The 60,948-nt window shown below is 42.0% G+C and overlaps 1 long non-coding RNA gene across 1 annotated transcript; it reads right to left on the bottom strand.

Annotated features, from left to right (window-relative positions):
• Window positions 1-15,092: 15,092 nt before the first annotated feature.
• Window positions 15,093-49,949, bottom strand: LOC133378274 (uncharacterized). The gene is made up of 4 exons (XR_009760925.1): window positions 49,782-49,949; window positions 25,585-25,719; window positions 25,293-25,371; window positions 15,093-15,645 (listed from the first exon to the last, which is right to left on the bottom strand). It is a non-coding gene; the product is annotated as an uncharacterized LOC133378274 (long non-coding RNA).
• Window positions 49,950-60,948: the final 10,999 nt, after the last annotated feature.

The following is a 60,948-nucleotide window of genomic DNA, read 5'->3' as shown; positions in this document are numbered from 1 at the left end:
GATGTTTGAATCAAAACAGCCTGGGAAGGCTAATGGGATCCTTACACAGCCTTTAAAGATGTATGTGTTGCTAATTGCCAAGGATGCTTATGTAGCCAGTTATTGTAGAATCTTAGCACCTACTGCTGTTTAATGCATTCATCCTTAAAACACCCCTGTAGTTATTATTAGCTCAATTGTTTCCTATCAGTAATGTAAGTGCAGAGAGGTTAAGTGAATGGCTAATGTCACACAGATGCTATAGCTTGGCCTGGACTTGAACTCATTTTTCTCAACATCACAAACTATCACACTAACCCCATGAATATATTATCTCTCAAGTCAACCATTTTACATCCCAAACCGTCAGATCTCTTATGCAGATTGAGTCCACACTGTTGTAGACTGCTTACAATCTTCCACTTTTTCGTGCTTACCCAACTTTCCATTTTTTCTCTCAGAAAGGAGGCGGCACACACAGTTTTATTTGTGACAATAATAGATCAAATCTTTATGTATCCAGCATGGCACACAACATACTTTCTCTACATACCAAAGTAGAGCTTTTAGTTACTGTGACTTCTATAATGAGACAATCCAAGTTATTTTAGGTATCCGGCATTGTTCCTATATATGGACCATGTGTCTCAAATAATATATAATTCCTAGATAGTGACTGATACTCCTTACAGAGAGAGCGTGAGATATCGGATCTTCACTTGAGTAGGCACCATAAGGATGATATTATTATTGTTATTATTATTAATAATAATGATAATAATAATAATAATAATTTCCAAATATGTATGATCTGCTTTGTTTCACAGCAGTTGCAGTCCCTACCTGTGAATTACCTGTTATTTCATTGAGACTTGACTGTTTTCAACTAAAGGGTTGCTCTGCTTTGGCTTCATTAACCCAGCCATACTGATGACAGGGACTGTCAAAGGACACATCACTTGGGGGGGGGGGCTACCGTTCCATCCAGTGAGTCACATCTTCTGACTTTCACCCGTCATCTCTTCCATCTCTTGCACTGGCCCCATCTGGTTCTCTGGGGCTTCCAAGGTATCCCTTCCATTCTTATCCTCAGCCTTTTGATGCTTGTTTCTAGTATCATGCCACCCACCTGCCCTCTCTCCCTTTCCAAAGGCATCACCATTTGCTGCCTTAACCCTTTCATTCTTCTCTGCTCCCTCTGGAGCTCCTTCTCCCTGTCCAGAAAATATCCACATTCCTCATGGCCTCTTCCTTTATCATTCTCCCCAACTCCATGTCCTCACCAAACAGCCACCACTACTCCCTTTTCATTTGGAGTCCTTCCGTTCTCAGATGAAAACCACCCTGGCAGCTGCAGGGGTGGAGTTGGCATTCTTGCCAAAGCCTGCCAGCTCTAACCCGATTCTTCCCAACTCTCACTGCTGCTGAAGCTTCACAATTCATTCCATATACCTCTGCTCTCCCTTCCTGTGCTACAGAAACACCCTGGCCCCATTTCAACTTTCTTATCTGACACTGACACATAGTTTCCCACTCCTATTTTGCTCCTTTAGTGACTTCAACATATATGTTGATAACCTCACTGACCCAATGGCCTTCTGCCGTCTCTCCCTAACTTCCTTCTTTGGCCTGTGAATCTGGCCTGAACATTTGGATTCATTCCCACACCCACTGCCATGGCTGCTTGTGGTCTCTAGAGATCTTATGTTCTCTAAGAATTGCTCTGTGTCAGATCTCTCCACTGTAGAAAATTCCCCCTCACCAACCATCACTTGTGTTGTTTTCAACACTGCACATACCCCACCCTCCCTGCTGTGGCTTTTTCCCCTTTCATGACCAGCAGACTATTAATACTGTGGCTTCTATTGAAGTGTTGTCTCCCCTTATCTCCTCCATAACTTTTGCTCACTCCCCAGAGTCCCTGCCTTTAAGTTCTCCTTATCCTCAAGTCTTGCCTCTTTGGCCCAAGTACCCCCACTAATCTCCATCCCTACCTCGTTCTCAGCATTTATTTCTTCTGCCCATGCTCTCAGGCTGAAGGAAAGATCTGGCTAACTTGATTGACTTTGAAATTCATGTTCTTTTCCTTTGCTTCTGCTGTTTATCTGGTCAAACAATATTATTACACCGCCTTGTTCCAAACTCATTCTAAAAAGCTCCAGCTCATTTCCTCTACCTTGCATGCTGTGCTAAAGCCCACCATTCTGTCTCCTTCCTCCTCCCCCAGGACCTCACCTCTTTCTTCAAATATACAATTTAAATAACCCACCATAATCTCTTTATTTTCCTCTTCTACTGAATCCCTCCTGCCTCCACCCTTTCTCCTCCAACACTCCCAATCCACATTTCCTTCCATGTGCCCCCTTGATTCTATTCACCCTGAATTCCTAGTTAACATGTCCTCAGAGTAGTGCCACGTAGTTATGGTACTGTAATAATTAATTAATTACTAATACCAATAATAAATCTGTTCTGCATAGTATTTCTGCTCCAGAGTGGTGTGTCCACCTGACAAACTGTAGCAATGCTATTATTGTTGTTATGCCGCAAATTCCTGTCAAAAATGTATGAGGGATTTAGGGCAAGGGTGGGAAAACTTTTTCAGCCCAAGGGCCACATTCTGGAGTCTGCATACCACTTGTGGATATGGCCAAAGGCAAAAATGGGTAAAGCAACAGATGTGATTCTTGCTTTTGTAAAATACTCTAGGTTGAAGCCATGCAAACTTCAGAGGGTTTCTGCACACATATCTCTCCATCCAGACAAGTAAGAGGCATTATGATGATGATGATGATTCCTTGAGTGAAGTGAGGAGCAGGGCGAATGAGGGGCACAGCATCAGAAGGGACAGGCCTTGAGGAGAGACCCATGGGTTGAATACAGAGGTCTAGAGGGCCACATTTGGGCCCCCAGGCCTGAGATCCCGCAGCCCTGCTTTAGAGCCAGTGGCAATTCTTTCCTGAAGAAGGGGTATCCTTTGATGAAGATATGTTGTCATCTGGCGTGTACAACTCATTGCAGGAAAATCTGCCCCTGAGTCCCTTTCCAAGGCTTCTTCACGACAAATGTAAAAACCAAAAACAATACACAAAGCACAAAGAAGTCCACCCTAACTGTATGTATTCCTGCTGTCATATTGTGGCTAACATCAGAAGAGGATTCACAGCAGGAGTCCCTGTGCTGACTCACTTGCAAGGAACAAAAGAGATTCCTAGCCATTGTTATTTCAATTATTTTTATTAATTCATTCATCACTTTAATTTTATTCTTCTCTTCCCAACCACAAGGAAAGGACAGTGTGGTTTACATCTGGAAATTAGTTTCTCAGCCCTGGAACAAAGAAGCAGCTGCCAAAACGTATGGGTCTGAAAGATGCTTATTATTTCTTCACAGCAGAAGCCTTCGACATATCTCAACAATTTTTAAAAAGCAGCAACGTTAAATAGAAACACTTCAGTTGTCATAATTCATGTTAGTTAACACTGTGTTAGGGATCTCTACAATACAAAAATCTTTGCAGGTAGGGAAATCTGGGAAGCCTTCAAAAATTTACTTCCTCAATCTCTCTATTTTTCATAGTGGTTCCTACCCCAGCCCCCAACCTATCAATGCACTAAACAGGAACATGGGAAAGGGAAGGCCAGCAGAAGTTTTCCACATACTCTTTAAAAAATTGTAATTGGGGAAGGTATCCATTCTTAGGGACACATTGGCATTTTATGTGTGTCACTCAGCCTTTCCATCAGTACATCAAGAGCATGCCCAGACATAGTTTGGCAGGGCTCAGATGGCAGTTGTACAAATGCCCATTCTTCTTTATAGCAGAAGTAGGAAACCTTTTCACTCCAAGGGCTGCACTCCTTCATAGGCAGTATTCCAGGGGGTGCAAGTAGAAGTGGGCATGGTGGACAGAGGCAAAAGCGGGCATGGCAACAAGCAAGACTCTTTTGTACTGTAGGCTACATCCCAGCACACAAAAGTCAGAGGTTTCTACACCGGGGGGGGGGGCAGGGAGAGAGCGGAAGAGGGGCATTGACAGTTCAAGGACATATTCCAGTCAGCAAAAGTTCTTTAAGAGGGTTAAGAGCAGGGCCAGTAAAGGGTGAGGCCAGGGGAATGGGCATGGCCAGGGATAATCTTGAGGACTGGTGGACAGAAAGGTCTGGAGGGCCACATTTAGCCCCTCAGCCAGAGGTTCCTTACTTCTTTTCTACAGTGATTCCCAGTAATCCACAAGCCAAACTTGGAAAATCATGGAATTAGTGCAAATTGCCCAGTCTGAGCAGAGCCATGTTGTATAAAACTTGTAGCCTAGCTTCCTTTTTTGCTGGAATATTTTTTGAGTTATGTTTATGTATCTTCTTTCCTCCACATTTCAGCCTCAGAACAGCCCTGGGAGATAATTTAGGCTAATGGATAGTGACTTACCCAAAGCTATCCAATGAGCTTCAATGTGGTAGGGAATTACTCTTGAATTTTTCATGCCCAAGCCACTTTGGCTTCCTACACTGCTATGCAGGATGAGGCCATGTCTCAAAATGTGGTGCAGATCATGTAAATATGCTCTACAGTTATTTTCAGTTCTGATTCAATGGATTTATATATAATTAATTCTATGTGCTGTTTGTGAGCACTCACACAAACTTGTATACAGGACTGAGTTGATTGTGGATTATTAAAATTAAGTCATTTTGGATCATGCAAATGAGCTTTACAACCTTAGTGAATATAGATTTCATTGCAAGTGGTTTCTCGAAAACACATGCTCACACACGCAGCACCTCTACCACTGCCCTCATCTCAACCCAAGCATCAAATGCCAGAGAGAGTTCTGTCTCAGGAAGTTTTCAGTGAGATAAATGGAACTATCTTGGTTACACATGCTATCCTTTCAATTTAAGTGTATCTATAGTAGGGAAGCTCACTGGGTGACCTTGAGCCAGTCACTGCCTCTCAGCCTCATGAAAACCCTATTCATAGGGTCGCCATAAGTCGGAATCAACTTGAAGGCAGTACTTTTACATTTTTTATAGTAGGGATGGGATCCGTTGGCCAGTGCCAGTTTGAAAGCATTCTGTCGCCCTAACAGGCTGGCATTGATTCAAGTTCATTCTTTGCCCATAAGCTGTTGCTTTTACCAATCCGTTTTTTCCTTCTGAAAAAATATTGATATTAGTATTGATATTTTTAAAGGACATATTGATATTTTGAAATGAAATGTCAATAAAGAAAATATCAATAAATTGGTGGAAATATCAGTAAAAATGTCAATATTCATATCAATATTTTAGACACAGTTTTTTTTAAAAAAACCAATTCCTGGAAATAGCCACAGAAAATCACTACATAAAAATCCGATCTGCAATGATAGCGAATAAGCTAATTAATGAAAAATTTGGTACCAAATCTGAATTGGGTAGAATTCTAGCATATTCCTAACCTATAGAAACATTCCCATAATTGTCATATTGGCAAACCAAAGAAGGAATTGGTGGGGAAATTAATTACGGTCAGCAAGGCCTTTCTTCAGATAAAAAGGCCTTCCTTCAGATAAAATTACCCTTCACTTGGGCACATATCTCCTCACAGGCTTTAAAAACATGCTACTGCCACATTTCACTTACCATCAGGAGCCCTTTTCACTTAGTCATTTCTGAGATAATGAGTCCCTGTGTAGAGGCTTTTCCTCTCAGTGTCAAAGGGTCTTGTGAAAATGTGCTTACTTGATAAGAAAAACAACGTGGGGCTCATTCAAAAGAACTGCTGAAGGTAACCTATTAGGAGATTTTAGGAACATATAGAAAGTGAATTAAATTTAATGTCTCTGATGAAGATCAAGGGCTTGACATGTGTTTGGATTCATACTAGATCTGGACTGCGGATGAACATTTTTGCAACTTTATGTTTTCCCTATTTTATACCTTGTGCATTGCTACAGCACACCTTCCCATTTCTTCCTCCCCACTTCAGTCTCACATGAATCTTAACTATCTCCTGGTGATACTTCTACTTAAAAATAATCATGCAAAGTGGCTCCCAGTGAAGAATGCATGTGGTCTGAATGCAAACATAGGGTGCAGTCCAGTTGTTGTTTACTTGTGAGGATAGCAAGCCTCTTGAGATAAATTTGGCACCTGCCAAATTACAATCATGACAATCTTTTGTTGGCATGGGAAGCACCCCAGATTATTTCTCTGCATTTTGCCACCTTTCTTGCTTTCTACCACTTTTAAAAAATACTGGGAAATTTAAAAGCACTTTAAGTAAATACAAGGCAGAGGATTTTTTTCCAATTGCACCCTGACTTTGGAATTTCCTTCCTAAGGAGGCACACTGAGCTTCAATAATGCAAACTTTTTGGCTCCATGTGAAGACCTTCCTATTTGCCCAGTCATTTTAGTATCTTAGCATTTTAGATTATTATTATTTTTGTTCTCGTTTGCTCTCTAGATGCTCAGGTCTTAAATTTGTTTTTGTCACTTTGTATTTTATTATGTTTATTGGTTGGTTTTAAATTGTATTTATATGTTGTATGTGATTTCGTCTTTATTCACACTTTTGTATGTCGCCCTGGAATTATTTGATGAAAGGCAGTTTAAGGATTTTTTTTTAAGTAAGCAATTAAGTAAATGGATTTAGTGCTGATGATATCTATATCTGAATTTCTTGTTGACACACTTTTACAGCACTTCCTGTTTACAGCTCAATAAACACACCCACACAAAAATAAACAAAAAAATAAATCAGAACAATATTCTTAAACAGAGATGAGTAATTTTACTGGAATATTATAGGATGCTTTATCATTGCCCTTCCATGAAGTAAATGTGATCTTTAGACCATCTCTGTGGCAGCAAACATAGCTAGGTCAAGTTTGTTTCTCTGTGTGAATCAGAAGGGTAAAGAAACTCCAGAGGGTACTCATGACACTTAGGAGGTCTTGCTATCTATCAGTTTCTTCTTTGTAAAGAATCTCATTTATTTCTTCGGTCTTACTCAATTCCATTTGAATCTGAAAAGTCACTGGCATTTGTGTTATGTGGAGGACTGGAGTCCCTTCCAAGGAGTTTCCTGGAAAACTAGGTTGAATTCTTCCCAAGAGTATGGCAAACTTCATACTCCCAAATATTTCTTCCATACATTGCTCCCACACCAGCCTTTGGAACTGCCATCCTTTCTTCACTCACTTTTTACATAGCATCCAGATGCAAAAATTTCCAGATTGTCACAATCCAGTGTTTTCTGTGTTTTGTCAGATCTGACCTTTGGCTACGTTTTTGTAGTAAATTACAGTTGTAGTATTAGTGTGTGGTGCTATTGCTGAACAATTCTGTTGGAACAGGGGAGGATTCCATGGTGGAGCTTTTGCCACTTCTTAAGCTCTGCCAGTTCCCTGTGGCCAGGGCAGGAGGTTAGCAATGGATTACCTTCACCCTTTTTGCCACTATTTTTCTTTTTCCTGTCCCATTGTGTTAAATGGGAAGGAATAAACTACGCCAGCTCCAGGGCTGGCTTAGTTGAGGGCTCATTTTATGGTCAGGCCAGGGGAACAAGGGGACTAAGAATCCTTCAGGTCCTGGGTGACTCCCACACTCCCTGCTTTGACCAGCAGGACATCTACAGCTATGAAGCTTTCTGTGGGTGTACCAATGAGTCTTCAGCAGCACAAGTACCATCCCACCACTGGACCTCCCTCTCTGCTGCCAGAGTGGCACTTAACACCAATCCCAACAGTCCCTCAGCCAACTGAATGCGGGCTGCAGAATTGTTCTCGCAAGATTAGATAGCTAATCACCCTTTGATGAGAACTGCCCCAATTCTCTGAATTGCCCCAATTTCAGTACCTGTTCTCATGGAGATGCAGACCACAACTGCTGCCTTGCAGAAAAATGCAAGGAAGAAGATAATTAAAGCATTCCACTTCTGTGGAAACAGAAACTAGCCTCGGGGCAATTAAGAGAGGATAGCAAGGGGGCAATTATACTTAATCCCCCAGCCAGGATCAACAGGAAGCAATTAAACAGGCCAAATGTGCAACATTTAATTGAAGATGCCAGGATCATTTGCTGAATAGGACCTATTTGCGTGCAACCTAAGGGAGGACTGAAAGGCTGTGAGCTTCTGGCAGAACAGGGTGAAAGCGAGGTCTGAAACTGAAGGGTTCTATAGTAATGGCACAGTGGTAGAGGTGTTGCTCCTCTCTTCTCAGTGTCTAGATGCTGCTGGCCATCATGTTTAAATTCCCGCAGTGCCATTCAGAATCATACTATGTAGTGACCTAGCGTTGTTGCCTGGTCCTGATGGTGAATTAAACACGGTGGCAGGTAACAGTGCAGCTGGGAAGAACATTTGTGTGTTCCATGCAGCCCACATTTGAAATTCCCACAGATAATAGCCAAAATCCCTCTCCCCCTTACAACTCCTGTAACATTATAAAACGATCATGAGAGTGATATGGGGTGGAAAATTTTCCAGTGCTTTTTTTTCCTGCAGAGGATTTTCTATTTTATGAGTTCCTTACAATTTAATATTGTATTGGTGTTTGGCATCCATTAATTGTAAGGAACTCATAAAATAGAAAATCTTCTGCAAAAAAAAAGCACTGGAAAATTTTCCACCCCATATCACTCTCATGATCGTTTTAAAATGTTACAGGAGCAAGTTTGACAGTTTCAAAGTTTTTAGCTTTGTTTACTAGATAGAAGTAAACAGAAATGCTAAATTAGGTCACTTTCTAGGGTATCAGTACATTTTTGTTGCAAACTAAATTTTTTCCTATAAAAATTACCCTATAGAAGTTACCCTAATTTGCACTGGGAAATTTTCTTTTTTGCCCACAGTTTGCATAGTGCTCCACAAGGGGCTTCTCAAAACCCCACAATCACCTGATCTCCAATGGGGTCTTGGAATGCTTTGAAAAGCACTTTGCAGGTTGTCCTTTTGACTGCACTCCCCTTGAAGGAGCAGGTTTGCAGTTTGGGAGTCCTCCTGGATCCTGCCCTGCTGCGGTAGCCAGGAGTGCTTTTGGCCAACTCAAACTGGTCTACCAGCTGCGTCCGTTCCTATTATATGGTAGAAGGGCGGGATAGAAATATTTTAAATAAATACATTTCAAACAATGTGGGGAGAAAAGGGTCCCCTCATGTCATTATCATGTCAAGTGATTGACAGGTGGGTAATCCCACCCACATGTCAAATTTGACCCATGGGGTTAAGGGAGATAATGATCTGGCCTGCTGGCCAGATGCAGCTTCCCATCCCTGATTAAGATTTATTTTTATTTATTTATTTATTAAATTTATATACCGCCCGACTAGCAATAGCTCTCTGGGCGGTGAACATAAAATAGCATAAAAATACAATGAATAACAAAATAATACTAAAATACAATCAACAATCCAATACAATAAACATTTTTAAAAGTAAATCAGTGTAACTTAAAATGCTTCAGAGAATAGGAAGGTTTTGACCTGGCGCCGGAAGGAGAGCAGAGTCGGCGCCAGGCGTACTTCCTCGGGGAGACTGTTCCATAGTTCGGGGGCCACCACTGAGAAGGCCCTAGATCTTGTCATCACCCTCCGGGCCTCCCTGTGAGTTGGAACCCGGAGGAGGGCCTTCGTAGCAGAACGTAGTGCACGGGCCGGTTCATATCGGAAGAGGCGTTCCGCAAGGTATCGTGGTCCCGCACCGTATAAGGCTTTATAGGTTAATACCAACACTTTGAATCTAGCCCGGAAACATATTGGCAACCAGTGCAAGCTGGCCAGAACAGGTGTTATATGCTCGGACCGCTTGGTCCTTGTCAGCAATCTGGCCGCCGCATTTTGCACTAGTTGTAGCTTCCGAACTGTCTTCAAAGGTAGCCCTACGTAAAGCGCATTACAGTAATCCAAACGTGAGGTTACCAGAGCATGTACCACTGATGTAAGGTCCTCTTTACTCAAATAGGGACGTAGCTGGGCTACCAACCGAAGTTGGTAAAACGCATTCCTAACCACTGAGGCTACTTGAGCCTCAATTATTTATTATTTATTTATTTATTTTATTACATTTTTAGACCGCCCTATAGCAATAAGCTCCCAGGGCGGTGTACAGCATAATAAAACAGGTTAAAATACAAAAACAAAATAAAACATAATTAAAAATTTTCAATTTTAAATTCAAATTTTTAAATTTTTAAAATTTTTAAAATGCCTGGGCGAAGAGGTAGGTCTTTACCTGGTGCCGAAAAGATAGCAAAGAAGGCGCCAGGCGTATCTCATCAGGGAGGGCGTTCCATAGTTCGGGGGCCAGCACTGAGAAGGCCCTAGCTCTAGTTATCGTTCTCCGTGCCTCCCTATGCGTTGGGACACGGAGAAGGGCCTTCGACATCGAGCGCAGCGACCGGGTAGGTACATAGCGGGAGAGGCGTTCCGCCAGGTATTGCGGTCCGATGCCGTTAAGGGCTTTATAGGTAAGAACCAACACTTTGAATCTGGCCCGGAAACATATTGGTAGCCAGTGCAGCTGGGCCAGGACAGGTGTTATATGATCAATTTTTTTTGTCCCAGTAAGAACTCTGGCCGCAGCATTCTGCACCAGCTGAAGTTTCCGAACCGTCTTCAGAGGTAACCCTACGTAGAGTGCATTACAGTAGTCCAATCTAGAGGTTACCAGAGCATGGATAACTGTGGCAAGGTTCTCCCTATCCAGATAGGGTCGTAGTTGGGCTACCAGCCGAAGCTGGTAGAACGCATTCCGTGCCACCGAGGCTACTTGAGCCTCCAGTGACAGGAGCGGATCTAATAAGACCCCCAAACTACGGACCTGCTCCTTTAGGGGGAGTGTAACCCCATCTAGGGCAGGTCGGACATCAACCATCTGGGCAGAGAGCCCCCCCACCAACAGCATCTCAGTCTTGTCAGGATTGAGTCTCAGTTTATTAGCTCTCATCCAGTCCATTATCGCGGCCAGGCAGTGGTTTAGTACATTAACAGCCTCACCTGAAGAAGATGAAAAGGAGAAGTAGAGCTGCGTATCATCAGCATATTGCTGGAAACGCACTCCAAATCTCCTAATGACCTCGCCCAGCGGCTTCATATAGATATTAAAGAGCATGGGGGACAGAACTGAACCCTGTGGGACCCCATATTGGAGTATCCAGGGACTCGAGTAATGCTCCCCAAGCACAGCTTCTGGAGACGATTCTTGAGGTAGGAGCACAGCCACCGCCAAGCAGTGCCTCCAACTCCTAAGTCCGCAAGACGTCCCAGAAGGATACCATGGTCGATGGTATCAAAAGCCGCTGAGAGATCAAGGAGAACCAACAGAGTTACACTCCCTCTGTCTTTCTCCCGACAGAGGTCATCATACAGGGCGACCAAGGCTGTTTCTGTACCAAACCCCGGCCGAAAGCCCGATTGACATGGATCCAGATAATCAGTTTCATCCAAGAGAGCCTGGAGCTGGTGAGCGACCACACGCTCTAAAACCTTGCCCAGGAACGGAACATTTGCTACCGGTCTATAGTTGTCAAGATTTTCAGGGTCCAAGGAGGTTTTCTTTAGGAGCGGTCTCACCACCGCCTGTTTCAGGCAGGGTGGTACCACTCCCTCTCGTAAAGAGGCATTGATCACCTCCTTGGCCCATCCGGCTGTTCCGTTCCTGCTAGCTTTTCTTAGCCATGAGGGGCAAGGATCCAGAGCAGAAGTGGTCGCCCGCACCTGTCCAAGCACCTTGTCCACGTCCTCGAGCTGAACCAACTGAAATTCATCCAATAAAACAGGACAGGACTGTGCTCCGGACACCTCATTAGGCTCAACTGCTACAATATTGGAGTCAAGGTCCCGGCGGATGTTTGCGATCTTATCTTGGAAGTGTCTCGCAAACTCATTACAGCGGGCTATTGATGGTATTATTGCGTTCTGAGGACCAGAGTGTAAAAGTCCCTGAACAACCTTATAAAGTTCGGCTGGGCAGTTAGAAGATGACTGAATGGAGGCAGCAAAGTACTGCTTCTTCGCTGCCCTCACCGCCTTCACATAGAGCTTGGTAGAGATCTTCACAAGTGCAAGACTACAGCCGTCGGGAGTTCGTCTCCATTTGCACTCAAGCCGTCTCCTTTCTTGCTTCATCACTCTTAGCTCCGGGGTAAACCACGGAGCCAATTGAGCTCTGCAGAGGAGAGGGCGCACCGGGGCGATCGTGTCAACTGCCCGGGTCATTTCCGTATTCCACAGATTGACCAGGGTTTCGACAGGAGCGTCAGTTTTATCAGCCGGAAAACTCCCCAGAGCCTTCTGAAAACCTTCAGGATTCATTAGTCTCCGGGGGCGGACCATCTTAATAGGTCCTCCACCCTTGCAGAGGGGAGAAAACATTGTGAGCCTACACCTCAATAGGCGATGATCTGTCCATGACAGAGGAATAGATGTAAAATCCCTCACTCCCAGATCACCATCCCCTGCTCAAGTGAGAGGGAAGAGTCTAAAAAGACTCCCAGACTACGAACCCGGTCCTTTAGGGGGAGTGTAACCCCGACCAGGACAGGGTATATATCCACCATCCAATCAGAGAACCCGTCCACCAACAGCATCTCAGTCTTGTCTGGATTGAGCTTCAGTTTGTTAACTCTCATCCAGTCCATTGTCGCGGCCAGGCAACGGTTCAGCAAATCGACAGCCTCACCTGAAGAAGATGAAAAGGAGAAGTAGAGCTGCGTGTCATCAGCATACTGATGACAATGCACTCCAAAACTCCTGATGACCTCTCCCAACGGCTTCATGTAGATATTAAAAAGCAGGGGGGACAAAACTGACCCCTGCGGGACCCCATATTGGAGAGCCCGTGGTGTCGAGCAATGTTCCCCAAGCACTACTTTCTGGAGACGACCCGCCAAGTAGGAGCGGAACCACTGCCAAGCAGTACCTCCAACTCCCAACTCCGCGAGCCTCTCCAGAAGGATATCATGGTCGATGGTATCAAAAGCCGCTGAGAGATCAAGGAGAATCAACAGAGTTACACTCCCTCTGTCTCTTTCCCGACATAGGTCATCGTACAGGGCGACCAAGGCTGTCTCAGTGCCAAAACTGGGCCTAAAACCCGATTGAAATGGATCTAGATCATCATTTTCATCCAATAGCGCCTGGAGCTGGCCAGCAACCACCCGTTCCAAGACCTTGCCCAGGAATGGAACATTCGCCACTGGCCTGTAGCTGTTAAAATTGTCTGGGTCTAAGGAAGGCTTTTTCAGGAGTGGTCTCACCACTGCCTCTTTCAGACAGCCCGGGACCACTCCCTCTCGTAAAGAGGCATTTATCACTTCCTTGGCCCAGCTACCTGTTCCATTCCTACTAGTTTTTATCAGCCAGGAGGGGCAAGGATCCAGTACTGAAGTGGTTGCACGTACCTGTCCAAGCACCTTGTCCACATCCTCGAGTTGAACCAACTGAAGCTCATCCAACAAAACAGGACAAGACTGTGCTCCGGACATCTCACTAGGATCTACTGCTATAACTTGAGAGTCTAGGTCCTGGCGGATACATGAGATCTTATTCTGGAAGTGATCGGCCTCCGATGATTCCACCGTGTCCAGAGGGTTTGAATGGAGAAGCCCCCGGACAACTCGAAAGAACTCCGCTGGGCGGCAAAGAGATGATTTAATAGTGGCAGCAAAATGTTTTTTAGCTGCCTTCACTGCTCCTACATAGAGCTTAGCTGAAGCACTAACCAGCGCATAATTGTATCCGTCGGGAGTTCGTCTCCATTTCCGCTCAAGCCGCCTCCTATCTTGCTTCATCGCTCTCAGCTCCGGAGTATACCATGGAGCTGTATGAGCTCTACACAGGAGAAGGCGTGCAGGAGCTAACGTGTTTACAGCCCGGGTCATCTCCGTATTCCACAGAGCGACCAGGGCTTCAGCAGGAGCGCCAGTCCTATCAGCCGGAAAATCCCCCAGAGCCCTTTGAAAACCTTCAGGATCCATTAGTCTCCGGGGGCGGACCATTTTAATAGGTCCCCCACCCTTGCAGAGGGAAGAGGTTACTGAAAGTCTAAACTTCAGCAAGCAGTGGTCTGTCCATGACAAAGGGAGTGTTGTAAAACTCCCCACATCCAGATCACTTTCCCCATGCTCAGTAGCAAAAACAAGGTCTAGAGTGTGCCCCGATACATGTGTTGGACCACTAACATATTGAGACAGCCCCATGGCTGTCATGGAAGCCATGAAGTCCTGAGCCGCGCCAGACAAAGTGGTCTCGGCATGAATGTTGAAATCCCCCAGTACTATTAGTCTGGGGGACCTCAACAATATATCCGAGACCACTTCCGCCAGCTCAGTTAGGGAAGCCATTGGGCAGCAAGGTGGGCGGTACACCAAAAGGATTCCCAGCCTGTCCCTCTGGCCCAACACAAGGTGCAAACACTCCAGCCCAGTAACTGAATGAACATGGTGCTTGGTGAGTGAGATGGAACTCTCACATAAACAAAGATCATCATATACACTGTATGTACTCACATTGTTGTGGGTGCATGAGACAACAGAATTTTGAGACTTCTGGTTTACAAAGGCCTTATGAAATACTGCATACTCTTGCTTAATTATTCCCGTTAAAAAGCTTAAATGTGAGCTTAAATTGTGCATCTCAACCAAAGCATCTTCCTATCTCAGATGAGGCACACTGGGCTGCTAGTTACAAACCAACATATGTAATTTTCAAATATAAGAATTCTTTCAACATCATTTATAATAGATTTATTGCAGGCCTCTCATATGAATGCTTCCAAGAAAAAGAAAAAGAAACCAAACACTGAAAGAATATAGATGAGTCACTGAGAAAATGTTAAGAAATTAACATGTTCTGTTAACATATCATGATATGATAACTAATCATTTCCAGGAAATTAGAAAAGATATTAACTGGCAAAAGAAAACACATATTCAGAATGCCTTCATTCATTCCTTGTTTCAGGGTGATACAGGATGAGTGACCACAGAAGGAAGATAAGTCAAGAAGGATCTAGGGGAAAAGAAGGTTAAGTACAAAAAGGAAACAAATAGAAAAAAAGAATATAAGGGGAAGGGTTTAGAGAGAGAAAATTTCAGAAACATTTTCTTTCCTTTTAAAAAATTTAACATGTAGAAAGTTTAATTAACATATTCCCACAATAAGCTTCAATAAGCTTCTTTCAAAGAAGCTAAAACCATCTCAATTAGAAGTGACATTTACAAAAATATAAACAAAGGAAAGGACCAGGAATATCAACCAGTGGTATAATGCTTTTCCTCTTTCTTTTCTCCCTTGACGTACAGCTAGCAGCATTATTCTAAGCAAGTAAGACATGCTTGGAAGGTCAGATGGCACAAAAATCTTCTGTCGCTATAAGGGGGTAAATTCTAGAGTTGTAAGCAAATTGCCTGTTGAAATTCTTCACCCTTCTTATGGGCTGAGAAATTGGATGGCCTATTTCACCAAATTTTCTCACAAAAAGCAATAGCACAACTTCTTCTCTTTTCCCACTTTTTTTCTTCTGCCATTACAAGGGGCAGAGCAGCAAGTGTGCCACGCTGGCATCCTCACCTCCATTTTATATTCTCCACAATATCCCAGAGTTAGCGTTGTTCCAGAGCAGTGTGGGAGAGTGGAATGAGGCCCATCACAAAAAGAGGTGGACAATATTTGGAGAACACTTTGAAAAGGGGGTGAGAAAAAGAAAAATCTCAGAAATTTTCTTGGAGAAACATTTTTTGAGAACTTTCCACTCCATGATAAATTGTAGCTTAGTTCTTACTTCACTAATGCTTAAAAATTTCCACTGAACAGTTTCACTGTGTATAGTTTCACTGTGTTGAACACTAGCTTAATGCCAAGTAATATTAAATCTTAACTTACTGTTGAGCACTAACTTATACCAAGTAATATTACAACTCTCATCACCTTTAGCCAGCACATCCATGCTGGCTGGAGGTGACAGGAACTGTGGTCCGAAACATCTGGAGGGGCACCATGCTGAGGAAGGCTGCTTAATAGTATATTGGCAAGAAAGTAAATGCCCTGTTGTCAGACTTCTCTGCCCTTCCACTGCCATCTGATCCTTTCTGCTCATCCTCAGAAACTTTAAATAGCCAACATTATCGTCAAGGCAAGTTTGAGCTTGTCCTTAAACACTCCAGGAATAATCCTTGACAGCATGCTCAAGTCTCTGTGTGTGTGTGTATCTTTGTAACAACATACTCCAGTCCTGGCCGTGATTGAGGTCACTCCTCAAAAAGAACTGAAATGCCTTTCCCAACAGATGAGAGTATGGCACATAACAGAGACCCAATATCCTGGCAGTGGCACCATTGTTTTGTCCCCCAATGTTATCTATATGCAGAATGACGCTCGTTTCAGCAAAACCTAAACTGAAAGTCTGCCTTCAGAAAAAAAAGCATGATCTTCTATGATCTGGAGGTGAACCAAACTGTTTCTTTCCATGTATGATGATATCATCTATCTAATGGTATGTGTACAGCTTCAGAAATGCCAAAGACCTATTCTCAGAGGTGTGGTGTGCCTTCCTAGAACATCCTAAGCATTGGTTCATTTTGAAGGCATAGATGGATGCCAGTGTATTTCTGAAGATGTATATATAGATATATAGATATATTTTCCAGTTAGTTAAAATTAAATCCCACCAAAACATTAAGCTCTACAACCAGGTTCAACTCTACAATTTGTTTCCACTGATGTCCCAGGCACTATCCATTGGTAATGGCTGTGGCCGGTGCTCGCTGTGCTGCTGTGAGCTATTTCCCCCACGTGCAGGAGAATGCAATACCTAATAGAACAATCTAAATGATAGGAAGCCAGTAGAACTTGTGCTGTTTTAAGATAAATTGGTTTAAGTTACACCAGCCAATGTAACCCCAGCTCAACCAGAGAAGGCTCAGTTACAGTGAGGGACTTATGGCAGTGTAGCCCCAGTACAACCGGGATAGCCCATGATCCCTTAGATCCAGGCTTCCCTCATCTTGGCAGATCTAGGGATTGGGTTGCACCATAAGTTGCTAAAAGTGGTCAAAAATAATTGGCTTAAATGAAGAAAGATCCGCCAGCCCAGAGTTCAGTGCATTTTGGCATGAGGCACAACACCCAACTGATTATGAACTGTCAGAATATAATCCTCAAATTCTATTCCAGCTGTGCTAGAAGAAATAATGCAAATATGAAACCTGCACCACATTCAATAAATCAGTTCAGAGGTAACATCTACACTTCCACTGCTGATCATACCAGGTCAGAATTACTACTCAGCAATAAAGTTGAAGAGTTGTTCCCCAAAAATTAACTCATAAATTTTTTTCCCTAAAACTGCTTTCCTGTAGTTTAAGTCCTCTACTAACCACAGTGGGAAGACTGAAGAATTAAATATTTGAAAACCATCAGTGTTTCCTCATTAATCTCATTCCCTTAGGTTAACCATAACCAGTTCCTTAAAACAACCTTTGTATGCCAATATCTTTGTAGTTCACTGTCAGAATGTCTTTTTAGCACTGAGCTGTATAAAGTGCTCCAGTCTAGAAATGCTAGCCTTAACACTGGAGCTAAAACATCATTACGACTTCTTGAAACTTGGATATGAAGCTTCTATTAATAAAACATAAAATGTCATTGACCTTTTATGCCACAGCATCACAACGCTCACTCATGTTCATTTTGAATCCACTACAAGCCCTAAATCATTCTTGGCAAGGCTGCTGTCTAGCCAGTCATCCACCATTTTATACTTGTGTCATTGTTTTCTCTTTTTCATGTGCAACATTCCAGATTTGTCTTTCTGGAATTTCATTTTGTTGGGATCAGCCTAGCTCCACTGTTCACAAGATATTTTTTCAGCCTATCCTTCAAAGTGTTTTTAATCTCTCCCAAGTTTATGACATCAGATGTTTTGATGAAGTGTATTATCCTCACTTTCATCCAAGTCATTAACGAAAAAGTACAATATCCTAGATTCAGGACTGACACCTAAATATGTTGACACTTTTTTTCCATCAAATGTCAGTGTCACTCTGAAATAGAAGGGTTTTTTTAATGGTGTATCTGCCTCAGAGTAATTACATACATTTAGGGTTGGTACGTTGCAATCTGGAGATTCCTCTTTTACCTGTAAATCTGTTGGTAAATCAAGAAATGAGATAACGGTGGCTTCTCCAATCTCCACCCCACCCCACTGGTATTGTAATCTTCTGCTCCCTGTCTACCCACCCTTGCTGTGTTTATTGCAATCTGAAGTCCAGCTTGTTACAGGGATAAGGCAGGGTTCGTGATCATTAGAACATAAGAAAGGCCATGCTGGTTCAGGCCAATGGTCCATCTAGTCCAGCGTCCTCATAGTGGCCAACCAGATGCCTAAAGGAACCCCAGAAGCAGTACCTGAGTGTAAGAGCGCTCTCCCAGTTGTGATTCCTAGCAACTGGTATTCAGAGGCAGGATGCCTCCGACAGTAGAGGTAAAACACAGCCATTATGGCTAGTCGCCACTGATTGCCTTATTCTCCATGAATTTGTCTAATCCTCTTTTAAAGCCATCCACATCTGTTGCCATCGCTACATCTTGTGGGAGTGAATTCCAAAGTTCATTATGTACTGTGTGAAGTACTTTCATTTGTCTGTCCTGAATCTTCCACGTTCCTGAATCTTCCACCTTCATTGGATGTCCCCATTCTCTAGTATTTTGAGAGAGGGAGAAAAACATCTCCCCATCCACTTTCTCCACACCATGTATAATTTTATTCATCTCCATCATGTCCCCTTTTACTTGCCTTTTCTCTAAATTAAAAAGCCTCAAATGTTGTAACTTTTCTTCATAAGGAAGTTGCTCCATCCCCTTGATCATTTTGGTTGCTATTTTCTGAACATTTTACAGCTCTCCAATATCCTTTTTGAGATGAGTTGACCAAAACTGTACAGAGTATTCTAAGTGTGGTTGCATCATAGATTTGTATAACAGCTTTGTGATATTGGCAATTTTATTTTCAATCCTTTCCTAACAATTGCTAACACACAAATTGCCTTTTTTTCAGAGCTGTCAGACACCAGGTCAACATCTTCATCAAACTATCCACTACAACTCCAAGGCCTCATTCAAAGACTTCTAAATGCATACACTGTAGAAGCCCCCTTCATATCTCTTCACTTATTACACAAAAGTGAGCACCTGCACATGGGGATATTGGGCAGGGCTTGCATTTACGCCCCACCCAATACACAGTTTTAAGCCTTGTGTGCTCAGGATATGAGCAGAATGCAAAAAGCCTGAAGACATTTTTCTCATACAACATAACTCCCTAGACCTTGCATCCATCCTTCTGAAATTTTGCAGGTTACTGGAAGGGACACTTCCATGATGCATGCAATGTTTATGTGTGCAACTAATTGTTGCACACAAAACCACAGGGGGAAAAGTGAGTCCCTTTTTTTGTCCCTCCCCCAAAAATCAACTTTAAAGGCACAGAGTACAAAACCCTCTGCACCTATTCTTCTGAAATTTGGCAGGTTTCTTACCAAGTCTTTTGTCAGTGACTTGTTCCCAATAATTCAGTGTTAAAAAGAGGTCAGCCAACCAAACAAACTCAAAAGCCCGAATAAAGCTTGTAGATCAACATATTGTCTCCAAGAACTGAGGCTAATTGCGGAGCTGACAGCACTGTGGTGACCTGAAACTCCAGCAAGACGTGTTTAACAGAGAGGGGAACACCCCTATCTGAAGGATAAGCATTCCATGTCCAATATTTAACTGTGCTAAGATAATTCGTTCCTTTGGTTCTTAAGTGATACATTTGACCACAATCAAAGTACTGGTTTCTATTTGAAAATCTTGTTAATCTTTTACTACTGGAGGAAAGTGATTTTGTAATATATTAAGAGACAGGTTTGTTATATATTATAGACCTATAACTGATCTGCGACAAATTGGAAGTCAACATTTTATTTTATTGTATTAGTTATTAATTTGTTTTTGTTTTGTTTTGTTTTTTTGAAACTTTGAATAAAAAAATTAATGAAAAAAAAAGAAAATCTTGTTAATCTTTGCACAGCTCTTGCCACTGATCTTTAATCTAAAAATGTGTGTGTTAAGGTAGTTGACAGAACTTGATGGAAATGTCTGCACAATTTAGCATTGTGATCTTCCAGTGTTCAGTGAGCCAACAGGAGTAGGGTATGTGACAGAGGAAGCATGTATGGGGGGGAATGCTTCCCTTTATGTTATGGTAGTTGCATGTGACAGGGAGAACACCTGAATAGGGCTTGTATGTATGTTTTTTGTACACCATTTTCCTGACGTGCAGCTGTTCTCTGGTGCATTGCTAAAACAACACCAAAAATTCAGAGAGAAAATTGGATGAGAATTTTGGAAGCTGGAAGAGGATCACCACAAAACACAAGTACTTTCTCCTATACATTCCTCTGAATTGTGTATTGGTACCCTCTACGCTTCTCTTCAACAGAGAGGGGAGTCATGGTTGTACCCTACAACATCTATGGAACTGGAGAGAGGAAAATCCTCACCTTTCTAGATTTTCTAAAGGCGCTGAAGTTGTAGGTGTTAGCAGGTGGCTTTAACAAAGATAACATGAAACATGATACACCTAAGTAAATGATTGCATGTGGTCTTATGACAAAACTTCCCTTACTATCTGTGGGATACTGTGTGTTTTATACAGGCTTATCCACTGAGTTATGTGCGGAATGCTAAAGATGAATGCAACTCTAAAGCTAATTATGTTCTCAAGCCTTTTCCAACTTCTCTGTAAAGTACCACTGCTGACAATGGTTCCGAAGTGGTTATTTGATCCCACTATTGCTGGTAATTTACTTCCTATTTACCTACAGGGATTCCCTCAAAGCTATCTCCATATATATATAGCTGTCATGATGTCCTACAAAGTGGTTCATGGAAACTGTTTTCATCATTCTTATTCACCCATATATAAATTACATCTTCTTTCTTCATTCAGTTACACAATGTGACATTCCGGAAAGGATGACACTATGGAGCACAACAGAAACATCTGTAAGATTGGGCCACTTTAGCATGATGCAGTTAAACTGGGTTGCAGTATTTTAACTGTATGTCTAATTGGTTAATGTTATTATTATTATTATTATCTAAAATTTATTCAACGCCTATCTGGCAGGACAACCTGTCACTCTAGGCGACATACAAAGGAATAAAAATACAAAAACATCAAAATAAAAATCAACAGGTACATAATAAAAATACTGTTCACATAAGACCCCAAAAATCAGACCACCCCCTTAGCCACCTAACTGTGGCATGTTCATTCATCTGACTGTACAAAAAGCCATGTCTTCAACTGCCTCCGAAAACCCAAAAGTGAAGGGGCTAAGCGAGTATCAACTGGTAAGGTGTTCCATAATGTGGGAGCTACAATGGAGAAGGCTTTAGATCTAGTACCACTTAATCTGGCCGCTCTGATAGATGGAACCACAAAAAGTCTAGCGGCTGAGGACCTCGTACGCCCATCTGCTCCAAGAAGAGAGAGTTTGTTCTTCAAATAGATTGGACCAGCATCAAAAAAGGACTTATAAGTTAAAGCTAGTATTTTAAACTTCACCCGCAACACTATCGGGAGCCAATGAAGTTCCCGAAGGATTGGGGTGATGTGTTCTCTCCTATGGCAGCCCTTAATGAGTCGTGCCGCCGCATTCTGGACAAGCTGAAGCCTACGCAAAGTTCCCAAAGGGAGACCAGCATATAAAGCATTACAGTACTCCAGACGGGAGAGAACCAAGGCACTGACTACAGTTGGTAAAAGATGCTTTGGGAGGTATGGGCAGATTTTGCGAATGAGGGACAGGTGGTAGAGTGCAGTCGACAAACTGCAGCTATCTGAGCCTCCATCGTCAGCTGGGAGTCCAAGATGACACCCAAACTACGGACTTGGTCACTCAAGGGAACAGAAACTTGGTTGAAAGTCACTTGTGTTATTCCTAGTTTGGACCGATCACCTACCAAGAGGATCTCAGTTTTATCAGAATTTAGCCGCAGTTTATTCTTAAACATCCATTCCCCTATTAGTTCCAGCCCTTTAGTCAGTTGTGTTGCAGCAGCCTGTGGGGAAGATTTAAAAGACAATGTTAATTGGTTTTAACATTTTAATAGTTTAATTCTTTTAATGCTGATTTTTATATGTTTATATGTTTTATATGTTTATATGTTCTTAATGATATGTACTTACTTTTATCTGGGAGCCGCCTTGAGTTCCAGTTTGGAAAAAGGGCGGGGTATAAATAAAGATGATAATAATAATAATGATGATGATGATGATGATAATAATAATAATAAATAATAATAAAAGTAGTCCTAATTATGGCAAGCACATCCTACATCTGGCAAAGAATTTGCCCTGGATTTGGTTCCAGGGAAGGGATAAACAATTGTGATAGGTTTTTAGCCCATATGCCCTTTTTCCTAGCTTTGGTAATGAAAATATGTCCATTAATTTATTTCAAGGGCCAAACAAAGAGAGGAAAAGGCAGGAAGAACCTCTAAAACACACAAAGATACCTTTCTGCATATTACCAGCAGGGGTCATGCATGTGACAGCATCAATTCAGGTAATACAAGTGATAAATTCTATCGGTTTGACAACAACAGGAAAGGCTTATGGTGATCTAGCTGATCTCTTCCCATACAAAGCTGTTTCACATCTTAACCCTCCAAATGCCATTCTGTCTCCAGGCCCATTGTACTCTCCCATTTGTGCCAGTTTTAGCAAAACACAGAGAGTTCAAAGAGCTACCCCTCTCTTGATGGTAACTCTAGATGGCAAGGGACGGGGAATGGGAAAGGGGAGGAAAGGTGTGTCCTCCCCATTTTCCTCATCTTCTCTCCAAGTGTGTGGGCGTTTTTACGGTGCCAATTAATGGCAAGCTGGGGTAGGTGGGAGGTCAGTGCAAGAAGCCTCTCTTTTGCCCACCACCACCACCGTGCTGTGTCATCGTCTTTCAAGCATCTGCCAACTCAGTTTGGTTGGTGGTAGGGAAAAGCCTTCAGCAGCTTGTTTGGTTTTCTTTTCTTTGTGGGCACTTTACTACTTCAAAGGCTTGCCTTTAGTTCACAGAGGTCAGAGGGCAAAGGTCAATGGGCACAGTTTGACCTCTCTTGCACCCACCAAAGAGGAAAAGGAGGGGCAGAAACACTTTTATGCTTTTATCTTTCATCTCCCTCTCCATTGTTTCTAAATGTTTTGTGGAAGGAAACAATGGACTACTTATAAGTTCACACTTCCACACAGAGCTCCGCTATACTGCAGAAGTAAATAGAACACACATGTAGACACACATCCATCCCACCTGAAGGAGCAATTTTAAAAAATATCATTGGAATATAATGTATGTTGATGTATTTTAAAGAAAAGGTTGTTTTATTTTGCATTTGAAACACACACACACACACACATGTACATGTGTGTGTGTGCATGTGTATAAAAACACTCACTAGCCCTAGGGTATTGAGGAATAAGTTAACATTTCACAAAGCTCTCCACAGCTGGTGATTATATCCCTTGCAATGTGTACAAAGACATTCAGAAAAGGAGCAGAGAAAGTAAACAGTATCACTTCTGGGGAAGATTGGGGGGTGGGAGGAGGAGGAGGAGAAGCAGATGAAATTTAATCTGGCATGCAGCCCAGCCACCAATTTAAAACAATACAGAGAAGGGAAGCCAAAGAGGAAAGAAAAACAGAGGGGAAAGTGTGGAGAGACCAGCGTGTGCAAAAGGGGGGGAGAGCCCTCCACAAAGGTTTCAAGAATCTTTGGGGGCCATTAAATAGCAGATTAGATTGCAGGACTAGGCTTCAGGGGGCTAAATTCCTGTCTCATTATATAATGTGTGTACGAGCATTTTTAATTGAATTGGCAGAGCTGTTTACCTCTTATTAGAAAAAATGAGAGGAAGGCACCGGGCCTTGAAAGAGGCAGACACAAAGTTGTGGCTTTGGCATCCAGGAAAACAAAGTTGAAAATAGTGTTGGGTTGGCTTCTAGCTTTTTAGTTTGAGAACTAGTTTGCACTTAACTATGTGAAGGTAATTGTAGTATTATGACATCTTAACACATCTTACTTACAGAATCTGCACAAGGCACAACTGGGAATAGGTGTTGTCTCTGGTCATGCTAAAAGCTATTGCAGACTGAAAAGAGATTAACAGTGTGACCACGTGGTCCAGCCAAGACACCTGCTACTGTCAATACCAGGGCTAACAGAATTGTGATCTTATGCTTAACTGGCAGCTAAGTCAGAACAACAATAGCTACTGAAAAAAATACCAACATAACAACACTGACAAACACTCCCAAGATAGCCCAAATAACCCAATTACCACCCACTAATCAAGAAGCCATTCACAAATGTTGTCCTCACATTAGCCAGGCAGGAAAGACACCAATTAGGCATTCATCATCAAAAAGGAGGCAAAAGAAGGGATAGATCTGCATAATATTTGCATATGTTAAATTATATATGTATAGATGCGACTGTAGAAGTAAGTACTATAACTGAAATAGAAATATAATAATGTCACCATAGGAGAGAAGACTGTGACCAGGTAACCTGTGTGCCTGCTCAGTCTGCTGTCTAGGAACTGTTGATGGACAACTTTCAAGCTCCCATCCCACCCCGGTCTCCTGGACTTGGGACTGGACAGTGATGTTCATAGAGATTACAACTGGGGAGGGAAGGGTTAATCCTTCAAGCTTAATTGTTGCAGAGGTGAGAGAGGGCTGCAGATGGGGAGGCTCCACGGGCTGCAGCCAGCAGTCCTCTGCCCCTGAAATATAAGTATGATCTTTGTAAAGTAGGACCAAGCACCAATCAATTTGTCGCAGTAGCTCAAAATTTCTCTCTCTTCTGCCAATCCCTTCCGCCTATTTTCCTCTTCCTTGACACCCACATGAAACTAGGCTGAGGGTCACATGTGGCCCTAAGGCTACAGTTTACCTACCTCTGTCCCACAGGAACATAATAATCCCCAAATAGTTTGGGAGTGGTTACACTAGATTTTGGGATGTCTCTTCTTTCTTGCTTGCTTAACTGCAGGCATTTTTGTGAATCTGAATGCATTACTTAAGCTCAGATTTCCAACTCATCATCAGAAAATTATATGGCTAGGTGTTATCCTGCAGGGATACATTTTCAAAAGAGCATTTGGTTAATTTAAACTGGGTTCGCCTGAAATCCTGTCCCACTAAGTCTCTCAGTTTGGAACAAGGGTGATAGCATTTCCTTTTGTCACAGAGATTCTCCGTCTGCAGTCCTATGCATAATTACCTGGAAGTAAGCTCCACTGAAATCAGGAACTTTGTTGGTAATTGAAATGTAGAAAACTGCGATATATTTGATTATTGACCTGAAAATCACAATAGAGCAACATAAAATCAACAAATATTCTCAGTATGGTGATGTTTTATAGGCTATATTTGTGGGCACATACTAAATATTTATCCTCGTCCCTGCTAGCCCAGTTTTTTTACATGGTCCTTTAACTAATCTTAAGCCCTCCCCCTTCTCAACAAAATAGACGGGAGGGATAGTGCTGCTAACTTGCTGGAACTCTGCTCACCTTCCAAAATGGGTCTTGCTCATCAGGATTCTTCCAGGTCATGGTGACCATGATCTCAATAATGTAGCCTGAGTCATCATAGCAATGGAAACGAGAAGAGGGAGAGGTGCCATGTTTTCAGATTAGCCATCCTTGCTGGAAAGAAAATACTTTTTTTAACAAAAATATAGCATGCAAGTTTCACCAAAAAAAAGAAAAATAAAAATGTGGTGGTTTATATCAAGTCATGTATATCCTGAATCCATGAAGTATCTTACCTGGCCCTACCCTCTTCAAGTGTTCTTTTAAGCTTCACATATGACAGGTGGAAACATGTTTACTTTAAATTTGCCCCCCAACAAATCTTCCAAGCACTATGCAGAAGACTCCTGAAGAAATCCTTCTCGGACCCAGAGTGTTATAATAAGTAATGGCCAGTGACAAATATCCCTTTCTAAGGCAAATTGTTAAGAGCAAATGGTTGTTGGTCAATCTCAAGCGCTAGGAGATAAAAGTTATTATCTGGATCCACTTCAGCCTGGATTCTGGCCCACGCTTGTACCTGAAACTGCCTTAGTTGCCCTAGTGGATTATCTGTATTGACAGAGGGATGGAAGTGCAGCCCTGTTGATTCTACTAGATCTGGCAGTATTCAATAACATTGACTATGGTGTCAATCCTCCTTTGTTTAGGCTGTCTGGGTTGGAGACTGGAGGCACTGTTTTCAGTAGATCCGCTTCTATCTTGAGGGCTCATTCCAGAAGGTGATATTAGTGGCTTTATTTCAGTCCCATGACATCTGTATTCTGGGGTCCCTCAGGGATCCAGTCTGTCCCCCATGTTCAACATTTACATCAAGCCACTGGTTAAGGTCATCAAAGGATATGAAGCTGGGTGCCATCAATATGTTAATGACACCCAGCTCTGTCTTTTTCCAACTGAGACACAGGAAGTACTGACTCAGTATTTGGGAGCAGCAATTGACTGAATAAAAGTCAAATGAAACTAAATACTGACAAGACAGAGGTACTGTTGGTGGCCAGTTCATCTGTCCATTAAGGCAGTTTCAACCAGCTCTGGAGAGGATTGCAATCTCCACAAAGGATTAGATGCACAGTCTGGGAGTGCTATTACATTCATCTTTGTCACTTGAGGCTCAAGTAGCTTAAGTGGCACAAAGGACATTCAATAAGTTGAGGATGATATGCCAACAGCTACAATGGGGAGGAGAGCCTGGCTGGGAGTCCAGAGTCTGTGAGTTCAAATCCTCGCTCGTGTCTCCTGGATGTAAAGGACCAGCTAAAGATCACCCCCACAGTGAGTGGCTCAGGGGTCACGTGCCCTGCCATCTGTGCAGCCGTGGGCAAGCTGCATAGTCCCAAACAGCCCAGTTGCCCCCCAGCTGGCAGTTGTGGACAAGGAAGGAGCTGGCTTGTGCAGCTGTGGCAAGCTGAGCAGGCCCTAGCCAGCTGGGAAGGACTAGCTCAGAGAGAGGCAATGGTAAGCACCCTCTGAATATTGCTTACCATGAAAACCCTATTCATAGGGTAGCTATAAGTCAGGATCGACTTGAAGGCAGTCCATTTCCATTTTCACTCCTCCTTGACAGAGATACTATGACCACAGTTATACATGCCTTTGTAACTTCTAGATTATATTATTGCAAGGCACTTTGCATGGGTTTGCCACTGAAGACAGTTCAGAAAACACAGTTACTCCAGCACATAGTACTTACATTACTAACACGGACCAGGCAAAGATTATATATTTCACCTATATTGAGACAATTCCACTGGAAAACCTTTAAAGCCCTACACAGCTGAAAACCCAAATATTTTATGGACAACCTTCTCCTACATCAGCTGCCCATCCACTGACATCATTATCTGATGAGTTTCTCCAAATGCCCCCTCCATGTTAAGTATGGAAACCAGGGAGACAGCCCACTACTCAGTGGTGACTCTTCACCTTTGGAATCCCCTTCCCAGGGAGGACTGCCTGACAGCCTCATTATTGTCATTTAGGCACTAGGCAAAAAAAATCTGTTTTCCCAAGCTTTTAAGGTTAGCATGTTCAAGAAGTTTTGGGTTAACTCTCCATTTGATTATACTGTTCATTTGTATGTGTTATTTTATCATTTTCTTTTTTAAAAAAATCTACTTTTATGTTATGTTATGGTATATTTCTAGGCCGCCTTTTAACCAAAAAGGCCCCCAAGGCGGCTTACACACAAATAGAAAAACACAAATACAAAATACAAATAAAAACACAATTTACAAAAATTCAAGCCAACAAAATCCTAGCATTTCTAAAAAGCAACCATATGCTTCGAAAAAGCAAAATATGCAGTCTATCTCAAATATTTTGAAAAATGTTTTTTTTTAAAAAAATCAATAGTTCTGCAGACTTTTATTGTTTCTTACTACTTTGGTAAGCATCCTGAAAAGTTATGCTAAAGGTGTGGAATATAAATTACTAGCAGTCATGTACCCAGCATTGCTCAGAAATGGCTGTTCTTGTTATGTGCCTTCAAGTCGATTACGACTTATGGCGACCCTATGAATGAGCGACCTCCAACAGCATCTGTCATGGACCACCCTGTTCAGATCTTGGAAGTTCAAGTCTGTGGCTTCCTTTATGGAATCAATCCATCTCTTGTTTGGTCTTCCTCTTTTTCTACTCCCTTCTGTTTTTCCCAGCATTATGGTCTTTTCTAGTGAATCTTGTCTTCTCATGATGTGTCCAAAGTATGATAACCTCAGTTTCATCATTTTAGCTTCTAGGGATAGTTCTGGTTTAATTTGTTCTGACACCCAATTATTTGTCTTTTTTGTGGTCCATGGTATGCGCAAAGCTCTCCTCCAACACCACATTTCAAATGAGTGGATTTTTCTCTTACCCGCTTTTTTCACTGTCCAACTTTCACATACATAGAGATCGGGAATACCATGTTCTGAATGATCCTGACTTTAGTGTTCAGTGATACATCTTTGCATTTGAGTACCTTTTCTAGTTCTCTCATAGCTACCCTCCCCAGTCCTAGCCTTCTAAAATAGTGTAGTTTCAAAAGGCTCAGTCTGCCATCTTGATTCAAAATGGTGTCCAGTTATATCCAACATAGATGAAAGCCTCCTGTTACCTGCAACCAGCTATGGATCAAGCCCTCAAACCCTTCACCTTCAGATATTCCCATGGTAGGATTTACTATTTGAACCCATTCCATCTACCACCAAAAGCAAAAATGCTACCCCTCAGTTGTCCAATGGTACATGGCTATTTAAAGATAGCTATGGGTGATGAGAAAAAGCATAATTTCCCCCTCAAAAAAGCTAGCTCTATTTTTAAAAGCTTAATGAGAAATAGAAGAAACTTGGGTTAGCCAAAAGAATGAAAATAAATGGGTCCTCTTCTCCCCACCGTCCCCAGCTCTTTAGCTGAAAAATGCATGGTTTTGGTTTGCCTGCAGGTGATTGCTTTGTATCAACTCAGACATTTTGTTGTTATAATCTAATCCAAAGGGGACACATAGTGTTGTTTTTTTAGACAGATGTCTCCCCAGTTTCTCCTCTACAGTGTTTTTTTCCCTAAGCAAGGAGGGATCTATTTAGTGGTTTACATTATGCTGCTCACCCTTTTTCTAGAATGCTTTAGCTAAATTTATTTATGTATTTATTGTTTGGATTTATAGCCCACCCTTCACTAAATGGTCCCGGGCCAGGTTACAAAAATGACTCAATTACAACAATATACACTAAAAATCATAAAATAAAACAGCAAAACAACCAATGACAAAATAATAAGATAGCAGCACAGAACAGCAGTGCACAGCAGTTCTAGAAGACAGAAGACACCTATTCAGTCAAAGACATTGATAAAGAGGTGTGACTTGACCAATTGTCAAACAGTATACAGTTTTGGCACAAGATGCACATCAGAGGGGAGCTCATTCCACAAACTGGGGGCCACCTTTCTCATGTGCTGCCACCCCTCGTACCACAGTGGGTGGTGGCACTACCAACAATTTAACATCAGATTATCTTGAGTGGCTCCACAAGACAGCCTAGCTACATGTTACATTAATGACATGATTAGCAAGCACATTCTAAGTTCTTATTAAAAATTAAATACCAGAGATGAGGGGAGGGTTCATTGTCCTCAGGAAAACAAGAAATAGGGAGGATAGGTTTAAGCTTTCTCTCTCCAGCCATAATATTGGTGAAAATTGTCCCATCCCCCTGCATTGCAATTAGCACTAAGAAAAAACCTTCTGTGGGTGTCCTCCAATTATTTTTATTGATTACAAAGTGTAAGCCCTCACAATCATTTATCATTTATCATTTTCCCATCTTTCTTCCAAAGAGCTTAGAGCAGCATATACAGGCTATTACCATTTTATCCTCACAACAACTCTGAGGGGTAGATTAGGCTGAGAGACAGTGAGTAGCCCAAAGTCACTCAGTGGGTTTTATGGCCAAATATGGATTTGAGCCCAAGTCTCCCATGTCCATCTGTCTCTGAACAGTCTATATCAGAGGTAGCCCACATGGTGTTCTCCAGAGGTTGTTGAATTCCAATTCTTATCAGCCTGGACAGCATGGCCAATAGTCGAGGATGAAGGGAGTTGTAGTCCAACAACATCTGGAGGAAACCGTATTAGCCACCCCTGGTCTGCACAAATAACTCTATATCGTTATTGGCTAAATATCTCCAACTTTTCCTTTCACTGTATGATAAGGTGCTTGTTTTAAACTAAATTTATATTGCTACCAAGGGCCAGAAAATATCCCTGTTATTTCTACAGTAGAAGGCTTTGAATAAATCACTGATCAGAGGGGGAGAGTGTAGAAGAGAGGAGGCCTACCAGCTCTGTTGTTTTGTTTGTACTAAGTGGGCACATGGGAGAGGAACATGAGGCACCAGCCTAGACTTCATGTGGCTTTCTGCTCATTAGTGTGAATCAAAAGTGGTTCTATAAGGAGGAACGATATCTGGGCAAGGAGGTGAATCAGCTTGTTTCATAATAGATAGCCATGAGAGACACAACCATTAGGCGAGATGCCTCTAAGGACCTGCAGAAGATGTTCCTGCTCATTACTTCTGCTGCAAGTGGAAATAGACAGTGTGGAATCCCACCATTTGAAGTTCTTTCATGAATGAAATGTGAACCTCTATAATTCCACTAGGGGTTGCCACCTGAACCTGTCATGCATCACCAAAACTCAGTTGGATGATGCCACAGGCTTTGGTTTGGCATAGCTAATCCTGCCAGGGTTTTATAAGACTCTTTATTTTATTTATTTATTTAGATTTACACCCCACCCTTCTTCCCAGTAGGAGCCCAGACTCTTCAGACATGTATAGAATGTGTGTAGGTGACTTTATATTCTGCATGAAATGCACAGGGTGTCCATCCTTGGAGACTGAATTATTTCAATGACTTGGTTATATCCCGTGGTTCTGGCTCAAGACCAGAACCTATGACCCTACTATTATGTTGATTTTCTGGCAGCTTGGGAGAATGGACTAAGTTCTTAGAGTCGGTAATGGTGTCACTGTTGGAATGCCCTAGCCTACAACTTGCCCTGAAGATTTTAGTTCATATTACTTAGCAGTGCTACATATAATCCTTCTTTTTCTGCAGTTAGGATGTTGATGCACATTCCACAATATCAAAACAGCTCCTGTAAATCATTTGCGGCCTGGCTTGCAGACTGCCAATAGGTAACTGCCCATTTTTAGTCTATTATCCACAGTGTTACCAACTTTAGAAGTTTGAAATCCTCCTAAAAGAAAGAAATCTGAAATCTTATATCTAGCAATTACCCTTATCTTATTTTGTTTCTGAAAAAGTATTGGGGAGATGAAAAGATGTAACCTGCCATTAAGGCAAATATAAATATATTTTTATTATGCTCTGCTCATCCTCTGAGAAGCATGGAGCAGCATTAAATTGATACATGTTATGCTTATTTGGAGCAGACTGGATTTTTGCAGGATTACACGTGTATCAAATTTTGCAGTTTTGGATTCCCTGCCGCTTTTCTCATCCTTGGTTTCCAAGGAAATCCAGCTTGGGATCTACTTTTTTTCTGTGCCTCTCCATTATGACAAGCTGCTAGACTAGACTGGCAGATAAGGAAGCAATGCTACTTCCACATAGGCAGCACTTATGTATAGTTAAGCATTGCCATTACAGATGAGTATCAATAGGCATGGTTTGGACCCTATGCATGTGTTGCCATGTTATAAGATGGCACCATCTACATTGTCTTGTCATGATCTGGCTCAGAATGACCACAAGGGTAGATATCACAAAACAAGGTAGGAATGAAATGAGATAGGAATTCAGAATGAACAATATGTACAAATTTATTTTAATTATTGGGCAGCCACCATGTGCCCAATAACAAAGAGACATCTGGATGAAAGGTTACTGTTTCTAGATTCCTTCTAAGAACATGGCGTCTTGTCTTTCTGCTTAAATTAAAACTCCTCAGATAATACTGCTGTGTAGTGTCAAATTGAAGGAATCCAGTTCCTGAGACAAGAAAAGAAAAGAGGCCCCACACCCTTTTTATTTACAAAAATGACAGTACTGCTGTGACTGGGCTTCAGACCTTTCGTGAAAGATTGTGATAAAGGTATTTTCCCACTTTTCAGGACAAGCTAACTTTTTGGTTAACTACACCAGACAGGGCAAGGATCTTTAAGTAACAAACATTTCAGAAAACTAGTGGTTAATCCTTCCAAGAATAATTTAAACAGAGATTGAACTGCAAGGTTACTTCAGGAAAGTCGTGCTAGTATGATATGTACTGAGAAGATGTTTACCGCACACTCTGATCACATAACTGATCGATTTGCTGTAGCTCATACCATATGCTGCAGAGATACAGCAGATGCATAATCAGCCTGATATCATGTCATAAAAATGTAAAAATGCAAGCAGATGTTTGTGAAACAAATTAGCCAAAATGAGGTTTCATTCATATCATTTGAAATGCATAATTCAGTTACGGTAGGAACTGGTGCGGGCTTGTCTTGCTTCATTCTGAACTCTCTATAACTTTCTGGGTCTATTCCATAGCCCACAGAAATCAATAACAAGGATCGCATTTGCTTCACTGGGGCCTGGGGCAGATCTGAGGAGCTCAAAATTCCATTCTGAAGGATGTTAGTGCTTCAGAATAGCTTGCTTAACATTCCATTTGGAACACATTGTATAGATCTGTTGTCATTGCTTTTGTAGATGAGCAGAGCCATTACTGTGACCTCAGAATAAATTTAGCCATTTGGGGAAAACAGGTAAGCATCTGTAAAATGAAATGAAATGTTTTTCAGCTTATTCACCTTTGCCCTTGTACCTATAAATCAATTGACAGACCAAGATACTGTGATCCTTGCTTACTACATGAAAGGGATTTTCATGTACAAGGCTTAAGTTAGCTTTGGTGGCTAAGGCAAAATATCCCAGTGGTAAAAATATAATAATAAAAATAATGGATTATTTGCCGACCTCTAACCATTTGTGAAAATCTGCTGACTAGAGTAGTCTTAATTGTAGGGTTGGATCTGTCCTGTATTAACATTAAGCACAGATAGGATAAGAAAAGGTTCAAAGGTACCTTTTAGCATTTCATGGGGAGAAAGTCTAATCTTTATGCTTCCCCACACAAAAAATGGAAATATGCCCACCCAGTGACTGAAATGAATTGCAGAAATGCTTCTATTTCACATTTTACATCTTTACAGTCCAGTCTACTTATAAGGCAACAAAGGGGGTTGCCCCATCCATGTACTTCCTTAGTAGTGTATTGGCAAATTCAGAAGTGCAGGGTCCCTTCATAATAGTCACACACACCCCTCAGCCACACCTCCTTCCAGATTATACAATCTTCTAAGATTATAGAATAATCTGTCCAGGTGTGAATATTGCTTTATACTTGTCTGTCACTGCTACCATTTGACTGTCCTTTCTCACTGTCAAGAGATATAATTACTCAATTATATACGCATTTGTCTCCTACTGCTACCAAACTGCTTGATGATGTAGATGGGATGTTGTTATCAGAATTGCAGTCTCTTCTACTGCAGTTACAGAATTCTCATTCTCCACAACTTGACTTTTTGAAGTAGGAAACTGCTTGCTTGCAATTGACACTCATTGGAGCCTATAGAACCAGCTCCTACAGCAATAAAGGCTCACACACACACACACATACCCTGTACCACTCTCTCTCGGGGCTTTTTTGCTACTGGGTTAAGACAAGGCCTGTTTTTCCTAAATGAAGGAATTCACACTCTCTAAGCAGGCTGTTGGTTTTGCATAGGAATTTGTAACCCTTTCCACTTTGCTACCTTGTAGAAGGTAGGAAGGGATTTTTCCATCCCCTTCTCCTGTCTCCGTCACCCCCTCCCTTCTTCCACACATGCCTAGAGTGTTAGAAAAAGACAGAGGTATTAGTCCATTCAGGCAGTTTTTTGTCATCATCATTCTGTAAGGTAAGGAGCTTCCTTTGCTGAGTTTCCCTGCTTGGCTGTCATACAAAGGCTGAGAGTAACTGCATTTGGACAGAGTTTATGAGTTTTAGGAGGAAACTTAAGAGTGGAAATTCCTGATACTTACCTCTGGTGTTAGCTGGACCACACACATATCCTTAGCCATCTAATTTGCATTTCAACTTACTATGCATGCCAAGATATTTGTTGTTGTTATATGCCTTCAAGTCGATTACAACTTATGGCAACCCTATGAATCAGCGACCTCCAGTAGCATCTGTCATGGACCACCCTGTTCAGATCTTGTAAGTTCAGATCTGTGGCTTCCTTTATGGAATCAATCCATCTCTTGTTTGGCCTTCCTCTTTTTCTACTCCCTTCTGTTTTTCCCAGCATTATGGTCTTTTCTAGTGAATCCTGTCTTCTCATTATGTGTCCAAAGTATGAGAACCTCAGTTTCATCATTTTAGCTTCTAGGGATAGTTCTGGTTTAATTTGTTCTGACACCCAATTATTTGTCTTTTTTGTGGTCCAAGGTATGCGCAAAGCTCTCCTCCAACACCACATTTCAAATGAGTGGATTTTTCTCTTACCCGCTTTTTTCACTGTTCAACTTTCACATCCATACATAGCTGAAACGCCATCTCATTCACTCACAAACACATATTTTCTCCCCCACCCTTCAACATATTTTTATCTCTTTTCCTCCTCTTCCTCCCTTACTCCTGGCTTTGGATTGGAACAAAGCCACATATCTTCCCCTCCCCCTCCCTTTTTTTTTTGCTGCTGGGTAGACTATGAGATCCTTGTTAACAAACAAACTGGAAGACATACAGCACACAGAGAGAAAGAGAGAGAGATCTTCAGCCCAAGTTCTCTTTCCCCCCCCTCACTTTCCGTCATCTCCTGTCATCCTGGTTGTGTCCAACCTTCTCCTTTGCAGCCTTCATCACTCGCTTGGTCTCCATTGTCATCTCCATACTCTTCAGTCCTTCCCCCATGCACTTTCTCCCACAACAATAGACATCCCTAGGAGCTAATCAGCATGAAAGGGGAAAGAGTATTCTCAATGGCTGGCTCAACTCCTTTTACTCTTATTGACTCCAATCAGCAAAAAAGGACAAGGAAGCAAGTTAGAAGACTCTTCTCAGTGGCCAACACATTCACCTTTCATGCTGATTGGCTCATAGGCTGCTGGAGACATAGGGACCCTGCTGGGACCTGGCTCCCAAAAAAGTAAGGGATCCAAGACCCCCTGAGACCCTAGATGACTACACTTCTAGTGTTGTTTATCTTTAGCTTAATTCAGTAATGCTGCTAGTGCATAATTACCTGGTTCAGAATGTGAATTTGTCCAGCTTGTAATGCTTGACTGTTATTACAAATCAGGCACAATTTTCCCCCAAATTCCTTTGTTCTCAGAATGTAAAGTGTGGTTTTATAAGATTGTGCACATGAACAGTCAAGCATTCAACACACCAGATGCCCAAAGCCCGCTGCTTTGTAACTAGACATGCAAAAGTTCCTTAATGTCAAATCCTTTACTCTGACTGGAATTCTCCCACTGATTGCTGTGAAACAACTGAACTACAGACTCAACTTCTGTGTGAACTAAAATGTTCTCAATGGTTGTCATTACACTTGATGAAATATATTGATGATGAATGATTCCTGTGAACCATTGACCAGATCTCCCACTCGATGAAGCAGGGTGTGTATGTATAAGAGAGAGACAGACAGACAAATGCAGAGAGAGAATGAATATCTTCTTTTGGGGGGTCATTTCTCTAAAGTGTCATGGAAATTTTTATGTGGTTGCTGTACCCGTTATTTTGTCCCTGGGTATCTTTGCTTTAGGAGTTGGGGTTTGAATTTCCAAAAGACTTTCACCATGGCTGATTCTGGGAACCATAATAATCAGGGAGGACTACAATAGGGTACACGCACACAGGGTACAATCAGCATGTATGCACCAACATTACAAGCTAGGAGAGAAATTGAAGGAAAAGGACCATTTCCCCCTAAAATGCTCTCAAAGAAAGCTTATAGTTGCCAAACCAATTCCAAATTAAGGTGAGGGGTTTCCTCACCTCTAAACTGAATTAATAAAAGACTGCGATGCAGATTATCTTCATTAACTGAACTAAAGAAAGTGATTTTACTCACTCTCCTGCAGAATAAATGTTATGTAATAAGTAATCTCCCTCTCTAGGATGCACACCTTAATGTGCTGAGGGGGGTTGAGAGTGTTGAAGAAGCTGAGAGCAATGCCATCAGGAATCTTGACCAAGCGGCTAGACTCCTGGCAGGGGCACCCAAGGCACAATGGTCAAAGCTGAGACACCAGACTAAGATGCATCCAAACTCAGAGGAAGGCAATAGTAAACCACCTCTAAATACCTCTTACCATGAAAACCCTATGAACAGAGTATCCAAAATGCAACATGAGATAGTGCTGGAAGATGAGACCCCGGGTCAGATGGCACTCACCAAGCTACTGGGGAAGAACAAAGGACAAGCACAAGTAGCGCTGTGACTAATGACACCACTGGGTCAAAGCCAAATGGAAGCCCAGAGGCTGATGCGCACAGATGCGAAAGGAGAGTCCGGAGTTGTATGACGCACACAATAGGAACATGGAATGTGAGAAGCATGAACCAGGGAAAGTTAGAAATTGTCAAGCAAGAAATGGAGTGAATCAACATTACAATACTTGGCATGAGTGAATTAAAACGGATGGGAATGGGACATTTTCAGTCAGGCAACTACAAAATATTTTATGAGAAATTAAGAAGAAACGGGGTTGCTTTAATAGTGAGAAGTGATGTAGAAAAAAGCAATTAGTAGCTACAATGCAAGGTCTGACCGAGTGATATCAATGAGATTAAACGGGAAACCTAGTAACATAACCATCATCCAAGTCTACACTCCAACGGCAAAGGCAGAAGAAGAGAAATTGGAGAGATTTTACACAGAAGTACAGGAAGAACTTGATCACACACCAAAACAAGATGTGCTGATAATCATGGGGGACTGGAATACAAATGTAGGGAACAGTGAAGAACTAGGAATTGCGGGGAAATGGGGCTTAAGAGATAGAAATGAAGCAGGAGAAAGACTTATTGAATTCTGTGAAGCCAATAATTTGTTTCTCGCAAACACATTTTTTGAGCAACCAAAAAGACGGCTGTACACATGGACATTACTAGATGGTCAATATAGGAATCAAACTGATTATATAACTGGTAGCAGAAGATGGAAAAGTTCCATGCTTTCTGAGAAAACAAGACCAGGAGTAGATTGCGGTACAGATCATGAACTGGTAATATCGAAAATCAGAGTGAAGCTAAAGAACAACAACAAAGCAATCATAATGCCAAAATACAATTTAAATTACATCCTCTTCCTCCCTTACTCCTGGCTTTGGATTGGAACAAAGCCACATATCTTCCCCTCCCCCTCCCTTTTTTTCAAAATTAAATCTCGTCCGTGAGGCTTTAAACTTAGTTGACAGAGAACCAGAAGAACTATGGAGTGAAGTCAGAGACATTATCAGGGAAGAATGCAAAAAGACAATACCTCTAGTTAAAAAGAGAGAAAGATCTCAATGGATGACTGAACAAACTCTTAAAATGGTTAAAGAGAGAAGGAAAGCAAAAGCAAAAGGAGATAGAAACACAGTTAAAACCCCAAATGCAACAATACAGCGACAAGTACGTAGGGACAAAGGGAACTATTACAATAGTTATTGTATAGAAATAGAAGAGGACAACAAAAAGGGAAGAACAAGAACCCTATTCAAAGAGATTAGAGAAATGAAAGGGAAATTTAAACCAAGAGTAGGGATGTTGAATAATCATCAGGAGAACACTCTGACTGACTGAGATGAAAGGAAAAAAAGATGGAAGCAATACACTGAAGAACTCTATAAAAGAGATGCAAAGATGACAGATTCATTCATGGAGGAACCGTATGATGAACAACCAGAAATTTTAGAATGTGAGCTGAAAGCTGCTCTTAAAATACTTGGAAGAAACAAATCACCAGGAATATATGGCATACCGATAGAGTTGCTACAAGCTACTGAGACTGAATCTGTCCAAATTTTGACAAAAATTTGTCAACAAATATAGAAAACTAAACAATGGCCCACAGACTAGAAGCGTTCACTATACATCCCAATTCCAAAGAAAGGGGATCCCACGGAATGCAGTAATTATTGAACTATTGCCTTAATATCCCATGCAAGTAAAGTAATGCTCAAGATTCTACAACAAAGGCTCTTACCATATATGGAGCGAGAAATGCCAGAGGTCCAAGCTGGATTTAGAAAGGGAAGAGGCACCAGAGATCATATTGTAAACTTACGTTGGATAATAGAACAGACAAGGAATTTTAGAAGGAAATCACCCTGTGCTTTATATATTACAGCAAAGCCTTCGATTGTGTAGATCATGAAGAACTATGGCATGCTTTAAAAAAAATGGGGGTGCCACAGCATCTGATTGTCCTGATGCGCAACCTATACTCTGGACAAGAGGCTACTGTAAGGACAGGATATGGAGAAACTGATTGGTTCCCAATCGGAAAGGATGTGAGACAGGGGTGTATTTTATCGCCCTATTGGTTTAATCTATATGCAGAACATATCATACGGAAAGCGGGATTGTACCAAGATGAAGAGGTGTGAAAATTGGAGGGAGAAATATCAATAAGATATGCAGACGACAGCATACTCTTAGCAGAAACCAGTAATGATTTGAAACGAATGCTGCTGAAAGTAAAAGAGGAAAGCACAAAAGCAGGATTACCGCTGAACGTCAAGAAGACTAAAGTAATGACAACAGAAGATTTATGTAACTTTAAAATTGACAATGAGGACATTGAACTTATTGGGGATTATCAATACCTTGGCACAGTCATTAACCAAAATGGAGACAATAGTCAAGAAATCAGAAGAAGGCTAGGACTGGGGACGGCAGCTATGAGAAAACTAGAAAAGGTCCTCAAATGCAAAGATGTATCACTGAACACTAAAGTGAGGATCATTCAGACCATGGTATTTCCGATCTCTATGTATGGATGTGAAAGTTGGACAGTGAAAAAGGCGGATAAGAGAAAAATCAACTCCTTTGAAATGTGGTGTTGGAGGAGAGCTTTGCGCATACCATGGACTGCGAAAAAGAAATAAGTGGGTGTTAGAACAAATTTAACCAGACCTATCACTGCAAGCTAAAATGATGAAACTAAGGTCATCATACTTTGGACACATAATGAGAAGACAGAATTGCCATAAGTTGTAATCAACCTGAGGGCACATAACAACAACAGTAAGTAATTCAGAACACCTTCCATAAAATGGTTACTAGGCCTATCTGTTTATCTTGTCTAGTCCAAGTTTATGCCTGCCCATGGTTTCTCTTTTTATTCCTAGCTTTATGGACTCTTTTCCTCTATTCCTGATATTCTGGACATTTTCTTCAGTGAACACACTGTCTTTTTTGATCTTTAAGCACAACATGTGTGGTGGTGTCGGAGTCACTCCCTTGTCACCACATTGGTGATGTCGGGCACACATGGATCCCATCTCTGGCCAGCCATGGCTTCACTCCATGAACTCCACAGGCTTATCACATTCACTATGTCCTAAATGTCCCCACATATGCCAAAAATAGTAAAGGGTAGTTAAAGGACAGTAGGAAAGAAAGACTGCTGCAGCTGTACAATGCTCTTTAGTAAATATGTATTTTAAGATGTGTTTTAATTACATAATGAATTCCCTGCTCTTCAGTCCTGAGAGACTATAATATGCATATATGGGCATTTTCTAAAACAATGGGCTAGAGTCCAGCCAAAATTGCTCACTCTTTTCCTTTTTTTGCTTAATACTTCTTTTTCTGCAGTTGTTCCTCTCCCCCGTCCCCATACACACAAAAAATGTTTCATTCATTTGCATTCATATTTTGAATTTGGTGCTGCTCTTCTGTTAATTGGCATCATTAAATCTAGCCTCAGTAAATAATAACCTAGTATCTGATTGAGTGTGGGCTAAGTGATTCAAATTACATTATTTTCTAAACTTTTATGACGTTATCATATCATGCATAACATCACAGTGTTACTGCCAATTCCTGTGTAGCGTCTGATTGGATGTCTAGACCCCTGCAATGGTAGTCACTGCTGCAGTTGAAGGTTCAAATAGAGGTAAATAAAACTGCATGAAAACAGTTTTAAAAAATCAGTTTTTCATACAACTACTAATCCAGCAATATACCTTAGTTAAAATGTAAATTTCACTTTTGACACTGAAAAACATGAAAAATCAACACAGTCCCACCAGCACAGTAACTCATAAAATAATTTGTGTCATCGTACAGTCTGGCCTGCATTGCTACAGGTTATTTCTTTTGATCCTTACCCAAAATGTTTTATTCTTCCACTGGGCATTTGAATATTATGAACTGTTAAGATTTCTAGAATTCCCGCCATTGTCAGACCCAAGGGCTGTGGCGATGGCGGGCCTTTGCAGTCATGCTGGGGAAGACCTGGCATGGCTTCAAAGCCCTCCCCTTTTGGGCCTGGCATGGCCACGTATGCCTGTCACATAGGGGGTGGAGCAAGGTGGCTATTTAAGCCCTGCTCCACCTCCCCTCGGCCTCTTTCTGGCCTGACGCGATGACGGAGCAGGTTGCTAGGCCATGTTAGGTGCTTTGGGCCTTGATGGAACAGGTCACTAAGCCACGTTAGGTGCTTTGGACCTTGGCTGGTTATCTGTTTCGGCGGCACACAAGGTGGGAGAGAGAGGATCTGGGGGGGCAGCTTCTCAGCATTGGAGCATGAGAGAGATTTGGAGTGGTTGAGGAAGGAGCGTCGGAACTGAGGCGCCTTCCTGTGGGTCCATGGGGCAGGAGATTCAACCCTGCCTGCTCTATTGGGAATTCAGTGCTAAGGGCTTTTGCAACAGGAACTGTGTAAATTTAGAGATGAGTGTTCTATCTGCACTGGCTCTCATCCTTTTACCAGCTGCTCTAGAGCTGAGGGGTTTAAGGGTTTTCAGAAGGGGAAAAAGCCCGGATCTGGCGGGCAGCCTTCAGGTAAGGGGTCCCACACTGATTAATATTTGTGGGTTTTGCCTTTGCTCCATCAGTATCCTAGGTGGGCAGATGCACTGTACGCTCAGCATCAAAGGCCCTCCGCCGGGTGCCTACTCTGAGGGAAGCTTGGAGGATGGCAATAAGGGAGAGGGCCTTCTCAGTGATGGCCCCCAAATTATGGAATGATCCCCCTGATGAGGTGCTCCTGGCACCAACACTGTTGTCTTTTTGGCGCCAGGTCAAGACTTTCTTCTTCTCTCAGGCATTTTAGCATGTGTTTTTAAATTGCTTTTTAAAAATGTGTTTTTAAATTTGTATATTTGTGTTTAATGTTTTTAATTGTTGTAAACCACCCAGACAGCTTCGGCTATGGGGTGGTATACAAATGCAATAAATAAATAAATAAATAAAAGTTTTTTGTTTGGTTTTAGGATTTCATTTGTTGGGGAGCATAGCCCTTACATGTCAGGGAATTAGAAGTCAGTAGTTGGAATAGAGTTAGTGGTGCAGGAGAAAATAGATAATGAAGTAGCCGAGGGTAGGGTACTGGGTCCATTTGAGTACCCTCCTATGCTCGCTCACAGCAGTGTTTTGACCTATGTCTGTATTTTGACTGGTGTCTGCTGAGCTAGGGGTGCCTTGGCCATGGGAAAAACTGAGGGCCCTTCACCTATGCTTACCTTTTTGGGGAATTGAGCTTGACTCAGTGGTGCAAGCTTGCCGTTTACCAGCAGTGAAGTTAGGGGAGTTGAAGCATAGGGTGGCCAGCATTAGATGCACCAGGAATTTTGGAGCAATTTAATTGGGTTTCTTTTGGTGATGGAACATATTATTGGAGGCAGAGTGTAAATTCACTCTGTTGCCTCTGAGGCTTTGGGTTTTGGGGTTATTTTTCAGGATAACATGTGCAAAGGCATAACCAGTGGAATGGGCTGAGGCTGTTGGGCTTTCATGGGCTTTGGGTATCTTTGTGTAGTTCTAGCTCTGAGGCAGTCTTATTTCATGCAGTGCTGTTATAGCATTTTGGGGGGGGGGTGGGAGAGTTGCTTTGCCCCCTTTCTAGGAATGACAGGTCTGGTCGGGCTTTGGAGGAGGTGATGTTTCGGTAAGTGGCAGCTGTGTTTGGATTCAGTTGCGCAAGTCAGAGACTGACCAGAGGGGCTGAGGTTTGATCATCACTTTGGCCTCTTCCCTGTACACAGGCTGTGTCCAGTCCGGGCTTTAGGCTCATTTTTGCGGCTTAGAGGTAAGTCTAGAGGGTTGTTATTTTGGCACCAGGATGGTCAGCCTTTGACTAAGTTTCAGTTTTGGTCCGTTGGCAGGCGGGCCTTGTCACTGTAACTTGACCAGTTGCTGAGATGGGAGGAACACAAATAGCCATCTTCGAGACTTGTATCAGGAATAGCAAACACACCTGAGAAGTAGAAAGGATGGACTTTGCACATGGTGCATTGTGTCCAAAACTGTTGTGGCCATGATTTATTAGGGATCATTTCATCAGTTCTTTCCACATTCAGAACATACCATATCTAATCCCAACTGATCTACTGTTATGGTGAGCCAGCAAGGGCTGCTTGGATAATAAAAATGCAGATTACCCAGTATGGGATATTATGGAAACTACCACTCACATTATAATAGAGTGCAGTGACCGCTCTCTCCCTTTGAGGGGCTGACTGGAGCTTCTAATTACTGTCATGTTTGGGGATGGATCCCAACCAGTTCAGTACGCACTCTTTCAAGATGGGTGTGGCTTCTATAGTAGCTATGTTGGGCTGTGGGAGCACAGCCATGCAGGCAATGGGGCACTGGCAGTAGGCCATTTAAGGGCCCTCCTTAACCATTGTGCTGCTGAGCATATTGTTAATTGTTGTTTCTGTTTTAACAGGTTGGAGGGTGCTGGAGAGAGTCAAGGTACTCATATGTGGCCACAGATGGTGTTCTGGTCCAAGAGGAGGGCATCACAGACCAGGCACAGAACCCAGTTGGGTTTGGTCCAGTGGCTGGGTAGAAGTGGCATGCTGTGGGAACACCTCCTGCCAACACTTTTTGATGCTTTGATGGTGCAGCACCCCCCACATGTTTTGGTGATACATTTGGGAGGCAATGACCTGGGACTGTTGAAGGGGAAAGCCCTTGTCATTCAGGCTTGCCTAGACTTTGCAGCCATACGACAGAGGTGGCCTGGGACCGTAATTGTCTGGTCCAATATCCTCCCTAGGAGGAGTTGGAGGGGTGGGATTGACCACAGGGGCCTGAACAAGGCTTGTCGGAAGGTAAATAGGGAAGTCCGGCTCGCCCTTGCTGGTTGGCAGGGCAAGGTAATACATTATCCGGAGGTGAAGCGTGGAAGGGCTGATCTTTACCAGATGGTGTTCATATGTCTGACTTGGGTACTGATCTGTTTTTGACTGATCTGCAGAGTGCCCTGCGCATAATTATTTGTCGCAGGTGGGGGAAGAGGGACTAAGCTGAGGCTTGTCCTCTTCTGTGGTGGATAGGTGCGGGAATTTCACAGGATAGGGTTTGGTGACCACCCTTAGGCACCCTTAAAGGTGATTGGTGGGTTCTGAGGCCTGCCTTCCAGGTTATGCGGCCCTTTGGGGCTAACCTGTACTCAAGAGTTGTGCAGCCCTAGCGGGGGTGGAGCAGGAAGGCCTCCCTAACCACCCTGTGGGGATGGGACCCAGAGAAGGGGATTGGGCTTAGACCACCCCCTTTCCCATAGCCGGGTGTCCTCACCCGATTGTGTAAGAGTTAGGTCCCACACCTGTCTCTGCAAATCATTTATTATGCAATCAAGCATTTAATTGGCTTTATTTCAATAAACATGGCCCTTGATTTACCCACACTTCATCTTGTCTTGCCTCTTCATTTCCCAGCTATGCACTGCAGTGAAGAATGTTAAGGATACATCTCCATTTCTTTTCCAAGAGGATATAAAATGCATGTTTTGGGGTGTCCAATTTTGCTATTCACGCACATTTATATTTGTTGTGAGAGTGAAAACAGTTGACTATAGCATACCTCTGGCCTTTGGGAGAGAGCATAAGGCAAACAGCTTATGGCAGTCTAAAGCTGGTCTGGATGACTCCTAGCTCAGTCTGAAAGATGAGCCCATAATCCAAAATTTCATCTTGTTAGCAGGATACACTTTATCTCGATACTCTTTGGCTGTAAGGTGCAACATGACATGATTGGGTGGACCTTGTTTAAACAGACATTTATGGTTAATTCAGCTTTAAATTAAGTGGGACTATAACAACATGGGAACCGGTATATCACAATGAACTGGGGATTACCAAAGGAAGTTTACAGTTTATACCATTCCTGACTAGCATCTGAAAAGTGCTTGGTGCAAACCCCTTCCTTTCCATGTATTGCAACATGGCTGTATTTTGCTTATTGGATTTAACTTCTCATCTACTTTCTTAGTTCACAATGCTTTGCCAAATTAAGAGTTCATAGCTTTTTATTCAATCTGCAGACTTCAGATCTGAATCCAGAATTTTTGAAGGTTGAGAGTGACTTCAGGCCTGTCATTCTGGTTTGAATCCCTTTTTATACAAAAAGGACAAAGTCATAAAATTGATCCAAACCTAAACATCCACTAAATGCTAGCAGAAAACTAGATTCTGACCTATCTCGAGCTAATCAGTAAATCCATGTCCGCCACACACTTTGAACCTTTTCATAGGAAACTAAATACCTCACATTACATGAAGTGATACGAAAATTACTCTGTAGTAGAAGATAAACAGCCACATGAATATACCCATAAACAGGTAGTCCTGAAGTGGGTCAATATTTACAAATTCAGCCAAAATAGTCACTGAAACGGCCAGGAAATGCCAGGACATTAGCATAGCTCATAAAGTATTGTATGTCAATATTTAAAGAGCAGCGTAATATTGGAGACTGTGGTTTTAATTATAGGCTTTTGTCCAACATTGTCTCCTTTTATGTCTCCTTTATAGATGCTAAAGAAAGCCAGTGTGGCGTAGTGGTTAGAGTGTTGGACTACAACCTGGGAGACCAAGGTTTGAATCCCCACATAGCCATGAAGCTCACTGGGTGACCTTGGGCCAGTCACTGCTTCTCAGCCTCAGAGGAAGGCAATGGTACACCACCTCTGAATACCGCTTACCGTTAAAACCCTATTCATAGGGTTGCCATAACTCAGAATCAACTTGAAGGCAGTCCATTTCCATTTTATAGATGCTAAAACTGATTTAAAACAGATAATTAAACATACTAGACAAGAAGCAAAAACCAAAATCCAACTTCTTCATGGTCTTCAGTACTAAACCCAGTAGCCACTTCACACATGGTATTTTCCCTACATGATCCATGATCAGACAAATATCATTTATAAAGTGGCTCCCATAAAACAAACCATACATTGCTCTCTAGCACCTAGTACAACAGTAGTAGTCATTTATGCACTGGAAGGGGATTTTATAGAAAAGCGCATCAGATGAACCTTATTTTGCTGAAAACTAATTATCTGGATCCATTGTCTGTGGAGTGGCTGTCTATGGTCCCTCAGACTACTCTAGATAATTAAGGTTGGTGATAAATTTAAAATCTGTTCTTAAAATGCAGAGTCAGATTTCAGATGCACAATGATGGATACTCGATGAGTTATTGTATATTTAAGATACCTGTTGTCATTTTGCTTCTTCAAAGTGCCACAGCTGGTGACAGCCAAATGTGCAGTAATTGGGTAAATTGATCAAAGTGTGGCAAGGTTCCACTTTCAAGAGTGCCCTTCCCCTACCTGAGCAGCCTGACATGCGAATACTCCAGCCCACCTGAAACCCACAGCCTTCTCAGTTGTGCTCCATCCCAAGACCAGAGGGAATGGTCAGCCTGGGCAGATGCAACACAGTGTACAAGGAAATGCATATATTAGGGAAAATAATTTACAAAAATGCATTATATTAGGGGAAATTATTTTGCAATAATTTGTTTAAAAAGGCAAAATTGCATACAAATGCACATATTAGGAGACATTAGCTTTAAAATGGTGATGAATTTTCATAATGACTTCTTTAAGGAAAAAAACACAAACTGATGTGGAAATATGGAGAACTGAACTTAAAAAAGGAAAAGTAAGAAACCTTTATTTTATTTTTAACTGGTTTTGACAATAAACTATTATATGGGATGTAGGTATTTTTACATCTCCAATGTGTGTTTATATCAAATATTTCCAAGAACCCTGTGAGGTAGGGTTGGAAACCAAGGTAGCTCACAACAAGAAATAAAGCCATTTAAAAATCAATAACCATAAAACAAATAAAAACAGTTGCAAAACAACTTAAAGTGGCATGATTCTGATTTTTGGATTGGGTGAGTGAAGTTCCTTATGACTAAATTGCAGTCTTGTGCAAGCTTCCCTGTTTCAGTAAGCCCCATTTAACATATTGTGACTTGCTTCTGAGTAAACATGCATAGGATTGCACTATAAATATCTTTACAGGTTGTGTAAATAATAAACATCTTTGACACTCATGCTTATATAAATATTTCTTCATACTAGGTCTTGATATGTATCTAATTTCACATTATAGTTGTAAATTATTATTTACAAATTATTATTTCCTCTACATTTTAAGTGTGCCGTTCTTCCTTGGGGTGGTCATGGTTCCCCTCCGTTATTTTCACTCTGAGGGGCAGATTAGGCTGAGAGATGGTGCATAGCCCATGGTCACCCACTAAACCTTGTAGCTTATTTCCATTTTTAAATCTAATTAAAATGATTTATATGCAGGCAAAATGTATGAAGTAATGCAGATCCACACAATACATTTAAAGCACATCCCACTCGCATTTAAAGTACATGACTTCTCCCAAAGAATCCTGGGAAGTGTAGTTTCCCCCTGACAATTATAGTTCCCACCACCTTTAACAAACTACATTTCCCATGATTCTGTGGTGGGATTCATGTGCTTCAAATGTACGTTGAATGTACTTTAAATACATAGTGTGGATCTGCCCCAGTATGCTGTGCATTCATTAGTGAATTGAAAAGAACAATTTTAAAAGATACTTTTTTAAACAGGGGAAGGGCTGTCGCTCAGTGATAGGGTACATGCTTTGCATGCAAAGGTCCAAAATTCAATCTCTGGAAGAGACTATTGCCTGGAATCCTGGAGAGCCAATGCTATTGGCAAAAACAGAAGACAGGTATTTAAAAACATTCAAAATAATAAAACTAACAATGAGATAAAAACATAAAAAACATTCTACATCCCTGGGTTGGCTTGCCTAAACAAAAATGTTTTTAGCAGGTGCCAAAATGAGTACCATGAAGATGCCTGCCTAATGTCAATAGGCAAGGAGTTCCAAAGTGTAGGTACTGCCACACTAAAGGATCAATTTCTTACAAGAGCAGAACAAGTACTATGCGTCATCCGTAACATGGAAACCACACCTTGAACTTGGCCTGGTAGCAAATCAGCAACCAGTGCAGATTTCAGAGCAGAGGTATGTGCTTATAAGGTCTGACGATTGTCAGCAATTGTCCCGCAGCATTCTGCACTAATGGTAGCACCCAACTCAGGTTGTGCTGCATGGGGATTTCTGTGACCATGGCTGACTGGCTGCCAGGATTTTTTTGTTTTGGCTAGGAACGCTGACTGGTTGTGGGACGCTGAGTTTTCTGTCTTACTCATAGGAATCTTGTTGTGGTTAGTATACCATTTAGGAAATCTTTACTGTCTTTCTTTTTCTATTTGCATTTCATTTACCTCTGACCTCACTCCCTTACATCCAATGAAGCAACAACAGTGGTTCCATGCTCTCTGTTCAACCCCCTTAAACCCACTAATGATGCACCTTGTTATTTGCATGACAGTTTGTTTCTTGCCCGATAGTGGTAAAAGAGAATTCACATACTGACTTCAATTGCTGTTGTTCCCAATCTACTGCCTGTGAAGGTAGACCAAACCATGTGTGTTTTCTCTGTCAATTATTACACACTGGAATTGGGTTGGCTGTCAAAGTGAGTTTATTGCAGCCCACAGAGTAGGCAGGAAAAAGTAGAGAATCTTCTTAACTTTTACTCATTTCTCAAACCTCTCTCTGCAGTGAAGGGTCAAGTCTGTAAGGAAGCTAGAAGCAGCCACGTTAAAAGGCAGGCAGGGCATTCCAGGCAGGGGGTTGCCAACCCTGCTTTGATATCAATATATTTGCAGAGGATCCCTAGTCAAGCCTTACCAACAGCACAATCGTAACAATATCTACTCAGACGTAAGTCCTGTTGAGTTCTATGGGGCTTAGTCCCATAGTAAGTGTGTTTAGAACTGCAGCCTTCAGGGCATCCATCTTTACTCCTGAGTGCTCCCATCTAACATCTCCACAACATTAGGCTTTCTTCCTCACAATGGCCTTCTGGTGACTGGGCTGGCCTGAGGGCACTTAAACGCTTCTTGCCAGAAACAAGTAGGCTAGACTAAATGTGTCTTAGCCAGGCTGTCTAAGCAGGTGAGAAGGAATGATCCCGTTACTTGGATCTGGGAACACCCTCATATAGCTAAGATTTCTATCTTAATTTCCAACCAGAGATTTTTTTGTTTGTTTGAGTAGTATGCTCCAGGCAACTGTGGTTGATGCTTAATGTATCATGCTTAATGACATCACTAGGGTCTGCCCCTATGACATCACTAGTGCCCACTCCCCATGACATCACTAGGGTCCGCCCCTGAAATCTCAGGGTTTGGGATGCTTCTGACCTGGCAACCCTAGTAAGACACCACAAGTAAAGAATACTCAAACTATAAGTGAACCAAGCTGGTATCCCATAGGCATGACAGAATTATAAAGTGGGATTTTGCACTCCATCCAGCTTTGTTTTACGCTTCCCACCAGATTGTATCATATCCTGCAGTGGAGTGGCCTAATAAGTACAATGGCTGGAATAAGGACAGGTTGAGTCTGGCATGGAATATGTGGATATGAAATCACTGAATTATTCACCATTAGTGTATCTCCCCAAAATCATGTCTTCCGTGATCCAAGATAACACAAACTGAACAACTAGCTCCACAGAATTAACCTCTCAGTTATATAGTGTTCCCTTATCCACACAGCCACAGCTGGTAAGGTAGAACAGTTGAAGAATATCTATTAGAACAACTCCTGGAACTCATTTCTCCAGTATCAGATTCAACTGAAAAGGATAAAGAAAACAGGACTAATACGTGTTAGGATTACAAATACACAACTGCTCAGTTGGCTCCTTTCTTAATTGCTATCATCTGGGTGCAAGGATTGCAAACTGAGAAACAAATTCTTAATGTGCACGGAGCAAAGGAAAGCCCTAAAGCAAGCATACCAGCAGAACAATTAGATGGTTAATCATAATTCTGTCTAGGGGATTCTTTCTCCATTTTTCCCCACTTCAAAGAAACAATGATTTATAAACAATGTTGTCTCCCCTCACGAAATGACTCACTCTTCGGCCCACACTGGGGTTACCCCGTATGCTGCTTCACATTTCAGGGTTACAATATCAAATGTCAGGATATACACAGATACATTGCTCAGATTCCATCTTGAGAGGTTCTCATTAGTGTTTCTGGGTTGTGGGTTGTTTCCATAATTGTAATGAAGACTTACCATAGCAGAGTGTTTGCTTACGGTCTATGGAGCAGGAAACTCTGGGAGTTAACTGTGTTGTTCACTCTAATGAGCCACTGTCATTTGCAGGTAACTCGCATTAGCTGGGATATCCATACCATGCCTCTGCTTTCCAGAGTTGAATCTTACTGTTGTTCCCATGATCATATACCTCTAGGATAAAAAGAGTGATGAATCAAGAAGAGTGCTTGATTTCAGTAGGGGTTCTTTTCCTTTCTTTGAGCTCACTGAGCATTTCATTCATCCCATCGAAGTGTCAGCTAGTCAGAGGTTGGCTTCAATTGAGGGGGGGGTCTCATATATCTGGGTTCTGATATAAGCAAGAACATAGGAAGCTGCTTTATACTACGTCAGACCATTCATCTATCTAGCTCAGTACTGTCACTACTGAATAGCAGAGCTGTTTCCCAATCCTACCTGGAGATGTCCTGGTCTCCTGGATTAAACCTGGGACCTTCTACATCCAAATCATATGCTCTACCATTGAACTGCAACCCTTCCCCATATAAGACCATACAACTTGCAGCATGCAAAAAGTGTTTTATAAGTTGCAGCTCTGAATCTCAGTAATTTCAGTACAATGCACTTCCAAGTAAAGGTTTGTTTACCTAATTAATTCGTGTTCAACCACTGATTAGTTTACACATTGATGCATGTGTATAGTACCACTTATGAAGAGCCACGTGTAGATCATCATGACTTTTATCTTTTAAAACATTTGTAACTGGTGATAGAAAAGGGTTCAACCCCTGTCTGTGAGTAATCATTCCCTCTAAGCCTATATTCAGTGGCCCCATTCAAGCAGGGTCATCCACAAACAAAACAGAGATTCCAGCGTACCCAGGGGTTCCACAAGGTATACAATATGTAACACAAATATACAACATGGAAAATTTTACTCTCCAAAAAAGGAACCAAAAAATGGGAAAAAATCAAAAACATTAGAACTATGCATGGCCTCACGCACCTTACTAGGAAAATTTTTAGTAACTTCTTTTAATTTTCTTGAAGATGCACCTGTCATTTGCTCCATCTCGGGCTGGCTCACTTACCACCTCACAGTTTCTCTTCAATGATACAATATATGCCACAACCGACACCAGCATTGCATACTCCCAACTTCCAAATAATGAGACGTTCCAGAAGCAGCATTATAGGATCTCGTTTCCTTTTGGATAAAAAAGCACTGGAGATGTAAGGTGCCTTTGTAATGTATGCTTTATTAAGTGGTGACAAAAAGGCACATCTACAGCAAGGAGCAGATCCCCAGAAAGCAACTTGTACCATGGCTGTAACTCCAGTCCCAGCTAATTCATGCCTCTCTCCATTCAAAAACATCTGCATACTACAACTGCTACCCCTCGCAGGTGGATTGCTCATTCAGGAAACATCCACAGCCATTAAAAAAAAATTAACTATCTTTTGCCAAATCCCTGACTTTCATCAGGTGACACTCTAGGCAAAACCATAGTGACAGACTCATTAACAGCAACCCAGCAGCCAGACTCCCAACACTATTATACTACCCTTGCCTTGCCAGCTTACGCCCAGCTGCCTTGTTAAGGCCTTGTTGTCCATAAGACAGTGCAATGATGTGCCCCATTTATTTCCCTGGCTGTTCTAATCTTTTCAGCAGTGTTACCTCCACTTTAGTCAGTGCTCTGGGCTAGAAGTAGAAGAAAGCCTGTTAACTTTGATTTCATCTGCTGGGCCTCTGTTCATTTCCCAGACACTTTTGAGGCATTCCCTTCATGCCCAAATCTGGGCTGAGTTCCCAGCTTAAATTTTAACTTCTCCTTCAATACATTTCAAACGTCAGCTGCTGTAAATTATTCTCTGACAAGGCCGCCCTCTTCTATTTTGGCCCATTTGTTCATAGGCCATAATATATACTTTCCCTATCCTTTCCCTCCCTTATACAGTTGTCAAATAGACGATTAAAATACTAGAATCCTGCAGCCAAAGAATTGACAACGTAATTCAACTCAATGTATGAAATCAACTCAGCACACACACACACACACACGTGCGCGCACACACACACACACACACACACACACTTCTATCTGACACTGTTCCCTCCTCCATGTTACCAGGTCACAACACTGCAGCAAATGTCACACATACAACTGGCAGAACTCTCCTGTTAGGGTCCAGGGTCTAGACCTTGTTCTTAACGCTTTGGCTCACAGTCTCCCACCTTCCAGATATCCCTTGCCTGCCCAGTTCCTTCCTTCTAATAGTGCATAGTGCATGCTCTACTTTGCCGTTCCCTGGGCCACTGAAGCCCTTCAGGCATTTTCCCCTCACACAAGTGCAGATGCATAAAGGGAAGAGCAGAGCAATACACACTGTGCATACACAGACTCCCCATGTGATTTAGAACCCTGATCACACAGTGCTGTAAACTGCATATGGAGCCTATAAGCATGCAGAAGGCTCCCCGCTTTAGATCTTTCTTTTCCCCAACCATGTGGATGCTGAGGAGGCAGCAAAGGTGTGATGGTGGGGTTGGGGCAGTGAATGATGTACCACTCTCCTCAGGTGGTTATAATTATATAATTATAATCATGTGATGGAAGAGAGCCTGAAAAGGGCTTAATAGAAATCTAAAATGAATTTTCTGAATTGTAAAAAAACGTAAGAGATACATCAGAAAAGGTTAAAGGTATAACATCAACAATCAGCATTCAGTGGCATAACAGCAGTATATAAGAAAATCTATATTTATATTCACTAATAGGCAAAAAACCCTTGTGGTTCAGGAACGTACTTACAGCCCACAGATATTTCTATCAAACTTTAAAAAGCAGGGAAATTGGGCAGCTGTAGTGAATGCACCAGGGGAGCAGGAGACCTGACCTCCTCTCTGAGAGATTAGACTGCCCTACAAATTAGTCAAAATGCAAACACAATTTGGGTTGGTCTTTCACAGTCCAATCCACTTCCTGTGTAGCTTGGAAGAATTTGGTAACATGTGCCTCTGAGCATATGGTGAGTGGTGGCAACACCTGCCATCTCCAAAGATGGAGAATTACGTTTTTGTATGTGTTGGTGTTCTTCTTACGTTGCTTCCTTCCTGTGTTATTAATGTTTCTACAGAGAATCTAATCTAGAAAATTTTATTTACCTGATTATTCATCCTAGAAATCTGTGTCAAATTTATTTTTATTAATTTCAAAGCCTTTTTATTGGTCAATGTCATATGATGGTGAAGAAAGTCTTTGTGTTTCAAATTAGAGGTTACGCTCTATTTCTATTTTGGGTGCGTTAACAGTTGTAAAATGTAAATCAGACCAATTACAATATGTTGCTACTTCAGGAATTACTCTAGCTGTTGGGAAAAAAGAGGATGCATGTTTTCAGCCTGGTATGTTTAACCACTTCATTTAAGGCAAGGTGGGCACAGTCAATTAAAAACATAGAGCACACCTAGAATTTTGCTAGAATATATTTCACCTCCCACTGTTCTATCTTGTGCAAACTGAGACACTCCTCATGTCCACTGGAGACTATCCTGCAGAATAGTCAGTGCCGTTATTCCACAATTGTTTGTGAAGTTTTTTTAGTGTAAATTTTGCAGTCCAATCTCTCAGAGGAGGTCAGGTCTCCTGCTCCCCTGGTGCATTCACTATAGCTGCCCAATTTCCCTGCTTTTTAAAGTTTGATACAAATATCTATAGGTACATTCTGAAACTGCAAGGTTTTTTGCCTATTATTGAATTTCTCTGCTTTTTAATCTGGGACGTAAGAAATGGGATCCTGTCCAAGTTTGCCAAGAATGGATTGATCATTTGCATGCTTATTGAGTTCAGTGGGATTTACTCCCCTGCAATCATGCTTAGGATAGATGAAACTGACCACAGGGGATGGGGGGAGGAAGGGGAGGAGGAGAGAGGGGAGGAGGGGGATGGGAGCAGGTAGGAGGGGGAGGGAAGGAAAGGTTTGATCATTTGCATGCTTATTGAGTTCAGTGGGATTTACTCCCATGCAATCATGCTTAGGGTAGGTAAAACTGACCGGGGGGAGAGGGAGGGAGGGCTGAAGTGAGCAGCGGAGGAGGAGGAAGGAAGAGGGGAAGGGAGGAGGAAGGGAGAGGAGAGGGGAAGGAGGGGAAAGGCAGATCTGATCAATTGCATGCTTATTGAGTTCAGTGGGATTTACTCTTATGCAATCATGGTTAGGATAGATAAAACTGGCCATGGGGAGGGGGAGGGGCAAGGGGAAGGAGCGGATTGGAGGGGGCAAAGGAAGGGGAAGGGGAACGCAGGTCTGATCATTTGCATGCTTATAGAGTTCAATGGTATTTATTCCTGTGCAATCATGCTTAAGATTGGTAAAACTGACCATGGGGAGGGGGAGGGGGAGGGGAGGTGGAAGGAGGAGGGGGGGATTGGGATTGGGAGGGGAAAGGGGGAGGGGATTGGGATGGGGAGGGAGGGGCAAAGGAAGGGGGAGGGAAGGGGCAAGAGGGAGGAGATAGGAGGGAGGAGAAGGGAGGGTGGGATTGATCAATTGCATACTTTTTGAGTTCAATGGGATTTATTTATGTGCAGTCATATTTGAAAATGGAAAGGGACTGCCTTCAAGTCGATCCTGATTTATGGCAACCCTATGAACAGGGTTTTCATGGTAAATGGTATTCAGAGATGTTTTTACCATTACCTTGCTCTGAGGCTGAGACCCAATGACTGGCCTAAAGTCACCCAGTGAGCTTCATGGCTGTGTAGGTATTCGAACCCTGGTCTACCAGGTCATAGTCCAACACTGGCCGGGGGGAGAGGCAGGGAGGGGAGGAGGAGGGGAGGAGATTGGGTGGGTGGGCACTGGCAGAGGGGAAGCCCCTTTTCTTTCCAAAAGGAAAACATTGTGAACAGTATCATTGCTTTTAAGCGTTTCCCCACCTTTTTATTCTACAGCAGGCACATATAGCCTCCTACCCAAATTTAAACCAAAGCTGTCCCTGGCCACATCCACACCAGACCTTTATTTCACTTTGGAGAGTCATGACTTCTCCCAAAGAATCCTGGGAAGTGTAGTTAGTGAAGGGTGCTGAGAGTTGCTAGGAGGAGCCCTGTTCCCCTCACAGACCTTCAATCAGAATGGCTGACTGTTAAACCACTCTAGCCACTGGAGCTCTGTCCGTGGAATAGGAGTCTCCTCTCAGCACCCTTCACAAACGACACTTCCCAAGATTCTTTGGGGGAAGCCATGACTGTCTAAAGTGGAATCAAAGTCTGGTGTGGGTGTGGCCCCCTGATTAGGCAAGCCCAGCCAGGCATTTTTTTTAACTTTTAAAATGCAGAAGATGAAGGTCAGAGTATGGGGCAAGGTCAGTAATAGGATTCCAGATACTCTGTGAACATGGCTGATTTTTAATGAATTTCAACAGATTATGAGAACTCGCAGAAAAAAGTCCAAAAGGGCTCTGGGTTGTTGTAGTTTTTAGACTTTGAACTCTCTATTCTCTCTGACTGTTTTGTGTATCACCATGAAAATTGACAGGGTTGTTAAACAAGTTCAGGACTATAAGTTTTGTAAGGTTTTGTTTTGAAATGAGCTTATGGGAAGCATCAGAATGGCATGGGGGTATTTTCAGTTTAACATCGCAGAATGTGAAAAATCCACACTGGTTATAGTATACAGCCACTCTTGCAGCTGTATAATCTGGGAATACACAATATTCATATGGGCTGCTTAGCATCCACATATGAGTGTCAACACTTGACGATGGTCTGGAAGCTGCAGCTGGTGCAAAATGTGGCAGCACGACTGCTTACTGGGGCAGGGTATCATGTTACCTGGCTGCTGAAAGAATTGCACTGGCTGCCCATTAGGTTCTGGGCGAAGTTCAAGGTTTTAGTGTACAAAGCCCTGCACAGGTTGCAACCGTCTTACCCCTTATATACCCAGTCAAACACTAGAGGGCCTCCTGCAGATACCATCTTATCAGGAGGTCTGTTCCGCACAACATAGGAAGCACACCTTTAGCGTAGCAGCACCTACCCTTTAATTCCCTCCCCTTAAATATTAGACAGGCACCATTTATTTTTATTTATTTATTTAAAACATTTATAACCCGCTCTATTTTCCCAGAAACTCAGAGCGACGAGCAACCTAATAAAACATATAGATAAAAAACACAAATACAACAATAAAAATTACAATCTCCATACTTAAAATTAACAGTTATCACAATCAAATAATTAAGGAACTCTATTATTCGTTCAAATTAAACGTAACCCAGAATAAAAACGTCTTAACCATCTCTGTTATCTTTTTGGCACCTACTGAAGACCATCCTCTTTTGACAAACCTTGTAAGTAGAGGCCTTATCCCAGTCTGCATCTGCGCTGGAATTGCTTTTCAAGATGTTTTTCCATTTGTTTTTGAAATATGTTTTTAATATGATGTTTTAATATGTTTTTAAATATGTTTTTAAGATGTGGTTTTAACATGGTTTTAAAGATGTTTTGTTTTAATATATTTTAAAGTTTTTTGTGTTTTAAAGTGGTTTTAATGTTTTTGTTTGCCACCCTGGGCTCCTTCTGGGAGGGTCATGATATAAATTTAAATAAATAAATAAAATAAACATACTTTCAGCAGTTTTATTTTGAGGTTTTGCCATTCCCTCCCTTTTTTTTGCTACCATCATTCACACTTCCTTGATTTAAACATTGTGTGTGTGTATGTGTGTTTAATGTGTGTTGTTTGTGTATATAACTACACCATCCAATCTGTAGAAGTGATGGCTGGTGTGTACAAAGGGCAGCATGTACACACATAATGTGTGTTGTTTATGTATATGTGTCAATTTCTATATTTCTTTTCTTACAAAAATGTATAGATTAGATAAGATAGATGGACGATGGACGATGATAGAGAGAGAGATGATAGAGGGAGAGAGGCGATGGATGGTAGATAGTTGATAGATAATTGAGAGAGAGAAAGAGATGAGAGGGGGGGAGAGAGAGGGGGAGAGAGGGGGGAGAGAGACAGAGAGGATAGAAGAGAGAGAGAGAGAGAGAGAGAGAGAGAGAGAGAGGATAGAAGAGGGGGGAATAGAAGAGAGGGGGGATAGGAGAGAGAGAGAGAGGATAGAAGAGGGGGGATAGGAGAGAGAGAGAGAGAGGAGATAGGTAGATGGTAGAGGGGTAGATAGGTAGATAGATGCAGAAGTCGTGTATCAGGCTCAATAAAGTACAGTCAGGATGCCATTTAGAGAAGGTGCAGATGTTACATTCTCAAAATATTGTTTTTCCTAATCACAGAAGTAGTCGCCATAATTGAACATTCAATTAACATCTAAAGTGGGGACATTTTGAAGATCATAGTGATTACTTCTATGATTAGAAAAAAATGCCAACTTTTCATTTTTCTAATCATGGAAGTAAATGCTGACATCATTTTTTCCTACTTGAGATGTTTCATTGCTCCCTCAAGTTGACTATTTCCATGAGCATTTTTATTTTATTTGGGTTAGCAGATTGCAGTACTGTCTAAACCAGCTTTTAGGAAAGCCAGAAAGGACCAGTTCTGCACAGACCAAATGTGGCTAATCCTCAGGAACACCTATTTGTATTTATGCACACTGCAGGAGTGGGGGTGCAATTGCCACATGACAGCCTTGCCATATGACAGCCTCTCTGTCTTCCATGCCCCCCCCCAGCTCTGGAATAGATTCATTTGTACTACTTTTTCTCTGCAACTCTGAAATGGTGATGTCCTGAATACAGTGAACCAAACTTCTAAGCCACCAGTGGAAATTTCATATTGCTTTCCATTTATCTGCTAGCTCGGTTTTGGCTGTAAACAACAAACTGGGTTACAAACCAAAGAGGGAAGAAGAGTCTGTTTGAAGAACTACATGTAGGCCACCTACCACACCATTTCCACTAGGCTCTTTTCATTTTCAAGATGCATGGCACAGAATTAGAGTGTCCTGGGTAGCCAATGCTTCCCTGCCCAATGGTCATTAAACCACAGGGTGATGGTCCCTCGCAAAACACAATTAAAAGATCCTTTAAGGGGTTGGAATTGAGCTTGGAGGATGTGCACCAGAGATCACATGTCCTCAGAGGCGAATTCCATCCTCTTTTAGACTCTTGTCAGATCACTTACTTCCCTCCTTCTGCCTTACCCCCCACCTCAGCCAGCTGAAGACTTGCCAGTGTCTCTTGGCAACATGAAGAGACTTGGCCCCATCTGATTTTGGGGGTGAGGTCATTTTGACCCTCTACCATATTATTGCTGCAAGGTTAAGAGTTCTCTACCTTTAGTAGACATTGTCTCTTCCCTCGCCTTCTCCTCCCATTTTGGCTCCCAGTGTTGTCTGCACACTCACTATTCGCTTTGCTGTTATGATACTAGAAAGAGTATTCCCTTTGTGGGCTCCCTCCTGGTTTGGAATGCATGTCCTCAAGGCAGAGAATGAGAAACTGGGAGGGAGGAGGCATCTCACACAGTAAACAAAACTCAAGTTCTCCAAAATGTAACCAACACTTTAGAAATGCTTTTGTCCTTATTCTTTCCTCTTTGGGATTTTTCTTCTTCAAGGAGAAGCAAAACAAAAGGAGAACAATTCATAAAAAATATGTTTCCTGTTTTGGTGTCTCATTCAGCTGTTCAACTCCATACCAAATCAATTTATGCCAGGAAAGAGCCTGGCCCTCTGTTTTTTGTTAATGAGAGCTATTTAATTTCAATACCAACAGCTAATTAGCTAGAAAGGACAATACAATGCAACCTCATTTATGTCCTGGTCGGGGAAAGGGGGGGACAATGCCAGAAATATTTAGACAACCAACAAATCAGATAAACAAAGGTTCTTTCAACAACACAGAATTATAATGATAAGGAGCTATATAACAGGAATAGGGGCAATTTGGGGTCACTGGGAATGTTGGGTCGGGAAGGATTCCACTGAGGCCAGAAATGGGAGCCTTTGGGACTGCGTCCTGCTGCTTTTTGTGATGAGACACTGAGAACGGCAGGTCAAACTCCCCAAGCTTCCCGGTGACTCCAAACATATAGCATTAACCTTGCTTGTCTATTCTCATTCCTCTACCTTCTCCCCTGCTTCCTCGATTATCCTTATAAACACAGGTTTGGATGTGTAAGAGGTATGGGGAAGCTTCAGGAGATAAAAGGCTGACATGGCAAGTGCTAAACACTACAAAAAAACTTCTACTACTTCTTGGCTGTAAATCACCTCCTCCCAAGGGCATCTTGGCTGTCAGGGCTTCTCAGTTGAGATTGCTGTGCAACCTGTAGGTCATACCTAAAATAGCAATCCAGCCAGCAAAACACCTTTAAGTCCCACTTATTTTAGTTGAAGAGAGTTAACCAGGTGCTTAATCCACCCCAAATCAATGGGATCCTGATCAAATCATTCCCTAAACCAGGGGCAGAACCCAGAATGGCACCCCCTCACCTTGGGTTTGTCAGACCCTGCTCTGCTTACTTTGCCATGCTTCTTGTGGCTTCCTAAAGAAGTAAGTAGTTTGTAAAACACACAAACTTGGAAAACCCTTCGATTAATTAAATTACACATGAAAAATCTCTTGGCATATGCCCACCCACAACATCTTTGGTTAGGTGTGGATACACTACCAGCAGCGCTCCCATTGCTGGGACCACCTACATCTGTTTTCAAATGGACACACTGCAGGGCAATTCAGAATCAATCTGCAGAGAGCTTTTATTTTTTTGAATGAAGCCAGTTTGTCAAGAAGCACTTCTCAGGGGCAAAAAATATGCAATAGACTAGATTGTGTGTGGACTAGGTAAAAAAAAAAAGAACTGTTTCCATTGATTCTAGAATAAAATGTTGTGTGTATATGCAACCAAAGTCTGCGGCCAAAAGATAAAAGATTACTACTCACACATCATACATTTGAAGCACATTATTTCCCCTAAAGAATCCTAGGAACTGTAGTTTACCGCTGACAGAGCAACAATTTCCAGTACCCTTTAAAAAACTACAGTTCCCAAGATTCTTTGGAAAAGATAATATGCTTCGAATGTGCTTTAAATGTATGGTGTGTATGCAAGCCAAAGACCTGGGGAGGTCTGTTGCACAAGTGTGTTGGACAAATGGTGTTCTCTTTAGGAAACCTTGTCTTACTCAACTACATTTATGCAATAAATTGTAGAAGAGCCCAAAATGTAACTAATATGCTGCATGCAAGCACAAATAGAGCCTTAGCAAATAATAAATAACTTGTTCCATATGTGTGGCTCTCCCAACAGCCACTAACCATACACTTTCACTCTCCCTCCTCCCCAACACACACATTCTGACTCTAAGGTAAGGAATGCACAAGGTTTCAGATTTGCCAGCAAAATGGGGAGGGAAAGAGGCTAAACTACTTTTTAGAATAATAATGAGGCTAGACTGATATGTCAATAATCCTGCCCTGTCCAGACATGCCCACGCCACTCTTTAGCTTCTTCTACAATTTATCCCTCATTTTGAGATTATAATGTGCCACTAACAGATCTCAAGAGCAAGCAAGGAACACTACACCAGAAGTGCCTATAGGCCAGGAATGGTGTGATAAAAACAAATCCATATGGATCTGTAAATGGCATCCTGCTCAAAAAGACAGGATAATGAGCAGCTGTCCTCAGAGAAACAGGATAGGCTGCTCTGGATGTTATTCCTCTAAGCAAGCTATCAATGATGACTAAGGATTAATGCAGTCCTATGAGAGACCCTATGCAAGGAACAAATTCCATGAAAAAATGCACCTTCATGCTGGCCACAGGATACAACAGAAACATTGCAGTAAATACACAGGCGATTAAAGAAGTTTCAGACTACAAGCTATGTGACCCTGACATTCAGGAACAGTGTAGTTAGTAACAGCTTAGTCTCCGATGAAGACTTTGCAGATTCATAACAACTCATATTACAGTTTCACATCTATGATCTTAGCAATCCTTCTAAAAACAATTCTGTAAGGAACATCCAAATGATTATTTATTTTTTACATTTTGATCCTGCCTTTCCTCAAAGGGCAACATGGTCCTTTCCCCTTCCTTTTCCAATTTTAGCCTCATAACAAAGCTGTACCGTAACTCAGGCTGAGAGAGAATGATTAAGATCAAAGATTGCCCAATAAGCTTCATGACTAAGCAAGAC

The sequence above is a fragment of the Rhineura floridana genome, chromosome 2 (genome assembly GCF_030035675.1).
Source record: "Rhineura floridana isolate rRhiFlo1 chromosome 2, rRhiFlo1.hap2, whole genome shotgun sequence".
In the NCBI taxonomy this organism is placed as follows: Eukaryota; Metazoa; Chordata; class Lepidosauria; order Squamata; family Rhineuridae; genus Rhineura; species Rhineura floridana.
Note: the sequence above shows the minus strand (reverse complement) of the source record. Positions and strands in the feature narration are given on the sequence as shown.